The following is a 72,089-nucleotide window of genomic DNA, read 5'->3' as shown; positions in this document are numbered from 1 at the left end:
AGTGTGTATCAGGGATCCTTAGGATAGGTGTCAATCCATATCTGCCAAGTGACCCTATGTAGGGGGAACAGTCCCTATTCTGCTCTGTGTCAGTGTGTATCAGGGTCCCTGAGGACAGGTGTCAATCCATATCTGCCAAGTGACCCTATGTAGGGGGAACAGTCCCTATTCTGCTCTGTGTCAGTGTGTATCATGGTCTCTGAGGACAGGTGTCAATCCATATCTGCCAAGTGACCCTATGTAGGAGGAACAGTCTCTATTCTGCTCTGTGTCAGTGTGTATCATGGTCTCTGAGGACAGGTGTCAATCCATACCTGACAAGTGACCCTATGTAGGGGGAACAGCCTTTATTCTGCTCTGTGTCAGTGTGTATCAGGGATCCTTAGGATAGGTGTCAATCCATATCTGCCAAGTGACCCTATGTAGGGGGAACAGTCTCTATTCTGCGCTGTGTCAGTGTGTATCAGGGATCCTTAGGATAGGTGTCAATCCATATCTGCCAAGTGACCCTATGTAGGGGGAACAGTCCCTATTCTGCTCTGTGTCAGTGTGTATCAGGGATCCTTAGGATAGGTGTCTATCCATATCTGCCAAGTGACCCTATGTAGGGGGAACAGTCCCTATTCTGCTCTGTGTCAGTGTGTATCATGGTCTCTGAGGACAGGTGTCAATCCATATCTGCCAAGTGACCCTATGTAGGGGGAACAGTCCCTATTCTGCTCTGTGTCAGTGTGTATCAGGGATCCTTAGGATAGGTGTCAATCCATATCTGCCAAGTGACCCTATGTAGGGGGAACAGTCCCTATTCTGCTCTGTGTCAGTGTGTATCATGGTCTCTGAGGACAGGTGTCAATCCATATCTGCCAAGTGACCCTATGTAGGGGGAACAGTCCCTATTCTGCTCTGTGTCAGTGTGTATCAGGGATCCTTAGGATAGGTGTCAATCCATATCTGCCAAGTGACCCTATGTAGGGGGAACAGTCCCTATTCTGCTCTGTGTCAGTGTGTATCAGGTTCCCTGAGGACAGGTGTCAATCCATATCTGCCAAGTGACCCTATGTAGGGGGAACAGTCCCTATTCTGCTCTGTGTCAGTGTGTATCAGGGATCCTTAGGATAGGTGTCAGTCCATATCTGCCAAGTGACCCTATGTAGGGGGAACAGTCCCTATTCTGCTCTGTGTCAGTGTGTATCAGGGGCTCTGAGGACAAGTGTCAATCCATATGTCAAGGTGCCAATATGTCATATGTCAGGTGTCAATCCATATCCATTGTGATTGAGGAATGTTAGGTGATTTCTGCCCTTTATGGATTAAAACCAGACTCTGCATCAACTGTGTAATTTTCCATGGGAGTTTTGCCATGGATCCCCCTCCGGCATGCCACAGTCCAGGTGTTAGTCCCCTTGAAACAACTTTTCCATCACTTTTGTGGCCAGAAAGAGTCCCTGTGGGTTTTAAAATTCGCCTGCCCATTGAAGTCAATGGCGGTTCACCCGGTTCGCCGGTTCGCGAACGTTTGCGGAAGTTCCCGTTCGCGAACCGAAACATTTGTGTTCGCGACATCACTAATAAGGAGAGATAAGAATAATAGAAGAGAAAAAAAGGGGGAAGGAAAAGTAGGGAATGGAGAAAGTCCCCAATGTTCCATCTCAGTCCTGAAGGGCAAGGACCACCAGACTGTCTTCTCATCAACCCCTATCATCCCCAGCTCTCAGATAGTGCTACAACTCAAGTTTTAATCAGGACTATCATTCAAGTCAACATACATTTGTCCATAATTATGGAATTAAGTGCAGACAGGACCATAATTCTAGCCAAAAGAACCACAAGTCTTGGAGTCACCTGCTCCCAAATTGTCCATCTGTCTTGCTTCATCCACTGTAGAAACCTGTACTGTTAAAGGTGTCAATGAGTGATACTCCCAGGAATTCCTGACACTTTGCCATAAATGCTGCTCAGAGGCACAAGCTTAGATCTTATCACTAAGCTGCACTCATTTCCCATGAAGCAGCTCACACATGGGGGAATCTAGTAATCTTCCTATATCCCAAAATGGTTTGTAGTTAATGAACACCTTCCTCATCTGCTTGAAGCTGACAAGTTGCAACAGATTGGGTGAGAAACACATGCGGGGGAATATAGAGTAAGAGGGACATAAGTGGGGACTCTCATACAGAGTGAGAGACACAAGTGGGAAACATTGGAGAGAAAGAAACATGGAGGTCCATAAAATTAAGTGATAGAACATGTAGAAGCACTAGGGAGAGAGAAACAGAATATGGCATGGGGAAAGAGACACAATTGAGAGAAACTGGGATAAGAGACACAAGTGAAGGCAGAGGAGTGAAAGAAACACTTGTAGTAGGCCTATAGCTATCCCAGTTAGTGGACAAAAACAGCTGTGGGCTAAAATAACCTTTCAAACCCATGTATGTCCCTATTTCACCTTCCTTGTCATGCAGAGAAACTGAATGTCTTACCCTGCTATCCTATATTTTATAGAATTTGTGGTTCTGTCCCTTTCTGTTTGTGTGTTTGTTCTTCTTTTGATCAAAGTCACAGCTGCTGTGCAGATTTCTGGGTTCTTGCCAGCCCAGGATGAGCTGAGATAGAAATGGCAAGTCCACTCAGCTCCGATGAATTAGTAATGTACCGAACTGTTCGCTGGCGAATACTTCCTGGCGAACATAGCGTGTTCGCGTTCGCCACGGCGGGCGAACAAATGCGCGGTTCGATCCGCCCCCTATTCGTCATCATTGAGCAAACTTTGACCCTGTGCCTCACGGTCAGCAGACACATTCCAGCAAATTAGCAGCAGACCCTCCCTTCCAGACCTTCCCACCTCCCTCCCAGCATCCATTTTAGATTCATTCTGAAGCTGCATTCTTAGATAGAGGAGGGAAAGTGTAGCTGCTGCTCATTAGATAGGGAAATTGATAGCTATGCTAGGGTATTCAGTGTCCACTACAGTCCTGAAGGACTCATCTGATCTCTGCTGTAAGGACAGCACCCCAAAAAGCCCTTTTTAGGGCTAGAACATCAGTCCGCTTTTTCTTTTTTTTTTGTGTAATGTAATTGCAGTTGCCTGCCTGCCAGCTACTGTGTCAGGCTCACAGTGGATACTGTGCCCACTTGCCCAGTGCCACCACTCATATCTGGTGTCACAATAGCTTAAGCTTGACATTTAAAAACAAAAAACTTTTTTCACAGATATAGATTGAATAGCAGTTAGTTGTCTGCCAGCTTCTGTGTCAGGCTCACCGTGGATACTGTGCCCACTTGCCCTGTGCCACCACTCATATCTGGTGTCACAATAGCTTAAGCTTGACATTTAAAAACAAAAAACTTTTTTCACAGTTATAGATTGAAAAGCAGTTAGTTGTCTTCAAGCAGGTGTCCGGCCTTCAGCGTGTACTCTGCTAACCTCAGCAAGTGCATTTGCCACTCATATCTGGTGTGACTATAGTGTGCCTTTAAAAAGAAAAAAAGTTTTTCACGGTAAGCTAATAGCAGTTAGTTGTCTGCAAGCGTCTGGGTGTCAGGCCTTCAGCGTGTACTCTGCCAACCTCTGCCAGTCCACTTTGCCACTCATATCAGGTGTGACAATAGCGTGCTTTAAAAAGAAAAAAAGTTTTTCCACTGTAATAGATTGAATAGCAGTTAGTTGTCTGCCAGCTTCTGTGTCAGGCTCACAGTCTCTATTCTGCTCTGTGTCAGTGTGTTTCAGGGATCCTTAGGATAGGTGTCAATCCATATCTGCCAAGTGACCCTATGTAGGGGGAACAGTCTCTATTCTGCTCTGTGTCAATGTGTATCATGGTCTCTGAGGACAGGTGTCAATCCATATCTGCCAAGTGACCCTATGTAGGGGGAACAGTCTCTATTCTGCTCTGTGTGAGGAGGAGGAACGGGAAATGAGTAGCTCGGCATCCAACCTTGTGCAAATGGGGTCTTTCATGCTGTCGTGCCTGTTGAGGGACCCTCGTATAAAAAGGCTGAAGGAGAACGACCTGTACTGGGTGTCCATGCTACTAGACCCCCGGTATAAGCAGGCAGTGGCGGAAATGTTACCGAATTACCGAATGTTACCGAAGTCGGAAAGGATGCAGCATTTGCAAAATAAATTAAAAAGTATGCTTTACACAGTGTAAAAAGGGTGATGTCACAGCACAACGGGAATCTAACAGGGGAAGAGGTGAAAGTCATCCTCCTCCTCCCACGACCACGCCAAATCTCCCAAGTGACCCTATGTAGGGGGAACAGTCTCTATTCTGCTCTGTGTCAGTGTGTATCAGGGATCATTAGGATAGGTGTGAATCCATATCTGCCAAGTGACCCTATGTAGTCTCTATTCTGCTCTGTGTCAGTGTGTATCATGGTCTCTGAGGACAGGTGTCAATCCATACCTGCCAAGTGACCCTATGTAGGGGGAACAGTCCCTATTCTGCTCTGTGTGAGGAGCAGGAACGGGAAATGAGTAGCTCGGCATCCAACCTTGTGCAAATGGGGTCTTTCATGCTGTCGTGCCTGTTGATTGACCCTCGTATAAAAAGGCTGAAGGAGAACGAACTGTACTGGGTGTCCTCGCTACTAGACCCCCGGTATAAGCAGGCAGTGGCGGAAATGTTACCGAATTACCGAATGTTACCGAAGTCGGAAAGGATGCAGCATTTGCAAAATAAATTAAAAAGTATGCTTTACACAGTGTAAAAAGGGTGATGTCACAGCACAACGGGAATCTAACAGGGGAAGAGGTGAAAGTCATCCTCCTCCTCCCACGACCACGCCAAATCTCCCAAGTGACCCTATGTAGGGGGAACAGTCTCTATTCTGCTCTGTGTCAGTGTGTATCAGGGATCATTAGGATAGGTGTGAATCCATATCTGCCAAGTGACCCTATGTAGTCTCTATTCTGCTCTGTGTCAGTGTGTATCATGGTCTCTGAGGACAGGTGTCAATCCATACCTGCCAAGTGACCCTATGTAGGGGGAACAGTCCCTATTCTGCTCTGTGTGAGGAGCAGGAACGGGAAATGAGTAGCTCGGCATCCAACCTTGTGCAAATGGGGTCTTTCATGCTGTCGTGCCTGTTGATTGACCCTCGTATAAAAAGGCTGAAGGAGAACGAACTGTACTGGGTGTCCTCGCTACTAGACCCCCAGTATAAGCAGACAGTGGCGGAAATGTTACCGAATTACAAGTCGGAAAGGATGCAGCATTTGCAAAATAAATTAAAAAGTATGCTTTACACAGTGTAAAAAGGGTGATGTCACAGCACAACGGGAATCTAACAGGGGAAGAGGTGAAAGTCATCCTCCTCCTCCCACGACCACGCCAAATCTCCCAAGTGACCCTATGTAGGGGGAACAGTCTCTATTCTGCTCTGTGTCAGTGTGTATCAGGGATCATTAGGATAGGTGTGAATCCATATCTGCCAAGTGACCCTATGTAGTCTCTATTCTGCTCTGTGTCAGTGTGTATCATGGTCTCTGAGGACAGGTGTCAATCCATACCTGCCAAGTGACCCTATGTAGGGGGAACAGTCCCTATTCTGCTCTGTGTCAGTGTGTATCAGGGATCCTTAGGATAGGTGTCAGTCCATATCTGCCAAGTGACCCTATGTAGGGGGAACAGTCCCTATTCTGCTCTGTGTCAGTGTGTATCAGGGATCCTTAGGATAGGTGTCAGTCCATATCTGCCAAGTGACCCTATGTAGGGGGAACAGTCCCTATTCTGCTCTGTGTCAGTGTGTATCAGGGATCATTAGGATAGGTGTCAATCCATATCTGCCAAGTGACCCTATGTAGTCTCTATTCTGCTCTGTGTCAGTGTGTATCATGGTCTCTGAGGACAGGTGTCAATCCATACCTGCCAAGTGACCCTATGTAGGGGGAACAGTCTCTATTCTGCTCTGTGTCAGTGTGTATCAGGGATCATTAGGATAGGTGTCAATCCATATCTGCCAAGTGACCCTATGTAGGGGAACAGTCCCTATTCTGCTCTGTGTGAGGAGGAGGAACGGGAAATGAGTAGCTCGGCATCCAACCTTGTGCAAATGGGGTCTTTCATGCTGTCGTGCCTGTTGAGGGACCCTCGTATAAAAAGGCTGAAGGAGAACGCCCTTTACTGGGTGTCCACGCTACTAGACCCCCGGTATAAGCAGACAGTGACGGAAATGTTACCGAATTACAAGTCGGAAAGGATGCAGCATTTGCAAAATAAATTAAAAAGTCACCCTATGTAGGGGGAACAGTCCCTATTCTGCTCTGGGTCAGTGTGTATCATGGATCCTTAGGATAGGTGTCAATCCAAATCTGCCAAGTGACCCTATGTATTGGGAATAGTCCCTACTCTGCTCTGTGTCAGTGTGTATCAGGGTCTCTGAGTACAGGTGTCAATCCATATGTCAAGGTGTCAATATGTCATATGTCAGGTGTCAATCCATATCCATTGTGATTTAGGAATGTTAGGTGATTTCTGCCCTTTATGGATTAAAACCAGGCTCTGCATCATCTGTGTAATTTTCCATGGGATTTTTGCCATGGATCCCCCTCCGGCATGCCACAATCCAGGTGTTAGTCCCCTTGAAACAACTTTTCCATCACTTTTGTGGCCAGAAAGAGTCCCTGTGGGTTTTAAAATTCGCCTGCCCATTGAAGTCAATAGAGGTTCGCCCGGTTCGCGAACGTTTGCGGAAGTTCCCGTTCACCATTCGCGAACCGAAAATTTTGTGTTTGCGACATCACTACCGATGGAAAACAGAGGCTCATGAATGTCACAAGTCTATCAAATCTTGATGGATCTTATTGGCTGACATTTGCCTATGATTACTGGCAGGATATTAAGAATTATTTTAAACTGGTGCTTCTACATTGGTCTTATTTGTCATTGTGCATAAGCAGATTACACATGACTTAAGGACGGTACAAAGGATTATGGTATAGATTTACTAGGGTTAAGCAAATGGGTCACCATGTTACTCTGTAAATATTATATAGATGATTTGGAGAACAACATGAATATTTTGTGTGGGTTTACCTAGACAGTAAAACTGGATGTGAATTTAGAAGCAATGGTATAAAGATATCAAAATGATAATAATTTAATTTATATACAAGAATTGTTGGAAAAAAAAACAATCATTTGCAGGTATCAATGAACTATCTCTAATTTTTTTGTGTGTGTGAAATCTAGTAATTTGCAGGGAGGTGCCAATTAATTAGCCAAATAAAGGTCTTAATTGCTGAGTTGTGAAAATCTCCACCTTCAAACCTATTACACATTGGTTTTCAACTTTTGGCAAATTCGGTGTTAATTCAGTGTTTTTACTTCTGTGTTTCAACAAAATTATTGATTATAATAAAAAAAAATGGAAAATGGAAAACCTTGCCAAAAATGCCTTTTTAACCCCTTAAGGACCAAACTTCTGGAATAAAAGGGAATCATGACATGGCATACATGTCATGTGTCCTTAAGGGGTTAAAGGAGCGTCAGGATAAACAGTCCATGCCTCCTCCATGACAGACAAGTAAGCAACACCATGGTAGCCTCAATGCTGTTAAATGGTAAGTAAATCTTAATAAAAAAAATAAAAAAATGCACTGGGAGGGTGGGTGTCTAAATAAGAGTTGGAAAATGAAGTCAGGACAGCTTTGCTTAAAGATTACATTTTTAAACAGATTAAATATTATACTTCAGTGGTATCAAAGTGTGGAGGCCAGATGTTAGGATGAGAATTATGGGTGTTGCAATATAAAAACATCTTGGAGGCCTCAGTTTGAAACCACCATCTCTACATAACTTTAGCTCTGCTTAATACATCATGCCTAGACTAAAATGGTGAAATGCACTATTTTTTGGAGGGAATTTTCAGAAAAAATAGTTCTCCACACTCTCCACTACCCCACCCTCTTCCTTCTTCCAAACCCGATGTACAAGTCCAAATATAATTCTCATATTTAGGAAAGTATCCAGTGAAAAAAAAAACTCCTAAAGATTAACTTGTAAAAATTGTAACTGGAAAGAAAATGTGTACAGTGGGAGAGTTATGGGGGTTTAGGAAGGATTCCAACTGTAGTCTCTTGGAACGCAGAATTTCTGGGGAGAAATAGGAGGGAGCGCAAGTTTTAAGTAGAATTGGCTGTTTCTGTGAGAGAAGTGGGGGGGGGGGGGAGGCGAGGCTTTTCTATGAATGTAAAAAAAAATGTGAGGAAAGTTTGGTTAAAAATATATAATGAGTACAACTGCTTCATTAACCAGAGAAGAATAAGGAACGTGAGGTGTGCCACTTCAGAAACATTTTGGGGCTGCTAAATGTAGCCCCCTCACTTCCCACCCCAGGGTGAGTCCCCAGACAGACTCCATATTATGAGTAATGAGAGTCTCTGCACACTGGGATTTTCTAATGGAAACCAAATGTCAGCTTTTTTCCTTGGTTCTCTTGGTGACTGAAAAATAAAACATAAGATTCTCTTCCAAGTGGTTTTAATTTGAATGAAAACTCAAGAAGCAGAAATGTTAACCCTTCTCTCCATGAAAAGTGGCTGCTTTCTTTGTTGTATATTGCAGGCTATATAGCTGTCTTCCCATTCCTTTACTGATCGCAGCTGGATTCTGTGTCATCTTAATTGTCTCTCCCAACTGGGATCAGTTAAACATTGATAAGACAAGATGTATTGTCTCAAACAACAGCAGATGTACATACTATATATAGACTTTATATATATAACTACATATACTGTTATTTGCTGTTGTATATGGAATAATAATAATTATGGAAAGTTATAAGGAAAGAAGGAAAGAGAGAGAGAGAGAGAGAACAAAAAAGAAAAAGAAAATCGAGCGGATCATAGGAGAAATCAAATTCTTTGTCCATACTGAATAGCAAGCCGCAAAACTCGCTAAATAGCCTTACCTTCATACAGGTAACCTTACCTTCATACAGTACATAACTCAGTCTATCTTTCTCCTCACTTATCACTTCAGCCTCAAGTGTGGCAGATAAGAATTCCACATACAATTGCATTTATACATTGAGATAACACAGGGGGTTACTAATTCACAGTAGAAGAAAGATTCACAACATATCTAGTTTGTGACAGCAAGAATTCTTCATAAAGAAAAATGGGGATGCCATACACCCTTTAGCACTTGTTTAGTGCTCAGAGTTAGTGAATGTTTGTATGGCTTAAAGGGGAGTGCTAATCACCATAATCACTGCAGCTGACACTGCCAGACAATTAATACTGTTACAAATTGCACAAATGTGTGTAGTTCAATTTGAATAAGCTAATAATTCCTTATTTAGGTAGTGTGGAGACAGGAAGAACTTTGTATGGTAGGGGCCCACATAGATGTCAAACCGTTGAAGTCCATGGGTCTTCTGACACCATAACCCACTACCATGATTATAGTACTTAGTTTACCCATTTAATATCTGCATGTTTAATATCAGTTTGAACCTTATTGTTGTTACTAGTGCTGATTCAATGCACAGCATATCCTTCAAACACACCACTAAATTCAGTCCAGATGAACACTTACAAAACTCTTGGCTTTGTTTCTCAGATTTTAGAGGTCATTGCTAAAAATCATTAGTTAAATATAAAAGCATAGATAAAGGAATCTTGTAGGTTGGATTTGACCCATCATTTTTCAATGAATTAAAGAGGTAAACAAATATAAGAAAGTTATAATTTAAAAATAGTGAAAAAAAGGAATACTCACACTTAAAAAAATGTCACTTATTCCAATTCCCATGCCGCGCAAGATCTGTTGTTACGGGTTATAAACCAGTTCCACTCAACAAATCAAATCATTGGAAGTCCTTTTGAAAGTGGGCACTGCCACCAGGAAACATCATTGCCATGGTGTATATGGTCTGCAACAATCTCTAGGTATGTGGTCAAAGTAACATCCACAAGAATGACAGGTCTCAAGATTTCCCAGCAGAACATTTCTCAGAGCATAATAGTGCCTCTGCTAGCCTGTCTTCTTCACATAGTGCAACCTGCTGCCATCTTTTCCCCAGGCACATGTACCCATCCATCCAACTGTTCTAAAAGAAAATGTGATTAATCAGACCAAGCAACCTTCTTCCATTGCTCCTTGGTCCAGTTCTGATACTCATGTCCCCATTTAAGGTGCTTTCAGTGGTGCAAAGGAAATTATGGCACACTGAGCAGTCTGCAGGTATGTAACCCCATAAACAGCAAACTGCAATGCACTGTGTGTTCTGACACTTTTCTATCACAGCATTACGTTTTTCAACAATTAGAGTTGCAGTGGATCTTCTGTGTGATCGCACTAGGCGGCTAGCCTTCCCACGTGCATCAATGAGCCTTGGGCACCCAAGTTGTTGATGCTGGTTTATGCTGGTTCACTGGTTTCCCTTCTTTGCACCACTTTTAATAGGTACTAACCACTGCATTCTGTGAACACCCTACAAGAGTTGACGTTTTTGAGATTATCTGACCCAGTCGTCTAGTCATCACTATTTGGCCCTTGTCAAAGTCCCTTAGATATTTTTGCTTGACCATTTTTAATGTTTACATTTTTTTTTTTCTGTGCTGAGATAGTTACAAACAAGTGTCAAGTGCCACAGCAGCATACATGAGTTGATCATTGTTTTTGTTACAGTGACATGAAGGAGAGTTGCACAATTTTTCTTATCTATATTGAGACAAGCTAGGAACAATGTTAGAATTAATATAACAGTGTGAAGATACTATACGTTGGAGACGTAGCTTTATAACAGTGTGAAGATACTATACGTTGGAGACATAGCTTTATAACAGTGTGAAGATACTATACGTTGGAAACGTAGCTTTATAACAGTGTGAAGATACTATACGTTGGAGACATAGCTTTATAACAGTGTGAAGATACTATACGTTGGAAACGTAGCTTTATAACAGTGTGAAGATATTATACGTTGGAGACGTAGCTTTCTAACAGTGTGAAGATACTATACGTTGGAGACATAGCTTTATAACAGTGTGAAGATACTATACGTTGGAAACGTAGCTTTATAACAGTGTGAAGATACTATACGTTGGAAACGTAGCTTTATAACAGTGTGAAGATACTATACGTTGGAGACATAGCTTTATAACAGTGTGAAGATACTATACGTTGGAGACATAGCTTTATAACAGTGTGAAGATACTATACGTTGGAGACATAGCTTTATAACAGTGTGAAGATACTATACGTTGGAAACGTAGCTTTATAACAGTGTGAAGATACTATACGTTGGAAACGTAGCTTTATAACAGTGTGAAGATACTATACGTTGGAAACGTAGCTTTATAACAGTGTGAAGATACTATACGTTGGAAACGTAGCTTTATAACAGTGTGAAGATACTATACGTTGGAGACATAGCTTTATAACAGTGTGAAGATATTATACGTTGGAGACGTAGCTTTATAACAGTGTGAAGATACTATACGTTGGAGACATAGCTTTATAACAGTGTGAAGATACTATACGTTGGAGACATAGCTTTATAACAGTGTGGAGACACTATACATTGGAGACGTAGCACTATACCAGTGCGGAGACATTATACGTTGAAGACCTAGCTTTATAACAGTGTGAAGTTACTATGCGTTGGAGTCATAGCATTATAACAGTGTGGAGGCATTATGCGTTGGAGTTTCAGCATTATGATAGTGTGAAGATACCATACTTTGGGTACATAGCGTTCTATGTGCTATTGAGGGGCATGGTACCCATGTCGAAACAATCTGGGGTCATGGTGGTGAGATGGCTGCAGGCTTATAATCATGCTATGCCTTTTTGGTGTACCAATGGGTTCTAGGTATGATAAGGGCTGCCCTATACTAAAATGCTCATGTCGGCAGGGGCGCTTGAGCTGCGTGGGATTTGCAGCGGCTGGTTACAACTTGGTAGTCTGCTTACACGGGAGCCAGGGGTGCCTCAGGCTATGTAATAGAGGAGCGAGACAGTCAGCTTTAACCCCTGCAGTTCTGTGTTAACTCATCTGTATTAAATCTGGACATAGCTAGTATGAGGCATTAGAAAAGTGTATAACATATGTAAACAAACTGTATATTTAAAAAAAAAAAAAAACATAACCTATAAGCATACTGAGTGTCCCCTGGTATTGTGCAGTATGCCTCTCGTACAGTTCATTTTGGGCGCTTCAACCTATGCCCGATGTTAGGAAGATTCGGCCACTGTGACTGCGTGTGTCTTTCTTGGTGCCCCTCAGTGCGATGTATCTGTGGCTGGGGTCAGCTCCGGTAGTGCCCCTGTATTCCCCAATCTTAGGCATGCTGTTGGGACTTTGGGGTTGACTGGCGTTCTCCTTACCGCTTGTGCGGATGTATGTGCCCGGGTTGGTGCGATCTCTCTCCCGTCTGCACGCTTGCCGGTGCTTAATTGGGCGGATGCCCACTTTGGGTGCCTGTAGTGGGGCACCATAGTAGCGTCGGCGGGTCTCCGGGCGGATACACAAGGCCACTGCCCGGGCCGCTTGGAGAGAGGACATACCCCTGCTGCGCAGCATCCCGTGGAAGGCCGAGCAGAGCCGGTCGAGGGCTTCTAGTGAGGAAGGCTGTAATCGGATGCTCGTGTCTCCTCTCTGTGGTTTTTGATTGGCGGCCATCTTGGACGTGCTCCCAGTATGTATGCCTGCTCGCTTGCTGTTGTCGTTTGTCTGCGTGGGAAAATCGTTTGCCCTGCAGGGACCGGGATAATCCCCACCGGTCCAGGGGGGGGGGGGAGGGATGGGTTAGGGGGTCACTTTTGGTTGCTGGGGATTCTGGCGTCGAAGAGAGCTGCCGCCTCCCTCCGGCACCAACTCTCGCAGGCCTCAGATTGCTTCTCGGTTTATATGCCCCGATAGGCTTCAGAAGGGTATCCCCCGAGTCCTCGATGCACTCCCGACGTGGGTAGCACACCGTGGGGAGTCGTTGGGCTATATAGCCACCGATATTGCTTTAAGTTTCACTCGCCCGCCAGGAGCTCTATATCCCTGTGCGTCTGCTTGGCTTGGCGGTCAGACTCCGCCCCCCGCTTGACAATTTTTACTGCTTCCAACACATGAAATTCAAGAACTGACTGTTAATTTGCTGCCTATTATACCCCACCCCTTGACAGGTGCCATTGTAATAATATATTCAATGTTGTTTACTTCATCTGTCAGTGGTTTTAATGTGAATATCTGGTGGAGTGTATAAAGCTGTGTATGAAATTGTGTGTTTGGCAGCGATTGTCTCTAGCAGTGTGTTTTTGTGTGCATGTGTGTATCCATCTGTGTTGGTTGTCGTGTTAGTATTTGTGTGTATGTCTGGCAGTATGCGTCTGCATCTGGCTCTGTGCGTGTCTGAGAATGCATATCTATGCGCATTTGTGTCTGGAACTGTGTGTTGGTGTGTTTTTTGTGGGGGAGCCCCAAAGTTTCTTATGGTAGCCCTGCATCCATGCCTAGACATAGAACAGCAAGAATACTGTAACATGCTGCAACCACTGCAGGCGTTATTAATGATGGTGCACTTTTCATCAATTGACTCTTCAAATGAGACAATGGAGGAATAACCTGGGAGAGCAGGACATGAGTCCCAAATCATGACTGTCTTGTTGAATTTGACACAGTTAAGAGATAGGCCAAACTCTTTGTCAGGGTCTAGTGTACTGACTTTTTACACGCATCAAGATTCTCTCAGATCAAAGAGCCCTTTATGGTGTCAGCACCCTCAGAACAAGCTAAACTCATTCTCATTGCACATAAGAGCCTTTAGGTCCTTTCCCATTGGGTGCAATTTGCTATGGCTATTCACAATGACACCTAGGCTATCTGTTGTACAAAGGACACGGGAAATAGTAGTAAAAATGAAACTTCACATAAGTATATGAACCAAATCAATGCACACTATACTTGTACATCCATGAACCTAACTTTCATGATCACGTTAAGCTCAATTCATCTTGTCCCTAAAATATTGCAGAATATATACAGTAGAGTACAAATTAATTGGGACAACATGGAGAAACATGTATTTCTATAACTTTATGTACACTTATATTACCTAATGTCCTCCTCTAGCAAAAATGACCTCCAAAATATGTTTTGGCATTGACTCTAGCAGTTTAGAGCAGATACATTTTACTTTATTTTCATGGAACTCTTGGGAAGAATGGAACATAATTCCCTGAAACGTAAGTATTTAAAGTAACATTTAGATCTTGTTTTTACTAACCCAGTAACACTTTCAAAAGGGAATAAAAAGTATTGCAATGGTGGATTGGAATATGCATTCTGTTGAAACGTTAAAAAAATTGCCTTTTTTCTTTTTAAAGAGTTGCCTTTATTCTCTTTTTTATGTTGGTAGGTCGCATTATTTTCACATTTGATTATGGAATATTTATAAAGATTATGCTTTATTATTTTATTTCTACATCTGTATGAGATATACATTTTCCATTATTCACAATGGAAGAAATTGGACAGAAACATTTGAACATCTATTTATATCACTAGTTAACCGCTTTAGTCGTAGACATGCTTTCTTATGACCAACTCTACACCAATTTATCTATCACCTTAGGTCAGAGGTAGGAAATCTTTGGCACTTCAGATGTTGTGAACACAAATACAAAAAGATAAGTCCTGCGCTCACTCCCATCACTCCTGGGCTGCAGCAACAACCACAGTACACATCATCCCCAATATAAACAGTAAAAAACAAAAAAAACGTTACCTGCGCTCTCTCCTAAATCCCTATGTATATTTAAACAAATTGAGGTCATTTAGTTACTCCAATAGCCATTGGAGGAAATGCCCGTCTGCCAACGTGAAGGCAGATCCCCCTAGGCGGGTCCTACACTGACTTCAGATGTTGTGGACTACATCTCCCCTGATGCTTTGCCAGCATTATGACTGTAAGAACATGATGGATTATGGTGTATGTAGTCCACAACATCTTTAGTGCAGAATGTTGCCCACATTTGTTCTAGGTTCCATTGTTAGAGTGTACCTGTCATTGTACACGCAAGTTTGTTGTCCTAGTAAAAATGACAACAAATGTATATATCTTAATTTAAACCAATTTAAAATGCTGGCTGCTCCCCATCTACTCAGCATTATACATGTGTGCCGCTAGCAATGAAGCCAGCAAATCAGTGTCAGCATGGGGGATTGGGTGTTACAGCACTCTAGCAAGCACGGACCTCCACGAAAGGTGGCAGTGGAGTGAAAGGCAACAGATAGATATATCTTTAACAGCTTTTAAAGCACAAACATGTCTGATTTATCACTATGATAAGTCATATGTTTGCTGCTTTGAGTCTGTTCAAGTGAATCATCCATACCATAGTCAGTTTTAAGTGCTCCCTTACAAACTGAGGCTCACTTGAACACGCACACTATCCTGTGTCAGGTGCCAGTTAGCCCTCATGTTTGGATCCAACAGTTCAATGGGATATTTTCACATCTGGTAACTATCAGGATTTCTGCTTAAAAGAAAGAAAATAAAGACCCATGGCACGCTTGATGCCTAAAAGTAATTCACTACAAGAATGTCATGTAGGTCACAGTGGGAAGAATTGGTATCCCATGCAAATTACATGCTGCAGGAGAGCAGGATGGTGGCAGGAGAACAGAGGTCAGGGAGTTGCCTTTGATTTTCCAAGGAAGGCCCACTGACCTCATTCTTCAGATAACATTTGACCTTACTAAGTCTCTAGGCCTTTGCTCCACTCTTATGGTGTTAGAGTAAATGTGTCTGGATCTCGTTCCTTATTTTTCAAAGCTACCGTGCCACTATAGCCTTGCAATATGTGGGTTTTGTTTTTAGAATGTTAGATAAACATTGTTAGATACAGTTTCAGAAATCTTTCATCAATGTGGATCACCTGATAAAGGAGATATGTAATTCCTAGTGGATTTCTGAAAGGTTTGGGTTTAGAAACCTTTTTTATCAAAATGTTTGAATATCTACAGATGACCATGATGGGTTTCTATAAAGTTAGTTATTTTTTAAGGATTACTCGTTTTCACTAAATTGTGAATTGTAAAGGGTTTAAAATGAATCTAAAGCAAATTCAAAATTTGGGCCGAACTTGCCTTAGTGGAAATTTTGCTTACTTGGCGACTTTTTCCAATCTGGCTATTTTGGCTTACAATTCACACTTTAGTGTACAAACTCTCTACTTTAGAGCGTCTCTACAAATGTGGTAGCAATGTTCATTAATGGGGTCTTTATAACTTTATTCGACACTGACAGTAAAGTGGATATTACAGGAACATGTGATAGATCCTATTTTAAAATAAGTACACACTGGAAGGAGAAAGAAACTGTAAAACTACTCAGAAAAGCCCCCTATGTCATATGTCTTCTTCATCTCTACACATATGCTGTAACATATATCGGCGGAATTGAAAAGCTGAGTAAAATAATCCACATCTAACCATTCTAAAGGCGTGGCACCCTGGAAGAATCTCTTAAAGGTCTATTTTTTCTATAATTTATAATTTCTCCATAGCTATAAATAGGGAACTTGGGTGAAACATATGTAAGGGAGACTTTCAGCAATTTAGAAAGCACTCCAAACTGCCATTTGATTAGTGCATAGAACTAATTATCATATGGAGAACATTAAGTAAAAAAAAATATTTTTTTACTCAGTTCTGAGGGAAAATGATGGGTATATAACTAAGGGGTCTGCATTCTGTTAGTTGGCCCTTAGATCTAAATTCCACCTAACAGTGGACCCACAGCACCTCCTCGTGGTAACCTTGGGGAGGGCAGACACAAATAGTGGAAGGGGCTGACCCAAAGTGAGCAGTAGAAAGTTTGCAGAGAGGAGTCGCAGAGTGCAGGGAGCAGATTATTCTGTCCTTAAAAGAAGCTCCCATCCTGCAAAAGAGCAGCTTCTCCAGCCCCATCGGATGATGCACTGGTCCAGCAAGCAACTTTTCCAATAGACGTTTAGTTGCATTGCTTTGTCGAGGAGGTAACATATTCTTTTTTTTCTGTGCTGTTTGTTTTTGTTTCACTGTATGAAGGATTTTATTTTTTTCGTTTTTTTTTTTTAATTAGGGGGGAGGGGGGAGGGATGGGGCAGATCAGTATTCTTGTTTCAAAGTTATTATATTGTCAAATACTGCATTTGTCTGTTATTTTTGTTTGTTTTGGTGCATAGAGACATTGTAATCAGGAATCATAATGTGTTCAAATGAGCCAAGTCTAGTTAGCATTCGGTGTTTGTGGTGGATGGGCATTATAACAACATATTACTGCCAATGTGAGATCATTATATCTTTCTCAACGTTCGGCTTCTGTTGGTTTCACTGCCATCGTTGGAATCTGTGTTGGTGATCTGAGCATTCTGTTAGGATGCGTTAGAAAGCTGCTTTCTTTTAGGAGTTCTAAATGAAACCAGAACCACTCCTAAATTTGTAACGGTAATATATTGAGACCCTCTGCTGCCTGTGAGATCCCCTGTACCCTCTGTGTAACAATAACTGACTGAGACCCTCTGCTGCCTCTGAGATCCCCTGTACAACAGTGACAGAGTGAGACCCTCTGTGTAACAGTAACAGAGTGAGAGCATCTGTGTAACAGTGACAGAGTGAGAGCCTCTGTGTAACAGTGACTATCTGGGACCCTCTGTGTAACAGTGACAGAGTGAGACCCTCTGTGTAACAGTGACTATCTGGGACCCTCTGTGTAACAGTGATAGAGTGAGACCCTCTGTGTAACAGTGGAGCCCCTCTGTGTAACAGTGACAGACTGGGACCCTGTGTGTAGCACTGACAGAGTGAGACCCTCTGTGTAACAGTGACTATCTGGGACCCTCTATATAACAGTGACAGAGTGAGACCCTCTGTGTAACAGTGACTATCTGGGACCCTCTGTGTAACAGTGACTATATGGGACTATCTGTGTAACAGTGATAGAGTGAGACCCTCTGTGTAACAGTGGAGCCCCTCTGTGTAACAGTGACTGACTGGGACCCTCTGTGTAACGGTGACAGAGTGAGACCCTCTGTGTAACAGTGACAGACTGGGACACTGTGTGTAGCACTGACAGAGTGAGACCCTCTGTGTAACAGTGGAGACCCGCTGTGTAACAGTGACAGAGTGAGGCCATCTCCTGTCTGTGCAACATTAACAGACTGCCTCTCCTGTAACAGACTCACTGTGTCATTCACTTAAGTAATAATTGTTTGGAATTCTATCTGCATTAAAACTATCTGAATTGGAAACATTCTCCAAATTAACTATGCTTTCAGTTTGGGTATTATCATCCACATTTTTTAATTGACTTTCGATTCCTGACAATTCTTACCGTGAGGCCCTCTGCTGTCTCTGCAGGAGTGATAGACTGAGACCCTCTCCTTTCTAGCTGTGAAATAGTTACAGTATAACTTGCATTAGTGGGCCACAAATGTAAAAATATATGGTTGATGTGCCATTGATTGATCCATTTGATGCCCAGGTAAGAATATATTTGTAATAAGGCCTTCTAGGACTTGTACACAATATTTACAGAATTCCATAAATTGCTTTTTGTTGTTAGTTTTTTTTTTTTTAAATCATTTAAAGCTGATAATGAGGAGAATTACCCGGCACAATATTTACTTAAAGGGAAACTATAGTGCCAGGAATCAAAGTTATTTAAAAAACCCTTCTGTGACTTACCTGATTCTAGCCCCAATGTCCCTGGGGCTGGTTCATGCTCCACCTCCGCTCCTCCCCCGCCGACGTCAACTGGTGGGAGACCTAATGCGCATGCGCATGCAATAATACTTCCATCATAGGAAAGCATGTATTATGCTTTGCTATGGGGTTTCACATGATGCTGGGTGTCCTCTTGTATAGTGTGAGGACATCCAGCATCAGTTAGGCGACCAAAAAGTAGCCACTAGAGGTGAAGTTAACCTTCATAGGTAATTATTGCAGTTTATTAAAAACTGCTATTGTTAACTTTGCAGGGTTAAGGAACCTGGGACACTGCACCCAGACCACTTCAAGGAGCTGAAGTGACCTGGGTGTCTATAATGTCCCTTTAATAATATAGGCATAGTGCAACATTTCTATGTATTCTTTGTATTTCAATAAATAGATATTGATCGTTTTCTACATATCTAAAATCCATGTTAGATAGGTGGATATCAGTGTAATGCAGAATATCTGGGGGTGGAGGGCGGTTTAACCTTTGGGGTCAAAAAGGCAATAATTTGCCTTACGTTAAAGCAGTGGTTCTAAAAAATTTTTTACTGAGACATAATTTCTAGATTGCATTGTCTATAGTAGTTCCCAAACATTTTTTGGGATGAAGACACACTTTAATCAGCAACATTTACAAGGCATATTTGTTTTAACATTATCAGTGGTTTATGCCATTATTACATTTGCTCTTTATAGAGAGATAAGTATACTTCTAGCTAAACTGACTTATTAGTTTATTAATAATTGCAAAATAAGGATTCAAAACAAACAAAAAAAAACACAAAAAACATGAAAAGGGACACTCTACGTGCCAAAACAACTTTAGATTAATTTAGTGTTTTTGGTGTATGGATCATACTCCTGTAGTCTCACTAATAACAAACAAAAAATATAATTAAAATGAACACTCTACTCGCCAAAACAACTTTAGATTTAGATAATGTTTTTGGTGTATGGATCATACTCCTGTAGTCTAACTATTAAACCATCTGCCATTTAGAAGTAAAATCACAGTTTGTTTATGCAGCCCTGCCTGTGACTCATACAACCTCAATGCCAACTTCCTGTAAAAAGAGATCTAATGTTTGAACTTCCTTTATTGCACAGTGTGTTTAATCTAGAATTTCATATCGCTTGCGCTATTGATTTCCCACTAGAGCCTGCAGAAGTCTCTCATGCTTGATTAAAGTTAAATTGACTTTGATTAAAGTTAAATTGACTCTAAAGCATGGGTAGCCAACCTTTTGGCTTCCCCATACCACATTGAATGAATAGGAATTGTTCTGACCACACATAAAATATATAATATAATGAATTTATATAATACAACTTCTAAAGCCCTTTTCTTAATTTTGATTGTATATTTGTTTAGTAGATAACTTCCTTCTTTGTTATGCTTATGTAGGATTGCCATATTTAAGGATACCAAATTAGGGAGCTATCTACTAAACACATACACATGGATATACATATGCACAAAACAAGATAACAAGTCCTAATGTTAATCTACCATGCTGTACAAAAAAAAACCTTATTAATGCTGTGTGAGTCCAAGGCCGCTAGGCAAATTATGCAGCCGCCTAAGACGCACATGGGGCGCAATGTCTGGGTGACTGGCAGGAGGGGAGCACACTGCATAGCGCTCCCACTCCTGACAGTCACTTCATGTGGCATGGCCGAGCGGACCATGGTAGAGGATCTTCTGTGTCCTTTACCCAGTCTGAAAGGAAGCTGTTTGTTACTCCCAGTGAGCAGCTTCCTATCAGACTAAATAGAGAATACAGAAGATCCTCTGCCATGGCCTGCTCGAATGTTGGCAGACGCAGGAGGGGAGGGGGAAAAGAGACCACTGGTAGAGCGATGGAGGACAAAGAGGCACACAGAAGGGCTGAGGGGGAGAAAGAAACCCACAAAGGTGCTGGGGGGAAGAGACGCATAGAGCATCTGGGGAACGGGACAAAGACACACAAAGGGGCTGGGGGACGAAAGAGACACAGAAAGTTGGCAATTTTTGTTTTGGGTGTGGGGGGATACAAGTAGCTGATCTTGCCTAGGGTGGAAAATAGTCTTGCACAGGCCTTGTGTGAGTCTTATCCAAGAGATGTGTTGCCAGAGTTGCATAAACAGATTTAACTTCTAAATAGCAAATAATTAAGCAGTGAGCATGACCATTAGCTTTACTAATCTAAAGTTGTTTTGGTGCTCTGAATATCCCATTCAGGATTGCATTATGCCTATTGCAGCTAGAAGACAAATTGTTTGTGTTACACTTTCAGGTTTCTTGTGCCATGACAAACCAGTTGAAAAATACTGGTTTGGGAAACTATTTTATGTTTTATGGTTGCAAAAATACCTTACCTTTGTGACCAATTCGTGTACTGTATGATATGCAACAAAATTAATTCTTTAACATATGTCGTCAAGACTCCAGGAATTTTACAGAAATCAGATCATGTTGGGCAGGTGTCTGCGGTCTCATGAATATGCTATTTCCAGCTAATGGGGAACCACCAAAATAGCAATGGGATTCAATTTTGAATTCCGATCGATGGTTTAATAATCGCAGAGTTTAAAATTATTACACAATTTGAGTTATCTGTTTTCTGAAATCGATTACCATAACAACAATGAAATCGATTACCATATATAGATCTTATATGTGATATAAGATCTATACATGGTAATCGATTTCAGTGTTGTGTCTGCATATAACATGTTAGGAGGGCTTGCTAAAGGCAAAGATTCACAGGTTCTGGTTTGCTAGTGATCATGTTGACTAAAACCCTATATTGCTAAAACAATGTCTCTTTTTTGGTTCACTGGATTTCAAGTAAGTTTACTGTCTTTTTTGTATTTATTTATTTTCTTGGTTTTAAAGGGGATTGCTGCTTACTATGCCCAGTAGGGCATTGCAATTTAAAATAAAATGTGTGTTATAAAGGGTTAGAGTAACCCTTTAAGGAATAACTGTTTCTTTTTGTTTTTGAATAATATTTTATATCTCTGCAGTGACAACCATGACTCGACTACCTGTATTGTGTTTGCTGCTCTGCTCTGTGTTTCATTCTCTCTTGGCACAGGATGATGTTGATCTGGCTCAATCATGTGCAGGTAACTGGACCACATATGCTGACACTGTAACAGATTTAACAGATGTCCAGGCATTTTATGATTTTGGCCAAACCCTCATGCATAGCTGCTCAATTTTACATAATTGCACAACTTTATCTTAACACAATCTCCTTCAATGTTCTCTTTCCAAGCGATGTCTTGCGCTACACCCTCTGATGAAAATTCATTAAGGTCATATCAAATCTCGTTGGGTAGGTTTGATGGTTACCCGTGCCATATGTTTAAAGATATATCACAGAGCATGCATCTATGTAGAGGGATCCATGTTACAATGGGTAGATAATAAAAGTGATATGGTCTCATTTATGTTCCGCTACCCAGAATCTCTCTGTTTGTTGATTGACATGTTCTGTGTGGTCTACTTGTGGCACTTCAAACTACCTGCATGGTCATTTTGTACCCTCTTAATGAAGAATGAAATGTTCTGTGTTCCATTGGAGCATTTTTGTTTGAAATCCTAACTGTACACAGATACTTTGGTTTCACATTTCATACCACTGACTTGTTTCGTAAGCCTTCACTGCTACTTTTGCACAAGAAAGTATATTTATGTCCACTTGCATCCTTTTCACTGAATACGCATGAATGTAATACAGCGTCTCTTCTTTACACTTGCACATTAACATATTCCTGTAATGTCTCCAAATCTTACCTTGTACAATGTTCAGGAGTTTATTGTGTTCAACTCTATACACTGACAAAATCCATGTGGTCTTCCTACAGATAAGATCAACTGCCCAATCAATGTATACTTCATCATTGATACATCTGAGAGTATCATCCTCCAAACTGCACCAATCCAGAGTTTACTAGATCACATGAAACGCTTCATTCCTAAATTCCTTGAGAAGTTGGAGAATGCGGCATATCTAGACCAGGTTATGCTGTCTTGGCAGTATGGTGGCCTCCATTACTCAGATGAGGTGAAATCATACAGCAAAATGACCACCAATAAGAATCAGTACATAGAAGATCTCCGCAAAGTGCAGTACATTGGTCGCGGTACCTTTACAGATTGTGCCATCTCCAATATGACAGCTGAAATTCAGGCTCAAATCCAGACTCAAACCGAGAAAACCACCAATTTTGCCATAGTTATCACAGATGGTCATGTGACTGGAAACCCATGTGGTGGTGTGAAGTTCCAGGCAGATAGGGCTCGGGATCTTGGAATCAAGTTGTTCGCTGTTGCTGCAAGCCATGATGTTTATGAATCAGGGCTTCGAGAGATCGCAAACCTTCCTCATGAGTTGTACCGGAACTCATACACTGTGACCACTGCTGCAGATCAGACCGTAATAGATGAGAAAACCATTGATAAAATAATCCAGGTCATGGTAAGTATGTTGAACGGAACAGAATACCACACTTACACATTTGGTACGCGAATGTGTGTGTTTGTTTTTGTATCGCAAATATTTTTTAATTATAGAAAAATAATTCCATTCACAAAGTTGTCACACAGAGTTGATATTTTTATTTTCTACTACTGAATCTAATCATTCATCTCTTTAAACAAAACCATTTATGTATTCAGTTGAAAACCACAAGTCAATTAATATCCGTCTGTAATGTGCACACAAAATAGTGATTGACAGCAGCTAACATACTCAGAAAATACACAAACCAAAAGTGGGAAGCGACACCCTTACTAATTATAGTGAAAACATTAAAATAATGAAAAGATCAATTCTGCCATTCCAGAAAGTGAAGGTGCAAAACAATAATAATATTATGAGTAATATGGAGGGTACAAAAATAACAAGCATATTTGGTTTATTAATAAATAGCCAGGGATAAAATAAAAATTGAGGGAGAAAAAAAATACAGTCTGTGTAACGAAGATTCATTGTTCTTGGTCTAAAATACATTTTTGTTTAATTATCAGTAAGTCACCTAAAATGTCCCAGAACAGTTCTGTCCCTAGTCGCACCCCTAATATTAAAGTGGCCCTTAATCCATTTGACATTTTGGGAGGTATGCACAACTACCACCACACACATGCAGTGCCCCACACAGCTCCTATCATAAAGATAAAGCCACACGCACCATTAATCTAACATTTAAATCCCATGTAATACATGAAAACACACACCAAAACATACAACCCCGGTCAAGAAACCGTGGCATCTTCTTCTGACCTGAAGTTCACTCCTTCTCTCCCTTAACACACACACAGGATAAACAAACTATCCACTGGATCAATGGCTCTGACAATGACTCTGCCAAAGCATAGACTAGTGAGGAAATCACATCATCTCAAAGACCAGCCATGCACTTCCTTAATGCTTCCAGGGAGCTTATGGTCTGCCCTTCTGATGGTTGCAGATCAGTCAACATTCCCTCTTATTCCAGTATCTCAGTGTTACTCATTGAGGAGTGCCAGACTAGGAGGAGTACGGACTGTGATATTTTCCTGCCGTAGATAGAGTCCTAGACCAAAGCTCCCCCCACAGGACTAAATTGTGGGGTAGCTGAAATTACAGCACATATATTTAAATCACACAGCCTGTACCCACACATAGCCACCTCACACACACAGCTTACCTATACACTCACAGCACACACAACTTATGTCTAGCACATGCAGACTCCCAACACACAGCCTATACTCACAAACACAACACACTGTTTCCACACAACACAAAGCAACCTCCACTCTCTTCCCCACACACATGCATAGCAACATTCAAAACAAGCAGACTGCTAGACAGTGACAAATTCTAATAAAGATGAAGACAGAGGGCTAAGTGAGACTGGCAGATAGATAACGGGGACATGACAGTTTGAGCACAGAGATGTGCAGTGTGAGATTTAAAAAGATGTGAAAAGAGACTGCAAATATGGGATATACAAGGGGGACAGGGGGTCAATGACTTGGTGGTACAGCCGCTCAAATTATACACAAACAAATATGTCAGCGTATATATAAGCGTATATACTATAGCGTATATATTTTAGCATTAGAGCAAGTTCTATACCTATAGAAATATATAGTGCAAATCAACTATTCAATTTGTCAAATATATTTCTAATATAAATGGAAAAAGTTATATTTTTTTTCTAGAGACTACATTCTAACTGACAGAGTTATTAGTTGCTCGTATTTGTTTTAAAAAATGTTAAACATAACTGATTTTATGTCTTCTTTGTATTTTTCCAGAAACATGAAGCTTACGGAGAGGTGTGTATACCCACAGTCTGTACAGTTAACACACAACTGGGGATGTATATGCAATAATAATACAGAGTGCTCCACTGCAATGACACATAGAACTATGTACTCAGCATATTTAAAAAATTGAGGGAAGATTTGACAGATAAAATGTTTGATATTTAGAATTTTACATTTTTTTTTTTTTCTAATTTAACAATAGTTTTCTAATTTAACAATAGTCTAACAATACACATAAATAAATTAGGGCACATTTTTAAAAAGACGACTATTAAATCTGCTACGTAAAACAATGTTGATTCATAAGTAATAAGTCTTCATGCACGACCATGTTTACAATTCTTCTTAATTGTACAAAATCTACCTTTCTATGCTCTTCTGAGTTTATATTTTGGCATTACCTGGAGGTTTATTAAATAAACAAACAAAAAAACTCGAACTGTGGAAAATCTAACAAAGCATACACATATTTTAGGTCAAAATAGAATTAAAGTTTGATAATTTTTCTTTCTGTTTTCTGCATTTTTGGTGTAAAATTTGCGAGTTGTCAATTTTCCATTTTATGATTTTGACAGCTAATCGGCTCAAGTTTAAAGTAGGGCGTTTACAGTTGCGTTAGGGAATTCCTAATTTCTAAATGCTCAAAAATGCTATACTTTATATATTAACTAGCCAACTCGTTATAATTAGGGTTTATATATAGTTAAAAATAAGTTAAATTATAAAAATCACAATTGCCTTATTAACACACTACTAAATGTGGAGCTGTCATTTGTGTGGAGGTGCCAGTTCCTTATTCCCTCACCTCAGTAAATTATGTTAAAGTCCTTACTTTAGCAAATGGTGCCGCAGAGGTAAGTTAAAAAAAAGTAATTTGTGGTACTTCTGTGTCCAAGGCAATGTTATCTCCAGACGATGCACCTAACGTGCTTGTCTGAGAGTAATGCCATATGAATACATGTGCGCTCTGACATTCCTTCCTTCCCTACACACATGGCACTGTTAGAGTTTAGTTGCAATAAAAAATAAAATCGAAAAACAACTATTGAAAATTAAAAATAAAATGACACAATCCATATCTAACTTTTAGGTATTCATTAAGTATGTATAAAAAAATAGTTCTGCTTCTGCTTCAAAGGAACACTCCAAGCACCATAAAAACGTTAAATTAATGAAGTTATGGTACCTGGATTAGTTCTTTAACTACTGTGTGATGTTTCATCCATAATGATGACACCTTGTACTGCATTTGCTCCTTTTCCACTTTAAAACATAGCACTTAGGGCTAACTTTAAACAATAAGTTACTTTGCACATGCACATATACAAGAACATTTTATATAGTACACTGTTCATTAATCTTTGACTACAGATGAATGTTATGGATATTTACCCAGGACATACTTAAAAACGAGAGAAATCTCAATGTATCCATCCTGGTAAAATATTTTATAAATATAAATATAAATGAAATAAATATATACTGTACTCATACAACCAGTGTGTGTATTTCCATATTTAACCAGGAGATGGCAGTAGAACACTGTTGCTGATATAGATAATGGCAACCGTTATTAAATATAATGATACTGTTTGTGAAGATGAGATGTCCTGCACTATATTGCCACTGCTGCAGATTTTACAAAAATGAGGTTTGACATGCATATATAATAATTAAATACACACTCATGAATTTGCTAAATATGTTTAAAGTAGAAAAAAATATATATATATATATTTACTTTAAATAAGGAGCATGAAATGAACTAAAAAGAATAAAAGAATAAAAATAAAGTGTAGTTGCTTTAAAACAAAATGTTTGTAAAGTATGTCCAATTAACTGAGCCTTGGCCAGATTTAGAAAAAGAAACCTCGTATCACAGTTCCAGGGGATATAACTAATCAAAAATGGTCTTCTTTTTCCTTTAAAATTACCTTCCAGGTGTACTAACTACTTTTATTAATCACATTTCAGCCTAAGTGCCTGTTATCGTCTTAGAAGATTACTTATCACTCCCAGTTTCATGTTGTTTTCTTTTTCATGTAGAAAGTACACATTTAACTGGGGGGCGTATGTATTTTTTATTTGTTTATTTGCATTGCTTTTTGCTTTGTGGGTTGTGTTTTTTTTGTTTCTTTGGTTTTTTGTTTCTCTCCTATGGCGGTCTGCTGCCTCTGCTTTCGGTCAGGAATACATGCCCGTGCCTAGTAGTCTGGCCATATATTATGTAATCAATAGAGAGTTTGAAACTTTAAATCAAATAAAATTATAGTGTAAGACTAGTTCACAAGGCTAAAACATGAACAAAATTGAGAGTTTTATAATTGACATATTAGTTGACTCATTATAGTTAGGATTAATAAAACAAGCCCTGTTTTTCCAAGTATTCTTTTAGAAGGCATTATGAGTAATGTAAGTGCATTAGCAATTATAGAATACATACATTATGATTCATATCAAATAGTGTCAGTTAATTCAATTGATAATATACTTAATTATATATATTTTTGTTTTGTTTTTTTCAGTGCTACAAACTCAGCTGTTTGCAGATTACAGGACCCAAAGGTATGCCAGGGCCAAGAGGACAAAAGGTATGTATAGTTATAAAATAACAATGAAGCCACACTAAATATTTGTATTGTTGCCCCTCACTAATAGCCAAATATTGATTTAAATCAAAACATACAAAAGTGACAGTACACTTATATAATAAGTTACCCAGTCAAACTACAGAACTGGAAAATGGAAAGGAACAGAATCAGTAGACGTTACATAAATAGAGGAATACACTCTACAGAGGGTAATAATGTACAAAAACTGGAATAGGACAAGAGCTAATGTTGCCCTCACAATGACACAAGATATTTTGACTTGTCTGTCCTTAAGGAGTATATCTTCTTTCTCATGAAATCTTCTATAACCACGTTGCCTTATATAAAATATGAGGAAGTAGAAAGACACAATTGTGCAATATTGTAAGACAATATTGTTTACTAGAGCGTATGCACTCACAAATTTGCAGATAAAGTGAGCATATCGCCACTTCTGGTGGTCAGATTCCCCAACTGGAGCACCAGAACGCCAATGGTTTAAAAGACACAGAGAATATAAATAAATGAAATAAACTAAAACAAAACGGAGGCTTCCAAGTCCCAATGTGTTTAGTCTAAATATAGACTTATTTATCTAAACCTGAAGATGTCTCTGGTTTAGACAAATGCATTGGAACCTTGAAGCTTATGTTTTATTTTGTTTAGTTGAATGTAAGGATTTGAGTATGTTTGCAGTTTAATTGGAAGTTCTTATTTTTCAACAATAACTTTCAGAAAAAAATTGAAGGAGATAAATATTCTTTACTTGCAAAGTGCAGTACTATCACCCAATACCAACACATTTATTTGACTTTTGTTGCTGTCTTCTTTTAGGGTGCAAAGGGAAATGCTGGTGACCCTGGAGATTTAGGAGCAAAAGGACGACAGGTGAGTGCCCTACATGTGGTCTAAGATAATGTTAAGTTAATCTTGAGTCTCCATTAAGAACGAAAGTATTCTGCTTGTTAGTAATGAGTTTCTGTCTTTTTAGGGGGACCCTGGAATTGAAGGACCAATTGGTTACCCTGGTTCAAAGGTAAGTCTACTTGATAAGGAAGAAATACGGCAATAAATTATTTTATTATTTTGCTCTACCTTAGTATTGTCCATGGTCTTACATTTTATTTTCTTGTATTTTACAGGGACTGTCGGGGTTCAAAGGGGAAAAGGTAAAGGGGTTAATTTTGACTTTTGATATGGTATCTGAAGGTATACCATTGCCCAAGTAACACTTTCTATTTTTGTTACACAGGGAGATTTTGGTGGAGATGGACGTAAGGTAAGATGAGTTCTTTTCATGGGACCTCTATATTTTGGTTACTTATGATGTGTATGGAAACTAACAAGTTTTCTCTTTATGTCAGGGAATTGCTGGGTCACATGGAAGAAATGGAACAGATGGACAGAAGGTTAGAATATCTGTTTCACATACTTAAACATTTTAATTAATTTCATTGTCTGATGAGTTTGTCAGTTTTTTTTTTTTACTCTCCATGTATCATTAATACACCCTCATCTAAAGACTAACATGCCAGTGGAATGTGACTCTGAGAATAATGACAATCATTTTTTTGACCCTGATCTTGATTGTTCTTCATTCCAATGCTGATCTTGTGATGGAATGGCTTTCCTTCTCCAGTCAGATCATGGTCTAATTAGAGCCCAGGAGCTTAATTTTCCAGCTCACAAACAATACAGCTCCCATATACTCAACACTCTTGTCCGTATTATAGTTTCTCTCTTATTTCAGCTGAGGTCTCACTTTTTGGGTAGCTTTTTCCTCATGTCTCTTTTGGGTGCACAGGGCAATTTCTAACATACTGATACAGAAACTTGCATATCCATAGGAGTGTTTGAGAAAATGAAATATCCTAAATAGAAGAATACAAATGATATCTAAAGGAGGCTGATTTGAAACGATCCTCAGATTCAGTTGAACATTGCCAAATTCTTTGTCTTTTAAAACATTTGAAAGTTTCAACAAAAGCTGAAATTGATATTATAACTTCTCTACAGTGACAATATATCTCTTAGAGACAGCTGAAGATACAGTCTGACCTTGCAGAAACATCAAAAAAAGCAGTTTGGGTTTTCTTAATTTGTACAGAGACAATCAACAATGTTCTCTTTTTCATTGTCAGGGAAAATTTGGTCGTATTGGTACCCCTGGCTGTAAAGGAGATTCTGGAGAAAAGGTAAGAATACAACTAATAGGACTCTATATTTTACAAGAAACATCCATTTTAGCACAACTTGGTTTTGTTCCACTATAGTATGAAAGTGATAATGTGTTAGTTGTTTGTATAACTAGCTCTTATGTTTTCTGTGAATAAGGACAGTTTGTTAGCAGCCTAGTAGGACGTGACAGTTTTTCTTATCAGGGTTGGATCAGAATGGCAGAGCGTGTTGGTGTGTTATAAATAAAAGGTAACTATAACTGTACCAAATGCTTAGGATTAGCACAGGGAAATATTAATAGTTTGATTTAGAACCATCGTTGGTGTTCATCAGTCCATGCTTTGTCTCATTTTGGAATAGATTTATAGGAAAACTTAAAGAATACAGAATAAAAAAAGTTCATGGTCACCATGGCTTAATGATGAATTATGTTTAAGTCATAATATTTATATTTTCTAATTTCAGGGTCCAGATGGTTATCCAGGAAATGCTGGAGATCGTGGAGAAGATGGAGATGCTGGTATAAAGGTATGAGTTAATACTAAAATGTTGGATTGGCAGGTTCTTCAACCACATTTTGTCAAAGTATCTATAGTATTCAACACAACAGTTGTATTAGTGTTAGTTGTATTAGTGTTACCGCATAAAAGCTATATAAGCTAAGTTAACTTGACATCCTCATTGTGACACCCTGCTTTTACTATTAGAATTAGTGATGCGTAATAATTGCTGTTACACAGCCTTCATTTTTAAACTAATATTTTAAAGTCCAAATGAGACATCTTATTTTAGTTCATGTGACATCTATGAATTTCAGCCCAAGATGGGAAATACCTGATTGCACGACCTTGAAGTATGATTTAAATTATGTAATGCATCATCTAGCAGTTGAGATAAGATAATTAAAGGTGTCTGAGTGTAAATTAGTTTTGTACTATTTGTAAGGATGTTAGATTGAATTTAGTTTACATTTTAATATTGAGACCTTAGTTACAGCAATTTACAAATATTACTGATTGTGAATAGAAATTTGCACAGGAACACTTTGTAATCTATACTCTGTTTATTTGATGTTTTTTTAGTTTAGCAAGTTTTTGTATGATGTATAGGTGAAATGGCTTGGTAATTTTGTCCTTACAATTGCAGGGTGATCCTGGACGTCCTGGTCGTTCTGGACCACCTGGGCCATTTGGAGAAAAAGGAGATAAGGTAACAGAAATATGATGATTTTGTTAGGGACCAGGAAGCAGGCAGAGACAGAACATAGATGCAAAACACCTTTATTAAAAGATAGCAAAAAACGAAATAAACCAAAAGCAAAGCCCAGGAGGCAAGCAGGGGTCATGCACCAAAGCGGGTAGTCAGGCGAGCTGGAATCAGGAGAACGGAGAGCAGCGGAGTGAGGAACAAGGCCAGAAGTCAGGAACACACAGGAAACAGGAAACAAGAAGTCTTCTGGGAAACAGCAAACCACACAAGGGCAAGGAGGTACTGGAACTTGCTGCTTTAATAGACTACACTGATTAGCATAAGGGCTGGATACTAACATCCAGGTGAGTAACCGTGGCAACATTAATGAAGGAGCTGATCGTTAAAAACAGCTGAATAGCTCAGACACAGAGTAAGGAAGGGTTACTGTTTAAAACAGCAGTGAAACCCTGACAGACTTGCTCATGAAAAAAAGGTGTATGTGGTTAAACTAATGTAGAGCAGATTTTGTTTGGGCTTCTCTCTAGTACAAAAATAGTTACATAGATATCCTTGCGCTAGAGGTTGATTGAAGCCTGTTTCTGGCTCTCCAGGCTCACTCTCCTTCATTCTTCCTCCCTAACCACGTGGCACTCTAAAACCTGGGTTCCTCCCAGCACCACGGCCAAATTCCTGGTCTGAGAGGGGCTCAGTGTTAAAGGAGCGCTCAGTGTTTAAATGGAGCACTCAACTTGGCAATCTTTAAAGGAACACTGTAGGGTCAGAAACACAAAGGTGTATTCCTGACCCTATAGTGTTAAAACCACCATCTAGCCCCCTTGGCCCCTCTTTGCCTCCCTAAATATGGTAAAATCTTACTTGTGTTCAACTCTGCAGCTGCTGCCCCTAATCTGTCTGCTTGGCTGACATCATCGGAACTGGTGGTCTGAGCCAATCACAATATTTCCCTATTGGATTGGCTCAGACTGTCAAGGAGGCATTTCAGGGGCAGAGCCAACACAAGTCAAACACAGCCCTGGCCAATCAACATCTCTTCATAGCGATGCATCAAATCAATACATCTCTTTGAGTAAAGCTCAGTGTGTCCATGCAGCGGGTGAAGACACTGAATGGCAGTGCTGCATCACATTTCCCTCTCTACACGTTTAAGAAAATTAGGTTTTCCACTTGCAGAAAGTGTTAAAAAAATATTAATCTCCCTCTCTCTTAAATTTCTTGTCATTTAATTATTGTAAAATCTCCTTTCCATTCTTGTATCAATATACACATTCCCCATGCTACCAACACCACGGTCTCTGCACAATCCTTCAACTCAGTCTCCATAATAATCTCTTCTTACTTTGAACATAATTGTCTCTATTTACAGTTCTTAATATTTATTGTTATGCTTTTGGTGTACCCTTCACGTATCATTCATCACTCTCCATCTTCCTTTCTCTATCATCTCAGGGTCCTGCAGGGAACAGTGGAGCACCGGGATCTCCTGGAACGAAAGGCGGTAAAGGAGGCCTTGGTACAGAAGGACCAAAAGGAGAACCTGTAAGTGGTGTAGACAAGTGGTGTAGATAGTGCACAAATATGTATGTCTTTGCTTACATTTTTACCTGTTTTTATGAGTTCTTTTGAAACAGTCTTTCCTTTTAAGTCATTTTCTGGCATCATGTAGGACAGTAATTCCATTTCGTATCCTGATATTCTGTTCCCCGGCACTCTTTCTCATGCCATGCTGTGCTGCTATCTTATTCATTACTATTATACCTTATACCTACTCTGCTCTTTGTTGTCATGTTGTAATTTTACTTTCTTTCGCCTTTGAATTATACAAAAAGGGACGCAGAGGGGACCCTGGAAATAAGGGAGCTTCAGGAGGAAATGGTTCCAAAGGAGAGAAGGTTAGTGATCATATTCTGCAATAAAAAGTAATACTATATAAAATTGTGTTCTATAACTCACATGTATTTCTTGTTATGTTACATTTAGGGAGATCCTGGCCCAGAGGGTCCTCGAGGCCTTGGGGGAGAAGCTGGACTTAAAGGAGGAAAGGTGACTAGAAGAATAGCATCCTAAGCATGTGTTGACTTTTTTAACTTGTAGGGTACCTTTCTAACACACACTGGTACATGCTAACATTGATATTCCACATTGTTGAATGTCGGACATTGGTCCAAACAGTTTAGTTACTCGGTACCAACTATGACACATAATTCAGGCGTATATACTGTCTGTACATTACAGTTTGTATGTTACAGCTTTCGTATTCTGCTAAATGATTTTTGCCTGTTAGAACACAGGACACGTACCATACATTATTCAAGATAGCGTGTTTGCTGAAGGTCAAACCGTAAATCATTCTGGTGCACTTACTACTGTCTACTTGTGAAAATCCAGCATGGATAGCACCTGCAGACAGCAGTGTATAGAGCCTTGGACACTTACAAAATGTTACAGTAACAATAGGTTGATGAGTACCCTTCTCAAACCAGCTTAAAATCTTTAAGGAGCTCTGGTATAAAAAGACAATAGAACTTTGAACGTGGATAATGCTGCATTGTGAATGCCATCGTAGTCAAGCATGATCAATATTAAAGGCCCCAGATTGTGGGAGAGAGCCGGAACAGGGATATTTGAGTGGGCAAATGCTTAGCTCTCAGGTTACCTCTACTAGACTGCCAAAAATGCCTAGCCCCTGTGTGGAAAGCCAAAGGATGCAAGCAGGAAAGTTCTTGTAATGTAAAATGATGCATGGGATTAATGGAGGAGGTGAGCTGGTACAATTCAAAAAACATTTCCCAGTCATATTAAATGGTGAGGGGTCTTCTGATCTTTACTGTTGGGGAAAAGACCAAGGCAGAAATAAGAGTGGCACTTTAACAGTGCACTTTGCTCACTTACTGTTGCAATGGAGGTTTGGTGGAAATGTGCCAGGGAAGACAGAGATACACACTAATAATGTGGGAAAAGACTGAGTGGCAGACTTAGAGAGAACCATTGGTAATATGGAAAAAATACTGAGAGAGGCCCAAGGATAAAGGCAGGTAAGGTGATAAAAGACTGAGACCGGCCAGGAAGAGACATGGAAGGAAGGAACAACATAGTGAGGAGAAAACCTAGACAGACAGATCATATATATATATATATATATATATATATATATATATATATATATATATATATATATATATATATATATATATACACTACTCAAAAAAATAAAGGGAACACTTAAACAACACAATGTAACTCCAAGTCAATCACACTTCTGTGAAATCAAGGGGTACCACCACTGTCCAATTAGACAGCCTTGTCCCAGGCATATGATATTAAATTTAAATTGTGATACATTCAGGGAGCACTGGGCAAATTTCTTGTAATTACAATTCATTTTATTAATTCACTTGTGCATGTTAAGTCACTAGCTCATTAACAGCATCAAAGGCAAAAAAAAGACAGAGGTAATGATATAACCTGGATGATTTATATGTAATAAGTCCTCCTAAATAAAGGATCAGTATGGTTACAAATCCGAATTTGTTCTTATTTTTCTGTAGGGTGATCGCGGACCACCAGGACCACGGGGAGACCAAGGACTTCAAGGTCCTCCTGGCAGGAATGTAAGTACTTCCATCGGTTTTCTTTTTCTGCATTTACTATTCACTGGTTATGTGTCTTCTTCACTGTCTGTGTACAAATATACTGAGAACCCTTTGTAACTAAACCCCCATTATTTAAGTCAGGTGTTTTTAAAAACTGTTAGCCTGCACCCTTAACGTAGGTGAGTTTAGGTGAGTGCAACCTTTTTTTTCTCGTGTAAACATATTTGGGAGTTCCGGAAAACTCCCTTGGTTTTGCACCCCTCCCTGTCGCTGAGACACTTAGAAGGCAGTGTGTATTTCTGGCACTATTATTCTCTGTCAACAGTTATTCATTTTTATATTTGATGATCTTGAAATAAAAAATAATGATATGTTTGTATGTATGTATGTCCGTCAAGACGAGCTTACTTGGTTTTGCACCTCCCCCTGTCACATGTGCCTCATTACAGGTCCCTATTTAACCTTGCTCTGCAGAGAGTCCCAGAAAGATGGATTTCCCAAAATGTAGATTAATAACACAAGAGCAGGTGGTGCTAAAATAGGATCTGCCAGAATGGGGTACATTGATCATACATTGCATAGGCCTGCAATGTATGATCAATGTATACTGTAACTAAACATTATTTTTGCAAAAATCAGGTGGTTTTAAATCTATTAAACTATATATATATATATAATCGCAGGGCATTTTCCATTTCTTCTCTTATTGTTGTAGTTGTGTCATTGTTTGTCAGCATTCTCAATAATGTTAACTCTTCTGTTCATTCTTCTAGGGGTCACGTGGAGATCCAGGTGACATGGGAGAGAGAGGAGTTTCTGGACAAATTGGACCCAAGGTATATAGATGGTGCTGAATAATTATTTTGCATTAATAAATTACTTTTTTCAGTGGATGCATACACCATAAGAATGTTAATATAGGTGCCAACTGTCCTGAATTTCTGTGGACAGTATCACAGTCAAGTACTGTCACAGCCAAGGCTCCTAGTAATTCTCTCTCCCAACCAGGCTATATAAGCCGAAAAGATACATTCAAGTACTGTAAACAGACACCCCCAGTGGTCAGCTGCCTGTAGACAGAAACCTATTCTAAATAATTGGAAACCTGACCCTGCAGGGACCTGTTTTGAAATCTGCTGGCAGGATGGGACTGCGCACTAAGACCATGTAAATAGAATTTCAGCAATGCTCTGTGCATGGACTTCCTTGAGGACGCAGTTAGCCTGGCCACAATCTTTAAGTGAGTGACAATGCCCCACCACCCCTGATGGGACAGGACCTGCCACCCTTGCGCAGTGCCTTGCGCAGCCTGCTTTCTGTTAACACATACCTACCAATGTTCCTTGCCCACCTCCATCTCAGAAGATGCAAGACCGAAACAGCACACAGTGAGGTTGAAAAAAATCAAGAAACATAACGAAATATGGTGGGATTTGTTTAAAAGTTATAAGTGTTATCCAATTATATTTACGTTATATTCAGTGAGACCCCAACAATATCAACCCAAAGTAATTCTTTCATCATAAACTATATGTTAGAAATACCTATTCTGCACATGCTGCTGTGTTTCCATGGTGGGCAAAGATTCTTAAATACCAATAAAAACAAGTAAAATAAAGGTGCTAAAAATAATCTCCAAACCGATTAAAATATGTATAAATAAAAGCAGCACCAATGAAGTGCAAAAGCGCCCAGAATGCACAGGTAAATATTCTTGTCCAGGACATGTTTTTGATGCAGCACTCTAACATCCAAGATGCAAGAATGCATTTGAAAAAGTATCATGAAAATCTAGATATTTTTGGCGGAAGCCAGGTACATGGTTTCTTCACCATTCTTCTTATTGTAGTAGACTAACATATCTGGCAGCTAAATCCATGCCACAGTCAAAGTTGCATAGTTCACTAATCTTCCCCATATCAGAATTTAGGTTAAGATCTTCTATAAACATATTAGCATATCATCGTTAAAAATATCACTAATAGTACTAAATTACACTATACTTTAATATAATTTTAATACGTTACTATATACAATGAGAGAATTCTGTCTATGTAAATCATTAGTAGCTGTGAGCCACGGAGGGACATTCAGAGTTCTGCTGTTGGAGAATAATTGCTTGTTAATGCACTGATCTTTTTGTGCAGGGAGACCGAGGAAGACCCGGTATCAGTTATCCAGGACCAAGAGGTCTATCGGTGAGTATAAATATCCATAGCAAAATTTGCAAACTAACCTAAGGGAATTTGTATTACTCAACGAAAATTATTTTTTTAGCATAATTATACATTTTTGCTTGTTGAATCTCTCAATAGATATCAGATTGAGTAATATATATATATATATATATATATATATATATATATATATGTATGACTTTGAAGGGCTTTGGAATATCAAAGTTTTACTAAATTTAAGGGGCTTTATGTTTGGTTCTTTAGTTTTGAGTTTGAGGAAAATGGGTCAGCTCTTGGTGTTGGGTAATTGATGTATGGTGGTTGCAGGACCAGTGCAAGGATTTCTGCCGCCCTAGGCAAAGATCAATTTTGCCGCCCCTGCAGATGCAGTCAACTGAACCGGGTTGTGGCATATGCAGTAAATTCTCACATTAGGGCAGATTTGTGTGAGTTGAAGTCACTTATAATATGTGGATATTAAGTAACCATTCCTACTAGACAGAAAAGATGAGACATGCCCTAGGTAAGTCATAGCTGGCCTATGGCAGATGCAAGGGAATGGAAATGTTCAGCTAATGCAGGTCGAAAAAACTAAAAATGCCAAAATATAACTTATTTGTAGTAAAGTGTAAACTGAAAATGTTATGGATATGTCTAGTTTGGAATGTAGCTTGTGAATTTGTAGTTATTTTAAGAACACTATGAGATCTAGAGATGTGATTGTACTATACTGATACAGAGTCAGACCTGAACTGTATGACATTTCTATTGTATGTGACTTTTGCTTAATCTTAAAGAAAAAAAGGAAACATGCATTTCTCAGCAGTGGTGCTGTCTTAGAGACCACAATTTATAAAAAAAAAAAAAATCAGAATAAGAAACAGTGCGCAAAAATCACCTATCTTGGCTAACAAATATGGGGATTCAGTTCCACCATATGGCCATATAGCCCACCACTACATCACAGTACCCCAATATCGGGGAGTCCTACACTAATTTTAACACGGGAAACAAATTAATAGTGATAGTGCTAAATGAACTAAAGTGTATTTAATTAATCTGTGGTAAGATCATTGTGAATACATACAATGCAAAATTATTTTACTAAAAACACAATTACAAAAATAGAATAAAAAATGTAAAATTTTAAGTGATAGTGCTTTGATGTATATAGTTACAATGCATATCATGTCTGCTCTATATCTGATATATAGTTGTGTTGTTTGTGTTGTTACAGGGAGATAAAGGTGAAAGTGGTCCACCAGGACCAAGGGTGAGTGGCACAAAATCACTGAGTATAAAATTAAACTAGGATGCTTAAGTGAAATGACCTACAGTCTGTACATTTTAAAACTTCGTACTTATTTTACTTCTGTTTTTTTATTCCATTCTTATGCACGTCAACTACAGTTTTTATTCCCTTTCATTCAGTAGTGTTTACTAAATACCAAATAGTTAATAAACCTAAGAGGGAAGCCATATTCCAAAACATAACATCATATTCCTTACAAATACCTATTAACCTGGTTCATTATTTAGGTACAATAATTGACTTCTTTGCTAATATTTCACTAGTCTGAAATACTTCATAATGCAGAATACTGTCTAATAATGTCTAATAAAAGAGTGAAAACCAAATACATGAAAGATCAAAATGGTGTAAACTGAACTAATTTTTTAGGGAATCCCTGAACAGCAATTAAAGGACCACTATAGGCACCCAGACCACTTCGGCTTAATGAAGTGGTCTGGGTGCCTGGTCCATCTAAGATTAGCCCTTTCTGCTGTAAACATAGCAGTTTCAGAGAAACTGCTATGTTTTACCTATGGGTTAATCCAGCCTCTAGTGGCTGTCTCATTGACAGCCGCTAGAGGCGCTTCCGCGCTCCTCTCGTGATTTTCACAATGGGAAGACGCCAGCATCCATAGGAAAGCATTGAGAATGCTTTCCTATGAGACTGGCTGAATGCGCGCGTGGCTCTTGCCACGAGGGAGCCCGGCGCTGGAAAAAAGGTAAGGGATAACCCCTTCCTCCCCCTTCAGCGCCACGGGAGTGGGACGGCACTATAGTGCCAGGAAAACTAGTTTGTTTTCCTGGCACTATAGTGGTCCTCTAATGGAATTTCTGTGTATTCCATGTGCCAAATAAATGTTGTTAATGATTTTTTTAACTGAATAGAATTTGCTATTGAAAACGTAAGTCGCTCCATTCTAGTGTTTTATTAGGTAGAATTTACAAACTGTAAACATGTGACTTGCTCATTTTTTTTAATTATGTTTATTTCAGTATATAACACAGACAGATTATAGCCAAGATGGATGCGAGGATGTAGATTTCCGTGTAGAAAATATTACATTCAAGAAGTGCTCACACTCAGTTTTTCTACATTTTAGACAGTCCACATTTTCTAAAATTAATATGCACATAGAACAGTTTTATTCAGTTCCACTGTCAGATTGTTACCCACATTTACACGCACAGCTACAATACTCTGCATGTATGTTTTACTTATATATTTCTTCTATTCCATGTACTCATGATTCTCACTGTTCTCCTAGGGTGGGAGAGGAGACTTTGGTTTGAAAGGAGGAGCTGGAACAAAGGGCGTACCAGGAGAGCCTGTGAGTATCACACAACCTGTGTTGGGTAAATACACAATTGCGACAACTTTTTAGAGTTTTGGGATTACTATATAAAATAAACTTTATTATTGACTTTTAATTTCTCTTTTATTGCAGGGAGACCCTGGCCCTGAAGGAGAACCAGGACCCCGAGGGCAATCTGGCGAACCTGGCTCTCCGGTATAGTGAACAATATTGTCCACGTTCAGTCAGATATGACATCCCAGCACAGTTCTTACTGTATAGAATGTAAATCTAGTAAATAAATAGGGAAGCGCAAAATTAAATACAGCCACAACACAAATATTGTGCAACACTTATATAAAATATGCATTTATTGTCACAAGCCCTTATAAGAAACATCACTAGTTAAAATGTACAAGGTTTAATTCAATCTCAAGGGGCTGATGGTTTTATATAGTTACCTAGGCTGAAAAGAGATATGCGCCCCTCAAGTTCAGCCTTTCTTACATCTCATGTTGAAGTTTGAAGCGCTTCCAATTTTTCAACAAACTAGAAAAAAAAATACTTCTTGACCTCAGAATGGCATTCAGATGTCTTCTTGGGTCAAGAAGCTATTACTCCACTAATTAAAAATTATATTCTGCAATATCATGCTTTTGCAAGTATTCATCCAATTGCAGTTTAAGCATCTGTACGGACTCTGATAAAACCACATCTTCAGGCAGAGAATTCCATATCCTTATTGTAGTTTTTATTGCATGGTTCATTATAGTCACCCTGTGTTTCATCTTCCGACTGGTACTCCTTCATGCAAAATATTATCTCCCTCTTATATAGGTATGCAGCATCATAGTGCAGTCTCACTTTCATATATACAGCATCATGCAGCACCCTCAGTTTCTAGATAAACTGTATAACAGTGTTTTGCTTTCTACGTACCATCTATTATAGTCTCACTCACACTGAATATATGATTCACATTGCTTTTTTTTACTCTCCACATATACTGTATCACAGTGCTCAGTAACATTTATTGCCTACTTCTTTTATTAGGGTGACATTGGCCCCTCCGGTGATCCCGGACTAACAGTAAGTATTCTTGCATTGTGCAATATTCATGTGACATGCTGTAAAGGTGTGACTTCTAAAAGGGAACATTTTAAGCAAGTAAGCCTGAATGTGTTTTTTCTTTATTTGCATTACAAAAACTATCAACAAAGTAATAACAAAGTAATAACAGGTAATGGTATAAAACAAATGTGTGTTTTATACTTGTGCATTTGGCGTGCCCAGCCAGGATGTGCCATATTATAGGACTATGAGAAGAACAATAAATTGTGTGAATTAATTAACACAACATCAGGTGTCCGGTGACGTGATGTGACAGGGCATGGCGTGGTGCATGGGAGGAAGTAGCATAACATTTAGGTTTGGAAGGCTGCAATTGCTATTGGACTTAATTATCTAATTAAAGGGACAGTGTAGGCACTATAACAGTGGCATCTTATTTAAGTGGTTATGGTACCTGAATTCTCTGGCACTGTCCCTCCAATCAATGTTAAACAATGTTTGAGCATTTTAACATTAAATGCGGGTTTTTCACCATCACAGCCCAGTCACCATAGGGGATATGGGTAAGAGGGGGATTAGCCATGCTAATTAGCCATGCCAATTCATACATGCAATGGTTGACTGTGATAGGCTAAGAGTAGACAGCTGACACTCGCAGCAGAACACCACCATCCATTGGTACTCAGGATAATGCTTCTTTATCCTCTAGATTGTAAACTGTTTGATCAGGGTCCTCATCAACCTATTGTTCCTGTAACCTTTTTGTTACATAAGTGTTTCATTTATTATTAAATGTCCCCCTTATAATATTGTAAAGCGCTGCGGAATAAGTAGATTCTATATAAATGCTAATGATAATAATAATAATTAGCCAGATCAGCATAGAATATACAGGGTACTGCTCAGGACTCTTGTTTAATGCTAAATCATTAAAAATGTTCTAATGCTGAATGGGAGGATGGTGCCAGGGTACTCTACACACTATAACCACTTCAGTGATATGGGAAATAACAAGAACCACAGATCAGTACATGAGTGAACACAGTATAGGAATATATATTACAGAAATTCTCTTTATTTTCCCAGGACTGTGATGTCATGACTTACGTCAGAGAGACATGTGGTTGCTGTGGTGAGTTTTCATGCCTAACAACAATATCGCATGGAGTATATAAAATGTAACCACCACTACACAATAAGGTGCAAAATAAAATGGGCACTCCCCTGAATGCCCCAAATAGACATATCTATACAAAAATCAGGATGCACATTCAAATATCTGCATATTATTAAATACTTTATTCAACAATACTCATGCAATTATATACAAAATAATTATTCAAACAGACAAAGTGCAAACAAGGCTAGGCACATATAACAAAGTCATTATCATAAATTCCACAAGCCTAATAGGACAGGACACAAGAGTTTTCACACATACAATATTTTGCTTGTATCATGATCTATTCAGAACTACAAAGCTGGACATACAGATGTATCATTACACAGTAAGCAAAGAACCATAGAAACATAGAATGTGACGGCAGATAAGAACCATTCAGCCCATCTAGTCTGCCCAATTTTGTAAAATACTTTCATTAGTCCATTAATGCAATTTTATGTTGCCTTCAGCAGTGCAACTTTTAAATAATCCCATTTCTCTTGGATTCCATTTAAATTGCTCCAGTCAGATAATGGATCCTTTACACATATTCTAATTTTAGAAAAGTCTGTTTTTCTAAAGTCTAAAACTTTTGTTTTTGTGTGGTGTGACTAAGTCACTGTTCTTATATTAGAACACACTGACTGATGATCACTGGATCCTACATTTTCACCTACAGTTAAATCTGATACCAAATATCCATTTGTTAACACTAAATCTAGTATGGCCTCTTTACGAGTTGGCTTCTCAACGACTTTGTAGATATGTACAAATTATGGAAATGCCACAATTTGGGGTTGCATTGACTACATTTCTTGTACCAGGCTGACTATCTGTACTATCGTACTATCTACCTGCATGGTTACATGAGCACAACATACTAGTACATTGGTCTTTTAAAGTAGGACACAAAGTAAAGAGTTGAAAGACACAGACATACCGGCTGCTAAATTAATTTCTCACGCTGATAGTTCAGATCTTAAATAAGAATTTGTGAAGAAAATAAATGTTATTAGCAAGCTTTAAGAGATGTACATCCTGTGTTACACTTACTGATCGCTATTTATACTTGAACATGAACTACGCATGACTGTAGCAATGATTTAATTATTGCTGTATACTCCAAGTAAGGGAGTTTTAATGCATTATGTTTATGTAATCATTTTAATGCAAATGTTTAATACACGCCCTCTAAAAATTATTAAAATTAGTCATTCAACTGCAATGTAAATGTCTGATCATTTCCTTACCTGTACTGTTTTGTTTTTGCTTGTTTGTTTTTTTGTTTTCTTTTGTCTTTTTTATGTAAGTAAACATTGAAAACTTGGTTAAGTCAATAGAACTGTGTACACGCCCCAGAATTTGCATTAGATATTTTAATTAATATTAGTCATCTCTCGCCGAAGAGTGGCCATGTAATAGTATGCAGAGCTCTGTTTGTTTTACCTAGATCACATTGATAGAATAATTGATACCTAATAGTTTTGGATCCTCTCTGGGTTTTCAACATTCCACCTGGTCTCACATGCAATCAGCTTGTACTTGATTTTTTTTTTACTGTGTCCCTTTCAGATTGTGAGAAACGTTGTGGGGCTGTGGACATCGTATTCATTATTGACAGCTCTGAGAGTATCGGATATACAAATTTCTCTCTGGAGAAAAACTTTGTCATCAATGTTGTAAGCAGGCTGGGAGCTATTGCTAAAGACCCGAACTCTGATACAGGTACTGCAATGATTGCAAGCCAGCATTATTCAAATGCAGCTTTAGTGGAGTACTTGGCAAAACTATCAAAATATACAAGCAATGCATATATTAAAAGCTGCATAAAAACAGGGTAAAATGGCTAGATGGAAAATATATTTTCTTTGTTTATTATTTTTATTTATTTATTTTTTGCCTACTGTTTGCTATACAGTGTAATTTACTGTTTGATTAATTCACATGCTATAATTTATATTGCACTGCAAGAGATCTAGATAATCTGCTTTCAAAGGTGTCTCTGTTAACCCATAGGCCTTAGCTCAAAGTAGTAGTGAAGAGTATTATTAATGGATTAAAGTAAATTATATATTGGTTACCTGACAATTAAATTAATGTCATTAGAAAATATGAATGGTCTTGAATTAATCTCTGGTAGTTGTTTTTCACATATGACCATAACATGTGCTGAACAAACCTTGTCATACTCTACAGGTGCCCGAGTTGGTGTGGTCCAGTACAGTCATGAAGGCACATTTGAGGCAATCCAACTGAACGATCCCCGTATTGATTCCTTGTCCAGCTTCAAGGAAGCAGTCAGACGCCTGGAATGGATAGCTGGAGGTACCTGGACTCCTTCTGCTCTTCAGTTTGCCTACAACAAGTTAATCAAAGAGACCAGACGTGACAAGGCCAAAGTATTCGCTGTCGTAATTACTGATGGACGTCATGACCCCAGAGACCCAGATGAACGTCTCCAGGTTCTATGTGGTGGAGATGTCGATGTCAATGCCATTGGTATTGGAGATATGTTCAACAAACAGGAAGAAGATGAGACTCTGACTTCCATTGCCTGCAACCAGGCACAGCGTGTGCAGAAGATGAAACACTTCTCTGAGTTGGTGGCAGATGAATTCATAGATAATATGGAGGAGCGACTGTGCCCAGGTACTAAATAGAAATAAAATGTGGTGAATCTCTTATTAATGTACAAACCATGGCTCATGAGTGTGTGAGAGAGAATTATAAGGTGGTTCTCCCACCATAGACAAATACCAGCTGGGACCTCCTTTTACTACTGTATTGATGAGATGTTGCCAATAACTACATTTATATAATATTCATAGTTACTGGATGACTCCAGCACAGAAACTTTACAAATCAGTCAGTCAACAGATCTGCTAAATAAATCATGACTATATATCTACTAAATAACAACTTACATGTTGTAAGTTAACCAATGCTAATTGTATTCATTTACAAAACACAATGCCCGGCCCCTCACACCTCACATGGTCTTCTCCAAGAGCTAGCTATGGGGGAGTACTTCTTTTCTATTCAATTCATAACCATGTACATTAATATACAGTGTATGTCTAGCTGTCATAGCAATGCCACGGTGCCCTATGAATACACACAGTACTGCTGAAATAATAACCTAACTGTGAATGCTATAGAGAGTTTATTCACTGCTGCTGTACTATTCACCTGAGCAAGTGCTTCACACGTTTTTACTAGAGTGAAGGAATGTGGAACTGTTGCATTTCTGATTTTACCAGTTAGTCAGTCTGTGTAGAAGAGGAATAAGTGGAAGGGGGACTGCAGAAATGTGCTCAGATGCAGTCACTATTTAATTCTACTATAGTTATACCTTAAAGCAGGGGTGCCCAAAAGGTAGATCCCCAGATGTTGTTAAACATCAAGACCCATGATGCTTTGCGTGCCTTTAGAATGTCTTTCAAATGACAAAGCATCATAGAAGCTGTGGTTTTAAAACATCTGGGGATCTACCTTTTGGGAAGCCCTGCCCTTTAACCTTTTTTTTTTTTTATTAATATATTAATTTATTTTTTTATATTAATATTTTTATTATTATATATTAATTATCTGGTAGGATGTTATCCCAAGTTCCCCTATGAATGATCGTCCTCTGGTTATATAGTGGAAGTCTCTTTTCCTTTCTCCATTGTAATTAATATCTGAATGATCTTTACAATTGTATTGTTTCAGATCCCCAGATTGTGTGTCCGGACCTGCCATGTCAGACAGGTAATTAAAAATACAGGCACAGGTGAGAAGTTGCCTCTCAGAGCTGACACTCTATCGAGGTTCAGTGTTAGGGTACTGAATTCTGAAAGAGGAGTACATTGTGTTGAGTATGCATGTGTATGAATGGGTCACTGTTAATCACTGCAAAACACGCCCCATGATGTCACCATCTCATGTACTGCTACATAAATCATCACTCGCTAACCCCTTTCAAACGCGCATGGTATGCATGGGAGGTATATGCAGCAGAAGACCTCTGTCTGCTATAGTTCAACTGACTTAGATATCTGAACAGTTTTTAATGTTATAATACCTTTTGTTTGGAAAACTTAATTACTGAGATTTTTATTTTATTACACCCATAACAGATAACAGAAATGCCTGTTTCTGCTTAAAATTTGATCAAATGATTTCCACATTGTAGAATTAACTGATGCTTGAAAAAAGCAGAATAATTTAATAAACAAAACTGTAGGACAAGACAATACAACTATAGATGGTCGAAAGGACTGGCTTTGTGACTTACAGTACGTACTGCAGAGCCCAGAGAACAGGTGACATAATTAATATTGAAAAAATAGCATTAAGTTAGTTGGTGACATCACATTACAGCTATCCTGCAGCATATGTGTTCTGGGAGACATGCCTGGGCGTAACGGGCTAGCAGAATTGTTTAAGGGGTGAGGGAACCCTGACCCTATCCTTCTGACACTCACTTGCAGGTGGGAGGGGACCCGAGGAGATCAGCTTTCCTATAAGCATTACCCAGGTTGCTGAATTCCTTGAGACCCGGAAAGCGAATCCCGAGACTCAAATGTACTCCCAGCTGGTTGCCACGATGGTTTATACGGCTGAGAAAGCCAAACTCTCAATTGGGAAGGAGAGGCAGAATTGGACCGATCTGTTTATCCATTCTTTTAAAATGATTCACACAGACATTACAGGGGATCCAGATGTGAAAATATGTTAACGAGCTGTCCCTAATTTAGCCAAAACAGTCTATGTCCTGGTTATGTGATCAATGGGACAAACCTCTCAAACATGCAAAATTGCTGCTACAAAATGAAGTCATGAATAACCACATATATAGAAGAGAGACTAGAAGTTGGCAGGGCCACAATATTAATAAATATATATATTGCTCAAATATAATTTATTGTATATCAGTATTGAGTATAGTGCCATTTATTAGCTGTGCTCATAAGGTGCTTATCTACAAAATAAATTATTTAATCAGTGAATCCTTGCCCATTCTTAATGCTGATATTACTCACATTATTAAGCTACAGCTTAATCAAAGCATCACGTGGTTTTGTTTGGGTAATGTTAGGGTCTAATTTTTTCCCTTCTCACCACAATTTGCTGCCTGACCCCACTGGCATTTCCGAAATCTAAAAATGCGGAGGAAAAAAATCTGTCCACTCATTTTTTTTAACCTCTCATTTTCACATCTTCCCCCAAAACATTTTTGCTTAATTTTTATTTATTTTTTAAATTACTGTCATTCACCAATAGACAGTAGGTTTGTATTTGGGTGACTTTCATACCCTGTAATTATAATGTATTACTGGAGATGGCTGTATTCTCTATGGCTTTGTGAAGATAATTGTTCTTGAACTATGGAAATCAACTGTATCGAGACATTTTCTGAAATGATTTTTTTCTTTTGGCATAATTTGTAGCAGCCAATCAACCTTCCTTGTATGGGGCACAATCATGATCTTTCATTACCTATAATAAATTCTGGCACAGCTGCTTTTCCTATAGCTTCACTAGTTTTGCCTGTTTCTGTTTCTCTTCTCTTCCATTTGCTCTTGATTACTATAATTATCATGTGTGTGTGTTTGTATTTAAATGTGTGATTGTGTTGGGTTATAGAATGTTAATGTGTTATACATCTCACTTGAGATATAGTCACTTGTATACAAAATATCTAGGTCTAGTTAGCTTGTAAATGAGCTGTATACATTGTATGTATACACCTCTCTCCTACAGAGCTTGCAGTTGCTCAGTGCACACAGCGTCCCGTGGACCTTGTCTTCATCTTGGATGCTTCAGAACGAATTGGCAAGCAAAACTTCCAGCACTCAGCAGCTTTCGTGGAAGAGGTGGGCCGCCAATTGTCACTTGCCCGCAGAAATGATGACCCAGCCAATGCTCGTGTGGCCCTGTTGCAGTATGGAGGAAAGGATGAGCAAGATGTAGTGTTTCCCCTGACCTTTAATCTGACAGAGATCTCAGAAGGGCTTGGACGTCTCAATTATTATGGCTCATCTTCCAACATTGGAGATGCCGTAATCTTCGCCATCAACAAGGTTCTAAAGAGTGACACTCGAGGTGCTCGACGGTATGCTGAGCCATCATTTGTCTTCATCACTGATGGAGTGACTGGACGTCAAGGATTAGAGGAAGCTGTTGGTTCCATGAGAAAGAATAATGTTGTTTCTACCTTGGTATCTGTGGGACCTGACCTAGACCATGAAGTTCTAACACAACTCAGCATGGGCGAGAGAGCAGCCATCTTTAAGGAAGATGACTACTCTAAGCTGAGCAAGAGTGCTTTTATGGACAGATTCATACGCTGGGTGTGCTAGACATGATTGAGAAAGTGGGAAAGACATATACATACAAAGGCGATCATAGACACAAACCTTAATATTTCAATAAGTGAGAATACTCCAGTTAGAAAAACTCTTACAATACTGAGCATGAGCTGATTAAACAAGGGATCTGAGGTGATCTCTGATAAGTAGGGCACAACAAGATTGGAGAGTCTTTTCTGAATGGACACATTTCTCCCTTCTTGAAAAACGTAATACAAAGGATCAAGGACACACAGGCAGACAAAAAAAAAGAGGGGACTCCTTTGACTGACACTGACATACTTATAGATTGGAACACACTTTTTAATGCATTAAGGTTGTATCTTTTTTGAAGTTTGAAGAAATTTTGATACATCTAACATGAACAGTGAATATTGCATACAATTACATACACACAGTCACACATCATAAGCACACACAAGTGTACAAACTCATTTTGTGTTTTTGAAATCTGTATCTTTGTTGTTTTTAGTATAATTACTAACGGATAAATCTTACAGTGTGACTCAAGCCATTAGGACATCTCTAAAAGTGTCACGTGGATTGTGTCACATTAATGGTGCTAAATGTAGACCATTCATGATTTCATGATTTCCTGCACATGTGGCAGGCAAAAGAGAGGGCAATGGAAGTTAGTGGAGATGATGGTACTTCGAAGAGAGGGAATTATATACACCAAAAGTGGCGAACAACAGAGCTACCTGTGCATTAGGCGACTTTCTGAAAAATCTCAGATCTGATGTAATGAAAATAAAAAAGCCCTCATGTCATATCCTGTTTCTGTCTTCATGTAACTCAATTTGCTTTAATGATTAATGATATATCAGTTCTTAATTTTAATAGAGAATCACACAATGACGTATGTTTTACTTAACAAAAACAATACATGAATAAATATTGGATTTACATAAATGTACAATAGATAGGCAAAGAGACAGAAACAAAGAGTGGATACCTACTCATGGATATACACACACAGAGCTGAAAAGGCATTGGTTGAGCCCAATCTGATATAATAATATCTACATGGTTCTGGAAAGAAAAACGACAAGATTTTGCAAAGTGAAAATACAGGTATAACAATATTGGTTCACAAGGTACATGTACAGAACCATTAACCCCTTAAGGACACATGACATGTGTGACATGTCATGATTCCCTTTTATTCAAGAAGTTTGGTCCTTAAGGGGTTAAAGATGTACAATCACATCCCAGGGCTTTTAATATTGTGGTTACATATCCCCTATGTTTAACAAATATGCATGTGGGAGGTGTAATAATACATTTAAATGTAGAAATTAGTGTTTACCCTGCATCATATTGCCTTCATCTTAGCTGGTGTTCCGCACACACAGAGCAGAAATTAATTATTTTTTTTTATTTCTCTTCCTGGGTTTCAATATGTGCCCTGTCTGTGTCTGGAATAAACTGGATTGTTGTTTAATTTGCTAAATCTTTTAATTACATATAAAATAAATCACAAAGAGTATCACGTGACAAAAAGTTAACACAAGCTATAGGTTATAATACAAGACAAGTCAAGGAACGGTTGCACCAAAGATAAAAAAAAAATGTTTCTATTGAAAAGAACAATAAAGCACAGGTTTTGTCTTCCCCTCTAGTTCCCCCCCCCCCTTAAGACGATCAAAACATAATCACCACTAAGAATACCGATCAAAGAGTACCTCCTATTACAGAGGGATGTGTATACCAGACATTGTCTTATAAACAAATACAATAATTTTCAAGCTGCTCAAAACACTAATGTGGAAATATCCTCTATTCCACGAGAACAACGTTTAAAAGTATAAGTGCGGTGTAAGTGACAAAGAACTTATACCAGTAAGTGGAGCGCTTTAACACATATAGCTTACCAAAATGGTCAAAATGATCTTTCATTCAATGATGGTGTGCAAGGTACATATCGAGAAAAAATATAAAGGGTACAATATAGTGCAGATGGTTTCAGGATAATAGTAACATATAACACAATTGGTGGTATCTTAAAAAATGGAACACTCACATTTAAAGGAGCCTGTATATGAGAACACTGGCTCCGTATTATGGCTTGTGTGCTTATTTGGGGTAGCACGGCCCGTCTCCTTCAATGTGGGGTATTCCTCAAAAGAAAAGAATGGGAGAAGCAGACCAATGTGTAGAAGGTGTTTGTAAAAAGCACAATATTTAAGAAATAAATGGTCCTGAGCCTGTGGGTCCCGGCTCTAGGAATAAAAGTATTGTGCCAATTTGAATGGGGATGGCACTACCCCTAGGAAGATATATTCCCTCACTCCCCCATCCTTCACTCCCCTAATATATAGGCTGCCCCCCATCCCTCACTCCCCTAATATATAGGCTGCCCCCCATCCCTCACTCCCCTAATATATAGGCTGCCCCCCATCCCTCACTCCCCTAATATTTAGGCTGCCCCCCATCCCTCACTCCCCTAATATATAGGCTGCCCCCCATCCCTCACTCCCCTAATATTTAGGCTGCCCCCCATCCCTCACTCCCCTAATATATAGGTTGCCCCCCATCCCTCACTTCCCTAATATATAGGCTATTTAAACCCCCCCATCCCATCCCTCACTTCCCTGGTCTGTAGGCTGTCTCTGTTGTCTGCATGTGTTGCTCCCCTGCGGTTTCAATCAGCAGAGAGAAGCAGGGATAGATGCAGCTTCCTGTCCCTGTCTCTCTCCATACACAGCCACCTACTGGCCGGCGCCGGTATTGCAATGTATTTTCAATTTCACACGAAAATCAGCAGAACAAGCTGAAAAATGCAGGGGGGGGGCAAGTGCCCCCCCATGTTACCCCCCCCCCCGCGGACGCCCATGCTCACATATATATTATTCTTATTATTATAGCCAAATTTACCACCCTAACTCCTCCCACAGTGTTTACACTACATAGACAGTAATATACCGAAACGTGCGGATTGTTCCCAATTGGATTGCTATTACTTTGTGGAACGTTTCGCCGAATGGTCCACGGAATATCGTCGTTCTTGTGGTGAAATTGGTCCCATAGGAATGTATGGCAAAATGTTCAAAACTAGAGTGGGAGCTGGCAAAAGCTGAAAAATCAGGACATGATTTCAAAACTGCAACCACTCCCTCATTTTCAAGCCCACCTACACAAATCTTATATCAAAATGTTCAGCTATCCCTGATGTCACTGAACATGTCCACGGCTAAGCCATAGTCCTGATAGTTTTCACAATATGACCATTTGTTTGCAACTCATGCCGTCCATTGACATTCATTGAAACTCCACTCTAGCCAGCTCAAATTTGAAGGGTAATTTCTAAACTGCGACTGTGCCTTCATTGTTAATATTTCAGAAACACACTATGCATCAAAATGTAGGTCTGGGTCTTGTGATTCTCACAATATAAAGCTCTTCGCTGTAGGATGTATAGTTTTTAAAATATGACCGTTTGAAGATGGCAACCGCCAAAATACCCTGACCTGTGCCAGGCTGGAGCAGCAAGTGATGTCATAGACAGGGCCTTTTGTACACCTGCTAATGTTTTTATAAATGTATGTTTTAATGTAACTGTGAAGCACTTTGGGCAACAACGTTGCAATTAAATGTGCTATATGAATAAATAACAACAGTTACTCCGCCCACTCCAGTTGTAGACTACTGGTGGAGGCAAGAACACTTCACACAATTTCCACAGAAATGGTAGCTTTTCTAGTTTTATAGATTGTAATGTTTTAACCCCTTAAGGACCAAACTTCTGGAATAAAAGGGAATCATGACGTGTCAGACATGTCGTGTGTCCTTAAGGGGTTAATCTAAATAAATTTTATTTTCAACGAAATTAAATGCTTTTTCTGTGGACTCCAGATCCAGTTGTTCCAGCAACCTAAGAAGGGGTTGCGTCCCCTATTTGACACTCAAGCTGTTACACTTAGAGCCAAGTTTCCAGGCTCTAATACTGAAGGAAAATCAAGATATATCATGTAGAGGGTTTGTGACCCCTAATACACGCCTGTCAGAGTGATCTGAACCTGTCCCAACAAGGCTCAGAACCATGTGAGTGAACCCAATTATCAAATTACCCTACACTACTCCTTATACTACACCATATTTGCTATTTTCCCCCTCAGGTTTCATACAAGCTCCAGGGGGGTGAGTTATATTATTTCTAACGCGCCACCTCTTCGCTTGGGGCTGGGTTTTTATACCACACAGTTGAACACAATTTCTAAAAAATACTTAATAGCTACATGTCACCCCTTCCCTATTCTAGGACTGACAGCTACCAGTCCCATCATGGCCGCCGTCACTGCGGCTATTCACAACACAGCAGCCAGACATCACAATATACGTGCTAACGCACGCCCTTCCCCATTACAGCCATCCATCACATTAGGGAAACGCCAGCCGCCATTCACAATATGGCGCTGTTCCGGGCGCCATCTAATGATGCCCCACACTTACTATTATGTGTGCCGACATCGTCATAGACATTCCGGAGCACACCACAATGCCCCCTGTAATGGCCAACCACGGCTGTAACTTAAGCTCCAAATGCCACTCCCAATACGACCGGCATTTACGACCCCCAACCACAATATGGCTGCCGCCTAATATATCATCCATGCCGCCATAGAAGTTCCCAATGCCACTCCTAATATAGCCACCGGCATATACAGCCGCCAACCAAAATATTGCCGCCGTCTAATATATTACCCATGCTGTCATGTGACTCTACTTATTTTACTTATACTAGCCTCTAAGTCCTTCATTTTTAACTTATTTTATTACAAAAAGCATTTAATTTAAGTACTATATTTGAAAATATGTATTTCTTTCTTCTTTTATGTCAACTATGTACATATTAATTTTTAATTTGCAAACCTAATTTTGGCGCAAATTTCAACCATTTTAGCCCTATATAAACTACACCCAGTCAATGGCTGGCTGTGTATACTATGAGCTACAGTCCAACAATAGTCATAAGGCTATGGTTCTTTTTTTAAAACCTAAAACCCCTACGGTTTAGACACCCAATTTGATATGCTAAGCATTGATAATCTGAAGAGATATCTTTCCATTTAGAAAAGGCTTGTGAAGTTGAGGTAATTACTGAAATTTCTTTGACAGTACATATAAACTCCTCCTAGTAACTGAAACGGAAACTTTAGAATGATTCACAATCATCGCAGCCAATATTCTAAAAATACTCTGTGAGCTTCTGATCAACTCCCAACATCCACAACCCAAGCCCTTTCATTTATTAATTCTGGCAAACTAGAGCAGTAAAATTAAAAAGCCATGTAAGGTAGGTCAGAGCCACAAATCTCTTCTGCAGATCTACCTAACCAGACTGATTTAAATATCAGGGTATGCAGCAATACATAAATTAATCTCCATCTGTTCTCTTTTCACCATTAATTATACCCTTTCTAACACCATCTCTTTCCTCCTCTATAAGTTCTCCAACTTCCAAGGCCTTTTTTTTCTTTAGTCCCTTTCTTCTACTAGTCCTGTATTCCCTCAAAAGCTCCTCCTTTTCCTAGATCTATTTAAAAAAAACAAAAAAAAAACCATTCTGTGTTTATTAGGTTAATTGTTTTGGCATAGAGTCAATCATTACAGAAAGGAAGCATTACACGGATAGATATACATTAGGGATGTGCATGTGGAAAATTTTCAGTTCAGCATTCTGAAATTCGGGACTTCGGCATTTCGGAACTTCAGGACTTCGGCACTTCGGTTTGGTTCGGCGCTTCGGAACTTCGGCAACTTCGGCACTTCAGCACTTAGGAATTTTGGAACTTCAGGACTTCGGCACTTTGGGACTTATCTTGCAGCCACTTAGAAGATAACTCCCTCATTCCCACGGTATTAGTGAGTTATCTACCAAATGGCTGAAAGACCTAAATTGGTCTTTCAGCCACATTTACTAATACTAAGTACAAATTACTTAGTATCAGTACATTTCGACCCTACTCGCTATACTGCGAGTAGGGGCATGTCTATTAAACAGTGAGCAGCCCCCCCCCCCACAGCCCCCACCCCTGAGCGGCGGGTGAGGGCCCTAAAGTAAACTAATAGGGGAGACCTATTGTCCTCCCCCACGGCCCCCATCCATGTGCGGCGGGTGGGGGCCCTAAATATCAATAAGGGGGGGACCTATTGTCCTACCCCCAGCCCCCACCCCTAAGCGGTGGGTGGGGGCTCTAAATACTAATAAGAGGGGGGACCTATTGTCCTACCCCCAGCCCCACCCCTGAGCAGTGGGTGGGGGTCCTAAATTAGAATAAGGGGGGACCTGTTGTCCTCCTCCCCTGGTCCCCACCCCAAAGTGGTGGGTGGGGGCTCTAAATACTAATAAGAGGTTGGACCTATTGTCCTCCCCCCTGGCCCCACCCCTGAGCGGCGGGTGGGGGCCCTAAATATCAATAAGGGGGGGACCTATTGTCCTACCCCCAGCCCCCACCCCTAAGCGGTGGGTGGGGGCTCTAAATACTAATAAGAGGGGGGACCTATTGTCCTACCCCCAGCCCCACCCCTGAGCAGTGGGTGGGGGTCCTAAATTAGAATAAGGGGGGACCTGTTGTCCTCCTCCCCTGGTCCCCACCCCTAAGTGGTGGGTGGGGGCTCTAAATACTAATAAGAGGTTGGACCTATTGTCCTCCCCCCTGGCCCCACCCCTGAGCGGCGGGTGGGGGCCCTAAATATCAATAAGGGGGGACCTATTGTCCTCCCCCCGGCCCCCACCCCTGAGCGGCGGATGAGGGCCCTAAATAAAAAAGTAACCCCCCCAAACCCCTAGTCACCCCCTCCCCCAAAAAATAACACCTTCCTACCCCCCTCACCCTAAAAATAATGAGGGGGGATCATAAACTAGATACCTGTAAAAAAAAAAAAATTATAATTTGATGTCTTCTTTTTTCTAAAATCTTCTTTTTTTCAGCCCCAAAAAGGGTAAAATAAAAAGCCATAATAACCGACGCACTTTGAATTTTTTTTAATTTTCTTTTACAGGTATCTAGTTTATGGTCCCCCTCATTATTTTTACGGTGAGGGGGGTAGGTAGGGGTTATTGTTTTTGGGAGGGGGTGACTAGGGGTTTGGGGACTTATTCTAATTTATGGCCCCAACCCGCTGCTCAGGCGTGGGGACTGGGTGGGAGGAAAATAGGTCCCCCCCTTATTGATATTTAGTGCCCCCACCCTCCGCTGAGGGGTGAGGGCCAGGTGGGAGGACAATAGGTCCCCCCTTATTATAATTTAGTTCCCCCACCCACCACTCAGGGGTGGGGGCCAGGAGGGAGGACAATAGGTCCCCCTTTATTCTAATTTAGGGCCCCCACCCACCGCTCAGGGGTGGGGTCCGGGGGGAGGACAATAGGCCCCCCTTATTGGTATTTAGGGCTCACACCCACTACTCAGGGGTGGGGGCCGGGGGGGGACAATAGGTCCCCCCCCTTATTCTAATTTGACACTTTGGAACTTCGGCAACTTTGGAACTTCGACATTTCGGAAATTCTGCAATTTCAGAACTTCGGGACTTTGACTATTCAGCACTTCGGCAATTCAGCTATTCGGACATTCGGATTTATCCGAATGTCCGAATTGCCAGAAATTCGTCCGAATTATGAATTCGGAACGAAACGAATTGCACATGTCTAATATACATGAATTTGTAACACGAGTGACCAGGCATTCAGGTTACATTAGATTGTTTGTGATACTTTATACACATGTATACATTTTGCCAATACATTCTAAGGCTGTTATGATTGTGGCTCGTGTTGTTCGAGTGGGTTTTGTTTAGGGCAGGGTGTTATCCGTGTGCGTATCCGGCTGCCACTTCAGTCTATTTGTGGCTCTATGGTTTTTATTATCGGGAGTCAGAATGTGATGAACACAGTTTAACATAATTTAACAAAGACATTAATTGAACTATAAAAATAAAAATAAAATAAAAGGAAAAGATATACCATGATAGTGGCCCAAGGTAATGGGTTTAGGGAGCTTCTCTGTTGGCTGATGTGTAGATCGGCTCGCTAGAATTGGTTCCCTGTTGTAAGCCAAGGTGTTTAGTTCTGAGACAGTTTGGTGCCTATCTGGTATGGACGAGGGGAGAGAGGAAATGGGAGTGCCTTAAGGCTTTCGGAGCTTGTAGGACTCTAGCCCAGGGGCCAGTGGCAGTGACCTGGGCCAAAGTCTTTGGGTGTCTTCATTGGGTGAGTATCACTTGTTTTCAGTCTGCTGTGTTGAGGGCTTGGTCTCCCTCCTAGCTGGGTGGTGGGTTCCTTTTTGTACAATCCTGTCCCGCGACTGTTCGGTGCACTCTGCCAGGTTTTACTGGGTAAATGGTGGCAGACTAGCTAATGTGGAAAGGGGGTAGAGGACGTGGTTGTTATAGAGGTGGAAGAATGGGTAGTTCATTGGTCTCTCCCTTCCTCCCCCCCCCCCCCCCCCCCCCGTGTGTGGGTATTGTGTCAGCTGAGGATGTGGGGAGATACCAATAAGTGTGTTGTGGTTATCAGGTTTGAATGTTTCTAGTTGAGACTCGGCTCGTTGAGCCATGTTTCTCAAATTTTGTAAAAGTGGTGAGATGTTTCGTGTATTAATGCTGAGATCATGTCTATTTCCATTGCTTGCTTTGTTTTGCGAATGACTGTCTGTAGTGTCGGTATGTTCGGTGAGCCCCAGAGCTCGGCTATAGCTCTTCTCGTTGTCGTGGCTGTTCTATTAGTCAACTTGTTTTGGGCTCTGGTTAAGGAGTCCCATTGTTTGGAGAGGAGCCAAATCCACGGGTCTAGTGGGATGGTTGTTTGTAGGAGGTCCGAACCAGCTTAGCGACCTCTGCCCACAGTGGGGTCAGTTTGGGGCAGTGCCATCAGAGGTGGATATATGTTCCGCTGTGCCCACATTGTTTCCAACAGAGGTCAGAGTCCGACCTTCCCATTCGGTATAGTCGTATAGGTGTTAAGTACCATTGGAGCATGGTCTTGTAGGCCTGCTCCTTATGATTCATGCATATAGAGATAAAAGCTGTAGCTTCACAGATATCCTGCCAATCAGATGCTTCATACAGACGTCCTAGGTCTCTCTCCCAGGCCACCACATGAAGTCGTATTCTTCATAGTGAGCAAATTCTTTGAGTGTCATGACCAGGGGAAATGCCCTATTGTGCAGAATAGGGGTCATAGGTGTGGGTTTATTGATGATGGGGAATTTCTTGGTGATTTTGTTCCATGCGTCTATAGAGTTGGTGAGTGGTGGGGGTGTGAGGGGTGGCAGGGGGCGTGATTTCCTTGGCACCCAGATGTAAAGAGATGGGAAGCCGAAGCTGAAAAGATTGTATTCTAGATCTTCCCATCTTTTGGTTCCTATAGGGGTGTGCAGATTTTGAATTTGTGTGAGCATGATAGTAATATTGAAATTGAGGCATGCCATGTCCCCTTAATCTGTTGGGGATGTACATGGTTGTTGTTGGCCCAATTTATCATCTAGTTTTTGGAGGTATTTGAAGTCTGGTGTTGGGATTGGGATGTGGAGGGTTTGGAATAGGTAGAGGAAGCGGGGCAGTAGGTTTATCTTGACCGATGCTAAGTGTCCCAGCCATGACAGAGACAACTCCTGCCATCTGGTGAGGTCATCTGTGGCTCGTCTCAGCATTGGGGTATAGTTAAGTGTGTATGTTTGGTGTAGTTCTGCTGGTAGGTTAATGCCCAAGTATGGTATGTGGGAAGTTTTATAGCGGAAGGCGTATGTGTTGCCCAGTGTGATTTTGTATTCCGGTGTAATGTTCAATCTAAATTTAGTCTGTACCCTGAAACTCCAGAGTATTCATTCAGGAGATGTAGTAGTGGTGGTAGGGAGGTTAGTGGGTTGGTAATTGTCAGTAGGAGATCGTCGGCGTGGGCTGCCACTTTGTATGATTTTGATCGGACTGGATTAGTGATTTGGATTAGTGGCTCCAATGAAACAGCAAAAAGGATGGGGGAGAGTGAGCATCCCTGCCGCTTTCCATTGTGAACAAATTTCCTCGGTCAATCCCCCACCCCACACTTTTCCTCTTCTGCATTTCACCTTTTCAGAAACAGCCCCTTCCTTTATTAGCAAGCTCATCCTTTCATCAGCTCCCTTTTAGGAACTCACCTTACTTGTGCACCTTCTCTCACACCCTTTCTCACCTGCAGCAGACAGAACTTCCAATGTCCAAGGCATTTTTTTTCTTTAGCCGTTTTCTTCCACCAGTCCTGTACTCCCTCATAATCTCCTCCTTTTCCTACATCTATTCCTAAATTCCTCCATAAGGATCTCTATTCCCTTCTAAATGCATCTGTATGGATAAATTTCATCTCTCAACCCCCCTCCCCCCACTTTCTTTCTTCTGCATTTCTCCTGAGCAACAGCCCGCTCCTTTCTTAGCAAGCTCGCCCTACTTCCATCATCTCCTTTTTAGTAAATGGACTTGCCTTACTTACCTGTGCCTTTTCTCACACCCTTTCTCACTTGAAGACAGAACTAATGTTGTACAGTATAAGAGAGACAGAAAGCCATATCAGCTTCAACTAGGTCTGGCTAGTCATGGCTCACAGAGACAGTCTGCCAGTAAGGTCTTGGCCATGCATCACTGCTAGAGGGAGCAGAAATGCAGTTCTGTACTTGTTTTGGACAATGAAATCATTAAATAGACATTATAGTGTTGGGGATACAAACGTATTCCTAACTTTATAGGAACTATTCTATATTCTCCTACTAGCTGCATAGGTGTCCTTCTAGCTTCTATTAGCCGCATAGGTGCCTTAAATTAAAAAGCCTTTTTACTTAACATTTAGTTCTCACAGCACTACTCTCCTTGCTAGTGGTCCCATCTCATCATCAGTCTTGATCTCCCCTAATCCAATGTTCTCCATAGCTGAGCATTGGAAGGTTAGAGTACATGCATGGCAAATCACCATGCTGCTGTTCTAGGAGCAGAATTTGATTGAGAGCCAAATTTGGCTCGGTTCTCCCTCTCAACTTTATTGATTGCTGGAGATGCTGCTGACAGGCCGAACAATCCAATCATGTCGTGATTTTGAGGCAATAATAATAATATATACAATTGTCTGGATATAGAACCCTCAAACAAGCTCAGTCTGCTTTGACAAGACTTCTGACATCATCTTTGACTTCAGCCAACACACACTGGATGCCCCAAAAGACAGACCTGTATATTGTCCTGTCTTCAAGAGCTATCATTGATTAACAGCATCAGCGGACAGATCATTTCCTAAATATTTGTATACACATTTACTAACGGACATCTCATTGGGTCAGGAGTTAAGTATATAGGTTGAAGTAGACAAATATGGAGGTAATGTCTAGCACAGCACAATTTTTAAACTTTACCAGCTACCACTGGGTAGTCCAAATCTTCTACATGCTGGATGTGTTTACATTAAAAGCTCAGCACATCTCAGGCGGATAATGAAAATGTAGGGGGGCAAACATCATCTCCTGCTCAGTTATAATACAGGATATGTGGGGAACCCAGCTAGTGCCTGTAGATTTTACATCAATGGGTAAGGTTTCGAAAGTGGCTTAAAAGATTCCTACACCTACTGAACTGAAGATAAAAAAACAGACTATAATAAATTAACTTTTGGGGTTAGGACACACATTTTGAACACATGGGCTCTGTTTACATAAATGGTTCATAAAAAGATATGCAGATATCTCTATATTTATTATCCCATTCCCCAATTATGGTAATTTTTACTGGATTGGTTCCCACTATTTCAGCCCTCATTCTCATTTGAAGGAAACCAGTAGAATTGGAACACTGCTACAAGAATTTGATTCCATTCAGCAACCAGAGAAATTAGGTTGGACCCTTGTGATGGGCCATGGGGCATTGCTACATTTCATTTCATCATAAACATTTTACAGTGTGGTCAGGGCTTGATGCAGGCTAATTTGCCTGCATCTTGATAAACCATTTCTGTATCAACATCAGTTCAGATTCATTGGAATGCTGAAAGGTGAAATGTCCTTCACAAAATTGAAAGCATTGGAATGCCTAGACTGTAGATTGTGTGGGGTTATGTGTGTAATATTAATAATTTTAATGTAGAATTATAAAACAGACACAGGTGCACACACACAGGTAGGCAAACAGTGACATGCACAGGCAAGCATGAACACAAAGACAGGCATATACAGGCACTCATATATATGGGCAGGTGAACACAGACAGGATACACAGACACAGGCATACAAAGACATGCACACAGATGCAAGTACACTCAAAAAGTGTATTCCCCCTGGCTTATCGTGGGCCAGGAAGAAGGGAATGTGTACCCTGTTTGACATGTGATCCAGTGGACGATTCCCCGTTTGTGCACCTAGGACAGCAATGCTCTGATGAGCTAGCAAGAGCCAGATAGCACACACTGGACTCCCTCCACCCCTAGCGTAATACAGGTCTAGCTGATGAGGGGTCCACAGATCTTAAATCTACAGTGCTCAAGTATCTTGGTCCCAGCATGGGCCATGGAGGAGAGCCTTTGACCTTCTCTGTTGGCATTGACTCCTGGTCATCACAACCCAAGGGCCCTGGATATTGTACTTTCTTGGATCATACAGGTGTGAGTGCTGCAATTGTGTAGCTCCCACATACAAATTCTAGGTTTCAGGTGGTGTGTGTTCAGGTGTAAGAACCCCATGACTACATTGAAAAACATATCATGAACAAAAATATATATATATATTACAGTTTAAAATATAATCCTGAACTTTCAGCCAGTTGGCAGAGTATGCTCTCCATTATGACAGTCAAATTGATTTGCCCATGGCAGTTTCAGGTGTTACTTTCCACATTGTGATTGGCTGAGGTGTTCACACACAATTGTTTATTTTTCCATTCAATAATGCTACCTTTGCCTCAAACGTACTCTGGTGAGTTAAAATTCTCAAAACCTAAAGGGACACTGTATTCACCAGAACCATGGCAGCTTAATATAGTTGTTCTGGTGTCTATAGCATGTCCCTGCATGCTTTTTCAATGTAAAGACAGTGTTCACATTGCTTGTATACTTAAAGTTAGTCCAATAGTGCTATAAATTATGTAACCAAAACACAAATTAATTAATTAAATTTAAAAAGCTGCTGTTTCCAAAATAAGAGATTCACTGCCTATTAATATTAGTAAACAAACCAACAACTAGCAATAAATGAAAAGGTGCCTAATACCACTGTTTCAGTCCCTGAGAGACGTAGATGTGTGTACTGCATCCACTACAGATTCCCTTCAGCATTCCCCATGTCTACCGGAAGTCTTGCTTGTTCTGGTAACTAAGCAAACAGACAACCCAAACTTAGAGATTCTTATTTTTATAGTCTTTCTAATTTGATAATGATTAATATATAGAAGACTAGAAATTGTTAATTGTTAATCATGTTAATTATTTGCTTATATAAACTGATGTTATATTTTCACAAACCACACTTCTGTAAAAACCTCCAGGGTGAAACGCGTAAAGTGTGGCTCTGTCTTCCATTTGGATTGCTTTATATATATATATATATATATATATATATATATATATATATATATATATATATATATATATATATATTGTTTATCATAATACAATTAATCCTTTTAAATATAAATGTAATCTATTTAAAAAAAATGTATATCTATTTTTTTTTTTTTTACTTTCTGATCAACATATATCCCAGGTGGGGGTCATATCACCAAATTGCTTTATTCTAGAGCAGGTCTATGCTCTAATTCATTTGAGTAAGATACCTATCTTTTCATATATGCACTACCACTTTAAACTACATATTGCACTACTGAATATTCCAATTTTGTTTTCACATGTTTAAGACACAGATAAAGTCTACCACCACTGTAGCTGAAAATATATCCAGTGACGGGGATTGCACCGTCTACGCCCTACAAGGCAGAGCTGTTTCTAGCTCTATAAATTGTGAGTGAGTTTTTGCCATAGCACTCTACTTCAATGTGTTAAAGACATACTGCACTATTATTGTCTCTCTTTTTCCTTTTTCTTTGAGATACCATGCACTGTATAACAGCCAAAGACTTCATAGACTTTTAACCAAAAAGTATGTACATATGATTTATATTTGACTTCATTTTTGTACATTACTGTGTTTTAAGGCGCGGTTACCTATTTTTTTATATTTGTTTCTATTCCTACAAGGTTTTGGGGAATCCTTGTAATGTTTACTGCTGCCCTAAAGTATATAGTGAGCACCTAATTTTTGTGATTTTTTTACTGATTAATATATATATTAAAAAATCTTATAAGTTTACCCAGTAGGGAAAACATAGGTGCATAACATCTAAACATTGTTCTCATGCTGGATATAAAAAAAAATCAGATAAAGGGCTATTTAGAAATATCCCAAACAAAATAAATTGTATGGAATAAAAGATTTATATGCTAATCATTGTTACACTAGGAATGTTCCATTGCTAAAATATATAAAATAAATAGCACCTTAACCCCTTAAGGACCAAACTTCTGGAATAAAAGGGAATCATGACATGTCACACATGCCATGTGTCCTTATTAAATAGCCAAACAAGTGATATGTTTTTACAGTATTGCATTACATTATACTGGGAATTAAGGAAACCTGTGAAAAACCATACACACAAAATGATAAATAAGTATACGAGGATGTCAAAAAAGAAAAAAAAAAGAAAATGAAATAAATAAATAAATAAATAGATAAGTAAATACAGAAAAATAAGTATGAATAAATGAAAATTAAATAATAAGTAAATAACATAGAAAATACAAATATTTTATTTTTTTTTTACATTTTTTATTGTTGCTGTGCATGAAAAAATATAGTTTAGCTTGCGAGGCCACAACAGCTCTCACAAGTGCACAATAGACATAGTGGATAATTGCATAAATTTTACAGATTCTGCACATACTGATAGCGTACAATATAATGTTGCGTGGCATTACTAGGATAGAGCACAATTTTATGATATAGTAAACTGAACAGGAAAGGAACGTGTCTAATCAGATCTGACCAGCTAATAAATAGGATACATGCTAAGAGCAAACATTCGTAAGTGAGTTGTGTAGCTCGGAGACATACCAGGTTAAGTAAGACATGAGTAAGTGTTAGGACCTGCATAGACAAGACTAAGTGGCACTGACACGCCATATTACCCCATTACAGGCACAAACAGAAACAATGCAGACAGCAGTGCACTACCTCGATCAGCATCTGAAACATTGAGTGTTGCATATTAAAAGGCAGTACTATCAAGACATTTGTAAAAAGTGCTCAGCTGGTGAGTGGTGTACCATAAAAATGAAAAATCATAATAAAAGGTAGAACAGCGAGTGTACAGTACATCAACTTAAAACAACTTGGAGGCTTTGGGAGACCCGAAACTCCCGACGGCTGCTTGTAGGCATCAACATAGCGATGGAAAGTTGCAGACTGGGTGCAGACGTGGATCATGCATGGACACAGTCAACCTATGCCCACCTCTGGGAAGCCTGGCAGTGCCATGGGGAGGACGTTTGTAGCAGCGGCCAGGTGAAAGCAAGCAGAGCCGTGTCTCAAGCTCCAGGACTGGGTGAGGGCCAGCATCGCATAGCTACGGACTTGAGGGCTTTTGGAGTTCCAGTCCTTCCCTGTTGGGAAATAGCAGGAGGCCTTGGTGGTACTTCGCTGCAGTCGGCTCCGAGCCTTCCGCCTGCATGGATGATTATGCGGGGTAGATCCCCTGAGGGTCCTCGGCCTAGATGGGCCCAATTTGAGTGTGGCAAGCTTGTGTATATAGGCTTTGCCCAGAGGTGTCCCACTTATGTCCCGACCGCTGCCTTTCTGTGCCTCCTTCATTTGCTGAGGAAGTGTTGTAAGAGAACGGGTCGCAATAGCTACCCAGAGGTGATCAAAAATGTCCTCCAGTCGCGGTAGCGACTGCTCCGAGTAATGCCGATGTAGTGCAGGCTGCGTTTGCCCGAGTCCATGAAGTGGTTGTTCCACTGCCATCTTGGGAGAGTGAGTTGTATGCAGAGTTGACTCAGGTACAAGCTGGAACTGGCTGCAGAGGCACTTATGCAGGCCAGTGGGTCTGGGATGATCCCCACCAGTCCAAAGAGAGTGGGGGGAATTGATTGCGAAGATGAGGTCCCTGAGGGCTCAATGCTGCATAGTGGGAGAGTGGCTGCCTCCCCTGTCCAACTGATTTGTAGGCACCAATGGGATCTGCTGGACTGGTGAGTTTTGGGCGCTCCGTGGAAACTTTCAGTAGACTCCCAGTGGGGGTTGGGGGATAATCAGTCCCCAGATTAGGCGGATTGGGGTGTTGGGAGTTGGTTAGCTCAAGAAACTCCTGTGTCAGGCTAGGAGCTCTTGCAATGTGCGTCCGGTGGCTATGATTGTCAGCCTGACCCCCCCCCCCCCCTCCCCTCACAAATATTATTTTATTTAAAAAGGAACATCAGAAATTATAACTTCACCAGTAGAGTAGAAAGATAAGCTTTGATGGAATTAAGGAAAGATGAAAGGCTTATCATCAAACCGGCAGACACAAGTATGGAAATATGATTCTTTCTAAATATACAGAAGAAGCCATGAGATTATTGGAATATAGAGAAACCTATATCATTCTATCTAAAGATCCAACCATGGAAAACATGAAAACAATTCTGGAGAAAGGTTTAGAAAATGGAATATTAAATAAAAATAACTTAATTTATAATAAATTCCCCAAAATACCAACTTTTTACTATTTACCAAAGGTTAAAAAAATATTTTATATGCCAGGTAGGCTTATCATCTCGTGGATCAATTCCTTTACATCTAACCTTTATTGATAGACATCTTTCTACAACCTTATGTGACAAACATACCTCAAGCATTCTGAATTTCTTGGCAGTAAGATGTGATCATGGTTACTAATGACATCTCCTCACCGTATATAGATATAAATCAATATTTAGGCTGTAAATTTATTAAAAAAGCAAAAAACTGCAGATATTTCCAGATAGGTTCATAAAGGAAGCCATTGGTGTTATTTAAAAAAAAAAAACAATTATGTCTGGTTTGATTATCAGTTTTATCTTCAAATAAAAGTTGCGGTAATGGGCACCAGATTTGCACCAAGCTTTCCCAACTTATCTATGGCAGCTTGGGAGGAAGAATAGGTATGACAACCACACACGTGGAGCACAAAGACCTAGTGACCTACAAGCAGTACATCAATTGCATTTTCATGATCTGGAGTGGCACCTTAAATTAACTTGAACATTTTTTAAACTATCTAAAAAAACATGGGCAATACAACTTAATAACAAGTGGAGCAAGACAGATATAGAATTTTTAGATCTATTCATATACATTTACCAGAATAAAATACACACTAAAATGCTTAACGAAGTGGATGTCAATAGTTTCGTACTGCATGATAGTTGTCACCTTCCAAGACGGCTGAACATTTTCCCTAATGTTGAGAAAAAGAGAATGAGAAAAAATGCTTCCCACGTGATTATGTAGGAAGAACAAGCAGAAGTTATGAAAAATAAATTTCTGAAAAAAGGAAGAATTAATAATTTCATGTATAGAACAAACTGTTTGCATAAATAGGAAAGATCTTTGAAAGAGAAACAGAAGACACAGAATACAAAAACCCTCCTTATCTTTGATTACAATAAAAAAAATAATCAAAGATTAAAAGAATATTAAGCAAGCAGTGAAATCTATTAAGGGATAGAACATTAGAAGAAAAGAAAAATATTTACTAAAAAATAAAATAAAAAAATAAAATGAAATAAAATAAAAGAGAAAAATAAAAACATACAATTCCATATTTTTGTTGCTTCTTAATAGAATTATATACATATGCTGTCACATAGTCACACCAGCCAGGAAACCTTAGTGAAATGAGTCACTGGTTGTATTTGCATTAGTCGTAAACTTAGATACCCTCCATTTGTTTTGCAGTCCGTCCTTAACCCTCCCTTTCATAAAGGCCCTATTTTCAAGTGGAAGAACTGTTTATTTTTTCTCATTCGTAATAGAAAGATTTTCTCTCTGGAAAATGTAACTGTCTATTTGCGTTGGAAATAGAGGGAACTATCTTTAACCCCTTAAGGACCAAACTTCTGGAATAAAAGGGAATTATGACATGTCACACACGTCATGTGTCCTTAAGGGGTTAAAGGATCACTAGAGGGCCAGGAACACAAACATGTATTTCTGACCCTATAGTGTTAACACCACCATCTAGCCCCCCCTGGGCCCCTCATGCCTCCATAAATATAGTAAAAATCTTACTGTATTCAAGCCTGAAGCTGTAACTCTGCATGCTGTTTGCCTAAAAAAAAACAAGCAGTCTGCTGACATCATCAGAAGTGGTGGCCTGATCCAATCACAATGCTTCCCCATAGGATTGGCTGAGACTGACAAAGAGGCAGATCAGGGGCAGAGCCAGCATGATTCAAACACAGCCCTGGCCAATCAGCCCTGGCCTCATAGATATGAATTTAATCAATGAATCTCTATGAGGAAAGTTCAGTGTCTGCATGCAGATGGAGGAGACACTGAATGTTTGGATGCATTTTAGGCAGCCATGACCCAGGAAGGATCTCTAACAGCCATCTGAGGAGTGGCCAGTGAAGTTATCACTAGGCTCTAATGTAAACACTGCTTCTCTGAAAAGACAGTGTTTACAGCAAAAAGCCTGAAGGTAATAATTCTACTCACCAGAACAAATTCAATAAGTTGTAGTTGTTCTGGTGACTATAGTGTCCCTTATGAGAAAAATAATCTCATACTTATATCATATTTGGGAAGACATAAGTGAGAGAGGTCTAAATTAAAATTATACTGAGACAAAAGAAAAACTAGTGTGACCCCCACAAGTATTTGAGATATATATGTTAATCATTCCGTATAACAGAGTTATAACAAAATCGCTTGTTTGGGTTACATTTCTTTTTGTTTTCTGTAGTCATGATTAACATTAAATAAATGACTATTTTGATTTTAATTTAGACCTATTTCACTCACATCTGCCCAAGAGATAGATTCTGTTTTTTGTATATAAAGATCAGGCCCATAGGGAGAGGTCTAGGATAACCTACACCACTGACAAAAGGGTCTGCATGTCGTGCTGTACTTATAAATAATGGAATAGAAAACAGAAAGAAAAAGACAAAATTGATCCACACTACTGATATATTGATTTTATTTTTTTTTATTTTTTTATTTGCTCTTAAATTCACACACATCAGCATAACATGGCTATAGTCAGTATGATGTATTTCCATGGACAATAACTCTGTAGCAAGCAGTTAGGAAATTACATTTGTTTTCTGTAGATCCGGCATAGGGGAAGAAGGCATGGCATATTCATTTGTCATAGTGGTAGGCACAATATATGTATAGAAGTGGGAGGTAAAATTTGATCATCCAAAGCTGTCTTTCATCCCGATTCTCAGCATGAGCTGCTTCCACTCCCATGCTGCTTAAGGTACTGTGGGAAAAGAAAGGCATGTCATCAGGAGAGATTATAGATTTATAAATATTACAAATAACCAAGTAATATTAAACCTATTCTAATGCTTGAGGCACAATGAGAAACCAAACTAGACACATAATACTTACCTCATTATTATCTAATATCACTAAAATATACATATTTAGATGGGCACATATATATATATATATATATATTTGTATATATCAATATATATATATATATATATATATATATATATATATATGTATATAATACAGTTAATGAAGGCTTGCACTCACGGTCTTTTTTTTTTAATTAGTATATACCGTATATATAAATAAAATGTGCAGGTACTTTCAGTTAAAAAAAAAATGTGCTGACTTATGCTACACACTTTATCTTATGTACTATGGCTATCTCCAAAAGTGTAAATTGTTCACGCTTCATAACATGCACACCAAAAATAAAGATTTAAAAAAAAAAAACTGTCAATACTAAAGTAAAAAACTAAACTCTTTGGTATTTAATACCAGCATGTGTTGCTATACCCAGTGGTATATTTGTAACATGACTAATAGTGTTGTGATGTCTTATTCACTAGGAGTAAAGCCATTGGATTAAATAGTATTATTTTGTTGTGAACAAATTAAATAATACATTTATAGATGGACTTCAGACAAGTAGTAAATCGGGCATTTCAATTAGCTATGACACCACCTACAGTCTTTATCATTTCAATCTATTCTCTAGGCTTTCCCACCCCTCCATGACACCTTTTCTCTATTTTATTGCTTGTTCCTTGTTGTTATTTTAGACCTCTACAGCCTTGAATGTTTTCTAAATCCCTCTGTGTCTTTTACAGGTTCTACCTGTCCCTTGTCCTTTCTAGAGTTACTATTTCTGCCCATTGTTCTGTCTTTGCTTTTCCAGAACATTCAGTCATTTATTGGTTCACTGTGCCTGCTTCATGGACTTTGTTCTTCCTTGTCCTTTATAACTTTCCTTTTGACGCTTTTACTTTCAGGAACCTCCCTAGTTGTATCCAGACCAGATTCCTATTGGGCTGAGCCCACCTCCCATTCACTATAGCTGCATCTTTCGAAGTGACCACAGGAAAACATACATTGAGGAGTCTCAGGAAGCAGTTTTAACAGTACGTATTGCAGCTAGCATGTTCATCTCCCATGTTAAAATTAGTATAGGACCCACCGATATTGACGTACTGTGACGTAGTGGTGGGCTTAACACAATATGGTCATATGCTGTGTCTGCTTCCCGATGTTTGTTTGCTAAGATAGGTGATTTTAAGTAGCCTTTTAAAATTTAGAGCTGGATATTATTTTGTGTGTGCGTGCTGTTCCCTAATCTGTATTTTGTATGTATTTTGGTCTTTACGGCAGCACCACTACTTAGAAATGCATGTTCTTGACGTGCCTCAAATTCTCAGTTTTTTAGACTATAATCTACACACATTCTCAACTTCAGTAAGTGACTCTTATACAAAAGATTAGGTTAATTTATTTTCATTAAAATAATATTGAAGAGGGGGCGGAGCCAAGCCAGCAAACTGAACGGACGTGCAGAACTGTAGCTCCGTGCTAATAAGCCTAAAAGACCACAGCTAACCGGGCGAAAAAAACCCGGAACATCGCCCAGCACCCCAATACCACAATGGGAAAGCGGGCCAAGAAGTCTAAAGCAGCCCTGGCCTCAGGAACCCGAAATATCAGGGAATACTTGCAGGTTAATGTCCCGCGCTTGGTGCCCAAAATGACGGACCAAAATGCTGAGATCTCGTCGTCCGAGGAGGAAGCCTCTCTAGACACGCTGGATGAGATCCCCCAAACTGGCGGCCTGCATATGGAATCTTCAGATGAAGAGAACAACACCCCAGCCACAAAAGGGGACATCAAATCGCTCCTCCGTGACATCCGCAAGACGTTCCAAGCGGACCTAGCAATACTGAGGGAAGATATGCACTCACTCACAGGGTGACTCAAAGCCGCAGAGGAGACAAATACTCACCTCAAAGCCGAGCAAACCACACTTGCTGCAGAGCAGAAGCGCCTCATAGAGTATCAAGCCACATTCACACAAAAAATGGCGGAACACGAAGACTGATTACTAATAATATAAAATTGTGCAGACTATCTATTTGCCATATTTGACACTGTAAGAATCTATTTCGCCTGTGACTGCTGTTGTGGCAAAACAGGCTCGTTTGTATCGCTTGCACAACAAAAATAAAGAATTAAAAAAAAAAAAAATTATATTGAAATTGTCCTAGGAAATATATAATTCTGTCTGTTAGCCTAGGACTTTGTCCACGATCTTATGAGGCTTAAACCAACTATTACAAGATATTGGATATGCACACAAAGGATGTGGAAATGGTGGCGCTATATAATTATAATATAAAGTTGTTAGAATAATTTTTAGCTGCTACATACACTCCGTGGGTACTCCTTTTAACTCACCATACATAAAAGATCACAAAAAACAACAGAGAAACTTTAGATTTAGCAGGTGTTTATACCCTTTAAACCCTCAGTTTTCACGAGTGTAGCGCTAGGTATAAATATGAAAATGGGTGAATACGTGTATACAGTGCTTAAAGGCACTTACCCTCTATATCACACTTGTATTTTCATGTACATATAGAGAGAAAATAGAAAATATACAAATGATAGTGCAGTATATCGAAGACATGTCCCAAAAAAATATTATGTGAGTTATAAGTTTAAATAAACTCACATTTTTTAGAGCCTTTTACAGTTCTAAGGCTCTAAACTTCCAGGCGTCTGTGTCTTTTTGGGTAGATCACACGACCCTTCTCTCAAGGCAAAAATGCGTATGTTCCTCTCCACATCATACGAAAAAAGACACAGATAATCCAATATAAGTGTAGTATTTTAGCTACTGATTATATCAATATCAATAAAATACAATAGTGCTCACCTTGTTTAGAGCCTTTTGATAACTGGCTCTAAGTATATAAGCCTAATGTCAGTTTATAGGGTGACACTGCCCCTCTCTGGAATCACTTGATCAGGATACAGTTGAATTTATAAGTATAAAAACGGTATTTATTTTTACAGAGAAAAGTAATATTTAAAATGTATACAAACTGTTAACTAGAAAATAAAAAACATAAAATCATAACCTATATTTATACCACTTAATACATTTTTTTTTCTTAAATTCTTTATTTTTATTGTGCATGAAGTCACATAAAAGCTGACAATGCCACAACAGCATAGTACAAGCTCAATTACGCAGGTTTTTGACATAGGTGGCATTGCGTTATAGGCAAATTTTTTATAGTGGTGTGAGGAGAAACAAGCCAGTTTCATACATCTGATTATACGTCTGATTATAAGCCCCCAGAGTGACAAACATTAACTTCAGTGTGCTTGGCGTGGTGGGCATAGTGAGAGTGACTGTGTTTTATTATAATAAGGCGTATGTGTTGATGGCATGTCTAGTCTGGGTAATGCTATACTGCTCGCTGGTCTAATGTAGGCTCGAGGGTGGCATGTTATGTATCCTGAAGCTTATACTGAGCCTGTTATAAGTGAGGTATGACAGACATGGGAATTATTAATTAAAACTTGATGCATATGTGTCTAAGTCTAGTTATTGTTAGCATTCAAACGATTTAAACAATGAGTGAGACCCCCCTGTGATCTCCTGTGCAAGCCAACATAATAACATAAAATAAGGAACAAAAATTAAGAGTCATCTGATAAAATGATTGTGGATGTTCAATTGGGGCATATTGAATGCGGGTAACAGTGGGCACCTTGCCTTGCATTAAGTCTCAGTCTCTGTATGGTCAGCCGATGCCTTGTCTGGGCTGGGTGCTTCCTCTCAGTGTGTGTGGGCTCAGAGCTCCCATGTTTTGCAGCGGTGTGGTGGTCTGTGAGTTTAGTGCCCGTCTGGCCGCATGTTGCGCTGGTTTCACCTGCCCTAGGCTGGGGCAGTGTCGTGTTCGCCGTCTTGATGCAGGTGCCTCTCTTGATGCAGGGTTCGCCTGTCAGGTCGGGCCGGTCCTGCCTCTACGGAGCGTAAGTCGCTGATGAGGGTGTCATGGGAGTTTTCTCCGTGGTGTCTTCTGGGCCCCATGCCCTGGTCTGCGATCATTCACCCTGTAGCTCGGGTGTGGTCTCGAGGGGGCTCCCTGCTGATGCTTGGCTTTTCCAGGCGTAAGGTTAGGGGGAGAGCTTCCCTCTGCTGCATTCCTCGTGGTGAGGTGCATGGCCCATCAGCAGTCAGTGGTATGTGCGCTTGGGGCTGCAAACAAGCTTCTAACCGCTGCCAGAAAGAGGTGAAGATTATATCAAGACGGTGCTCAGTTTCCAGCCAGGCAAGTTTTGCACAGGCTGTGTGGGCCGTATCCACCAATTTAGGAGCCTTTTTGGCGACAAGTGTTGGTCCTGTCATAGTCGTCGCTTTCCCATTGCTTTGCAAGGGTATCTTGTGGGGGTAGACCGGGATAGCCCCCACCGGTCCAGAGGAGGGGGAACAGAGGCACAAGACTTGAAACTTGGTTGGTCGTGGCGTTAGGAGAGCGGCCGTCTCTCCTGTGCCCGCCATCCAGTTAGGCCTCACCTTCGTGTCGAGTGAGCGGGGTTCGGTATGCCACTTATTTGGTATCCACATGTAC

The 72,089-nt window shown here is 39.8% G+C and overlaps 1 protein-coding gene across 2 annotated transcripts; it reads left to right on the top strand.

The window, feature by feature from the left end:
- The first annotated feature begins 16,823 nt into the window (after window positions 1-16,823).
- Window positions 16,824-48,699, top strand: COL6A2 (collagen type VI alpha 2 chain). 2 transcript variants are annotated; one of them, XM_063430056.1, is made up of 29 exons: window positions 16,824-16,982; window positions 21,712-21,813; window positions 21,966-22,025; window positions 22,558-23,171; window positions 24,998-25,018; window positions 27,535-27,600; window positions 28,435-28,488; window positions 28,592-28,636; window positions 28,743-28,769; window positions 28,853-28,879; window positions 28,965-29,009; window positions 29,742-29,795; window positions 30,244-30,306; window positions 30,925-30,987; window positions 32,437-32,526; window positions 32,817-32,879; window positions 32,968-33,030; window positions 34,536-34,598; window positions 35,354-35,416; window positions 36,728-36,778; window positions 37,995-38,030; window positions 39,317-39,379; window positions 39,497-39,559; window positions 40,397-40,432; window positions 41,501-41,546; window positions 43,149-43,301; window positions 43,773-44,225; window positions 45,288-45,326; window positions 47,322-48,699. In XM_063430056.1, exons 2-29 carry the CDS (start codon window positions 21,720-21,722, stop codon window positions 47,918-47,920), a joined length of 3,114 nt encoding a protein of 1,037 aa, XP_063286126.1. In that variant the 5' UTR covers window positions 16,824-16,982; window positions 21,712-21,719; the 3' UTR covers window positions 47,921-48,699. The 2 variants fall into 2 exon arrangements, with proteins under 2 accessions (XP_063286126.1, XP_063286127.1); XM_063430057.1 differs by lacking the exon at window positions 21,966-22,025 and having other exon boundaries at window positions 16,826-16,982.
- The last annotated feature ends 23,390 nt before the right edge of the window (window positions 48,700-72,089 follow it).

This window comes from Pelobates fuscus, chromosome 8, assembly GCF_036172605.1.
Source record: "Pelobates fuscus isolate aPelFus1 chromosome 8, aPelFus1.pri, whole genome shotgun sequence".
NCBI classification, from domain to species: Eukaryota; Metazoa; Chordata; class Amphibia; order Anura; family Pelobatidae; genus Pelobates; species Pelobates fuscus.
The sequence above is the reverse complement of the archived record's forward strand: the minus strand, read 5'-3'. Positions and strand labels throughout refer to the sequence as shown.

Excerpts from the sequence above, each read along its gene's own strand:
- COL6A2 (XM_063430056.1), top strand. The coding sequence starts at position 21,720 with ATGACTCGACTACCTGTATTGTGTTTGCTGCTCTGCTCTGTGTTTCAT. Across the intron at positions 29,796-30,243 it reads AAGGAGATTCTGGAGAAAAG|GGTCCAGATGGTTATCCAGG; the intron begins GTAAGAATACAA and ends TTCTAATTTCAG. Across the intron at positions 38,031-39,316 it reads GTGGTCCACCAGGACCAAGG|GGTGGGAGAGGAGACTTTGG; the intron begins GTGAGTGGCACA and ends CTGTTCTCCTAG.